The sequence below is a fragment of the Pseudoliparis swirei genome, chromosome 13 (assembly GCF_029220125.1).
Source record: "Pseudoliparis swirei isolate HS2019 ecotype Mariana Trench chromosome 13, NWPU_hadal_v1, whole genome shotgun sequence".
In the NCBI taxonomy this organism is placed as follows: domain Eukaryota; kingdom Metazoa; phylum Chordata; class Actinopteri; order Perciformes; family Liparidae; genus Pseudoliparis; species Pseudoliparis swirei.
In genome coordinates, this window is record NC_079400.1 from 4,366,699 (window position 1) to 4,427,646 (window position 60,948).

General features: G+C 40.3%; 3 protein-coding genes across 4 annotated transcripts; all 3 read right to left on the bottom strand.

The window, feature by feature from the left end:
• Nucleotides 1-1,310: 1,310 nt before the first annotated feature.
• LOC130203892 (ras-related protein Rab-5C-like) lies at nt 1,311-8,288 on the bottom strand. 2 transcript variants are annotated; one of them, XM_056430349.1, is made up of 6 exons: nt 8,168-8,288; nt 6,645-6,960; nt 5,148-5,299; nt 4,209-4,331; nt 3,611-3,704; nt 1,311-2,484 (listed from the first exon to the last, which is right to left on the bottom strand). In XM_056430349.1, exons 2-6 carry the CDS (start codon nt 6,811-6,813, stop codon nt 2,354-2,356), a joined length of 669 nt encoding a protein of 222 aa, XP_056286324.1. In that variant the 5' UTR covers nt 6,814-6,960; nt 8,168-8,288; the 3' UTR covers nt 1,311-2,353. The 2 variants fall into 2 exon arrangements, with proteins under 2 accessions (XP_056286324.1, XP_056286323.1); XM_056430348.1 differs by having other exon boundaries at nt 6,645-6,964.
• Nucleotides 8,289-13,204: 4,916 nt separating this feature from the next.
• Nucleotides 13,205-54,513, bottom strand: LOC130203474 (potassium voltage-gated channel subfamily H member 4-like). The gene is made up of 17 exons (XM_056429665.1): nt 54,427-54,513; nt 50,414-50,960; nt 41,821-42,054; nt 39,104-39,235; nt 37,778-37,911; nt 29,802-30,036; nt 29,329-29,486; nt 28,315-28,516; nt 26,143-26,337; nt 25,136-25,335; nt 24,619-24,868; nt 24,326-24,540; nt 19,949-19,987; nt 18,762-19,135; nt 17,075-17,166; nt 15,569-15,645; nt 13,205-14,877 (listed from the first exon to the last, which is right to left on the bottom strand). Exons 2-17 carry the CDS (start codon nt 50,487-50,489, stop codon nt 13,804-13,806), a joined length of 3,687 nt encoding a protein of 1,228 aa, XP_056285640.1. The 5' UTR covers nt 50,490-50,960; nt 54,427-54,513; the 3' UTR covers nt 13,205-13,803.
• A 372-nt stretch (nt 54,514-54,885) lies between these two features.
• ghdc (GH3 domain containing) lies at nt 54,886-60,543 on the bottom strand. The gene is made up of 11 exons (XM_056429654.1): nt 60,242-60,543; nt 59,421-59,723; nt 58,554-58,750; nt 58,266-58,460; nt 58,011-58,130; nt 57,574-57,871; nt 56,606-56,795; nt 56,176-56,247; nt 55,940-56,073; nt 55,727-55,815; nt 54,886-55,633 (listed from the first exon to the last, which is right to left on the bottom strand). Exons 1-11 carry the CDS (start codon nt 60,306-60,308, stop codon nt 55,412-55,414), a joined length of 1,887 nt encoding a protein of 628 aa, XP_056285629.1. The 5' UTR covers nt 60,309-60,543; the 3' UTR covers nt 54,886-55,411.
• Between the last annotated feature and the right edge of the window lie 405 nt (nt 60,544-60,948).

Sequence of the window (60,948 nt, forward strand, 5' to 3'; positions counted from 1 at the left end):
CCAATTGGATAACAAATTTATGGTAAAAAGAAGATGTTGACCTTTTCATGACTTTGACCTTTGACCCGATCAATCCCAAAATCTAATCAAATGGTCCCCGGATAATAACCAATCATCCCACCAAATTTCATGCGATTCGGTTTAATACTTTTTTACTGATGCGAATAACACTCATACAAATAAATAAATACACGGCGATCAAAACATTACCGTCCGCATTTTCAATGCGAAGGTAATAATAAAATGATAACCTTCATACAAGCAGGACTTATTGTATTTCTGCACCAGACTGCATTCATTTTAGCCAGCTTCACCTAATAAACTTACAGGAGCGAGTGTCTGTTGACACAAATGCTCAGACACCTGCAACAAATACTTTTCTAAAAACAATAACACTCTGAACACCTCGACTTAACAATCAGCTGAGCTCACCATGAGCACCACGAAAATCCTCTGCAAGACAGGCTCTATATTCTCACCTCAATGGTTGCTTGCATGGTCAAAACACACACACACATACACAGACACACACGTATGCAAACAACGAATGTGTGCTAAATTTCATTAAGCTAATAAATTGACCTTTGGCCTGAACATGACTTTATCCTTATATACAATTGCCAATTATTTAATACCAATTATCTTTTATTTTAATTAGGAAATACTGACGTACATTATTAGTCACACATGCATTGGAAAGGAGCCATTTGTGACAGTGAATCGAGATTAAAGTGTTCTGCAGCCATCTAGTGGTTGGAAATGTTTACTGATTATTATTTCAGGCATTTCAGTACATTTTATACTTCTAATAGTTTGCATTGTAGACCTGAAATAAACATCTGATGGTTACATTTATTAGAAACTAGATTATGGATCTAAAATGTAACAGTGTCATGAACAAACACAACATTTTAGTCCTGAATAAAACTGTTAACCTACTAAATGTATTTTGTTCTTAAAGTAGCTGAAGACTAGCCTCGAGAAGGTCGGGAGGGACATTTATAATTAATATAAAATATAATTAAAAATGTATTTAGCAAAACAATATATCCTAATAAATTAGCTTGTTATGCCTATATGAGCCAGACTCAGATTTAGTGACCCCCTTATTGCAACATCTGTTTAGAGAAATGTTTTCACTTTTCAATAAGGCATAATTTATCATAGCTGACATTTACATTGTGTGTTTGTTTTTTTAATGCAAGCAAGGTTAGAAAATCCATAAAGATATCTCTACAAAAATAATCGGCAGAAAAGAAACCAGGTGTGTCCGAGTCCAATTTAAAAACAAAACGAGAATGAGCATTAAGAAAGTTTTTACATTTAATTTCCAGGAAAAAAGAAACAAACAATGTCTTATATTTGGGCCGATGCCGTATCTTAAGAATTTAAAAACCCTATAGAGGAAGGCTTTACATTCAACCCACCTGCACTACCCAAACATGCATGCCAGTAATCATGCAACGCCATACCTCTGCAAAACAAGTCAAAACAAAATCATTCTTGCATGTTATTTATTCCTTTATTTTTATTTTTAAGATTTACAAGTGATTTTAACATTTCTTTTAAAAAAGGCAAACAACTCTCTGGTGTTACAGGTATCAATACACAATGACCGCAAACAACTTCATTGGTTGCGCAGTTCAGAAACACCTTCAGATGTGTAGCCTAGTAAATCACGACCTGCTTCAAGAAGCAAAATAGATCTTTCCTTATGACTGTGTCATGTCCAGGTCCCCAACAACAACAAAAAACAACAACAACCACCACCACCTCCACAAAATGCTGTTGTCTAAACTGCAATAGAACAATCTTTAAGAATAATTGCTCTGTCGTTTGCAGCTTCAGCATCAGTAGTTGGGTATTTGTATCTTCCATAATGATGATCAATGTAGAGGGAAATGACAAGAGTAGAAAAGTAAACTGCAAATATACAGTACATGTATATACTATAGTACACACATACATGGACACACACATACACACACTCAAACAAAAAGGGGAAATGGCAAAACAACCTCAGTATCACCCATCAAAAAAAATCATTGAAGACAGCATTCAATCAACTGAGACGGAGGCTGAAGATGGACAGGGAGGTAGATAGATAGATACACGGGGGAAAGACAGAGAAATAATGCAATCTTGGTAATTCCCTCTAGCTTATGATTCTTAAAAAAAAAAAAAAAAAGTTCCTTTAATCAAAGAGGATCCAGATAATCGCATCTGTAATCTCAGTTTAAGTGCAGGGGTGGCGAATGGCTCTGCCCTCTCCTGCCTCTCTGGGTTTTAGCTACGTGCCGTCCTGAGAACGATGTTCAGGGCTCGCTTTACTAAGTTCATTGTTTTGTACTTGCTAATTGCCGCCGCCGCCGCAGCACTGGCTGCTGCGGCTCGGAGGAGCCGTTTCTTGTAGATCCACTCCTGTCCGGGTCCGCCCGGCTTGTCCAGCTCCGCCCTGAGGATCGCTCTTCGGTAGCTTCTTTGCTGCAGCGACACGATGCCAGATGTTTGATTAGAGCAAGTTTAAAGCTTCAGAGTTGCAAACATATAAAAAGCAAAAGGTTACAATAATCTATTCACTGGAACTCGTCACTGTGTTAGCAGCGGGCTGGCGGCTCCGTTTACGATATTTAAGACTTAATTCATGCCCTCCCAAAAATGCTGTTTGTTCACCATGCTTAGCATTAAAATAAACTTTTAGCATCACACTTACAACCTCTGAAGTTATTTATATTTTCACGCATAATCTTTTCGGCACAAGCAGCTCTTTCAGATGTAATCTGAGTGAGCCGTATGAATGTTGTTTCTCTTCTTTCTGTGGACATCAGACAGCTTTTGACCTCTTAACCCTCCTGTTACCTTTCGGGTCAATTTGACCCCATTCAATGTTTAACCCTCCTCACCTTTATATTTACTGACATATTTTACCCGTGGGGTCAATTTGACCCCAGCAATTAAAACCTCCAGAAAATTATTAGAATTAATATTGTTTCCCAAGTTTAAGTGTGAGGTACTTTATGTTTGTTTGTTGACTACCTAAATAGCCCTTTAAATATATAAAAAAGTTGATATTTCTTATATCTTTGACACAGTGAAAAACAGCCTGGGGTCAAATTGACCCGAAAGAACACCGACATTAAACATTGAATGGGGTCAAATTGACCCTAAGGTAACAGGATGGTTAATGACGGTGTTCCTTGGGGTCAATTTGACCCGAGGCTGGTTTTCACTGTGTCAAACATATAAGAAATATCAACTTTTTTATATATTTAAAGGGCTATTTAGGTAGTCAACAAACAAACATAAAGTACCTCACACTTGGGAAACAATATTAATTCGAATAATTTTCTGGAGGTTTTAATTGCTGGGGTCAAATTGACCCTGAGGGTAAAATATGTTAGTAAATGTAAAGATAACAGGAGGGTTAAACAAAGTTGTTTTCCAGCATTGACGTCGCTTAAATGCGTTTAAATATTCATTTAAAATAATACTGTTGTTCATTTGTGAGCACAAGTCATTAGGTCGAGTGGTAAACTTAAGTCTTGCCTGATATTTCCATCTGTTGGAGCAGTTGAAAAGGGCATTTGACTCAGCAGCATGAAGCACTTACCGATAGCCATGAAGATCTCATTGACGTTCATCGCGGTCTTGGCTGATGTCTCCATGAACAGTAGACTGTTGTCATCGGCATACGTTTGTGCCTCCTGAGAACAACATTTAAATATTGAGGATAATATTAAATATTAACAGCACTGAAATGTCATATTATACAATTATACTAAATTATATATATCTTAAATAGGATAAGTGGTGTGAATATCTAAAATAATGTTGGTTAAAATCAGGGTTCTTACACATTTTGATCAATGGATTTCCATGACTTTTAACCAGATTTCCATGACCAAACTGAAATCTCGTTATAAACATGAACAATTTAGAAAATGTTGCGTATTGAGAGCGTACGCCGGCTTATATTTTGAGCGTCTTTCTTTAAAAAACATATTAATTATTTCAAACTCGGCGTAAATGAACATGTGATTATAACATATTTCCATGACTTTTCCAAAACTTTTATGATTTAAGTTTTTTCCATGACTTTTCCAGGCCTGGAAATGACCATTTTAAAATGCCGTGACTTTTCCAGGTTTTCCATGACCGTATGAACCCTGTAAAATGTTATACTGATGTATATTTTTGTATCTTCATACCTGGAGGTCTATAGCTCTCTTGTTTGCGATGTCTGCCTTGTTTCCAGCCAGAGCGATCACGATGTTGGGACTGGCTTGTCTTTGCAGCTCCTTCACCCAGTTCTTTGCCCGTGCAAAAGTATCCTAATGGAGCGGCAAACGTTACAAATATTGCTCTCACCCGGTGTAATCACATCACAACTACGTTTAACCTAGATGGGTCATAACAGTACACATCAAATCACCCACAAGTCTGAGCAACAATTGGAGAGTGTCTTGTATATTGCTATATACACCTCTTTAAGATATTCGAACATTTACAAATTTACCTCGGATTATCAACACAGTTTTGCTTAAAACTTTGTTTTTCCACTGTCACTTTTCAAAGCAATAGAGTCAACAAAGACATTATACACCAAATAATGCAGGATAAACATAATAAATCAAGGCAATATCAAAGCTATAACCCAGGGGTCGGGAACCTATGGCTCGCGAGCCATATATGGTTCTTCCGGTGACGGCATATGGCTCCCAGACAATTTTGAGTTAAAAAAACAAAAAAACTCCGCCCGCCCCCCTGTAATTTTCTCGATCGCGCCAGATTACAGCAGAAGTCATTTAAAGTCCTTTTCTTAAAGATGTCTTTGTTCTTTTATTAAACTAAACGTCTGCTATTGATCGTCTCTACAGCAGCATGTCACTCTGTCTCTACGTGTGGCGTTAACACTTCTCGGCTGCATCACGCAGCACCAGAAGTCGCATTAAAAGCAAGACATATTTAATTTATTATACGTTAAAAATACTATATGGCTCTCAATGAAATATATTTAGAAATATTTGGCTTTTATGGCTCTCCCAGTCAAAAAGGTTCCCGACCCCTGCTATAACCCATTAGAGTTCATCATGTTGCTCCCGACTGATAATACTGTCCCCCGTTGTTTCCCTGCAGGTGAAACCTACCGTGTTGGTGATGTCATAGACCACGATGGCCGCCTGAGCGCCTCTGTAGTACATTGGAGCCAGGCTGTGGTAGCGCTCTTGACCCGCCGTGTCCCAGATCTCAAACTTCACAGTGGTGTCGTCCAGACAGACGGTCTGAGTGAGGAAGGCAGCTGAGGAAAGCAAGTTATACACATCAGTGGAATTATAGTGTTTTAGGAGCATGTATGTTTCACGTATGCAGCGAGTAAAGGCTCTCACGCACTCGCAACCCAAAACAATTAGTAATTTGACTCATCAAATGAAACACTCCACTTCTTCTGACCATTCAAATTCCTTCTTGACCGTGGAGACAGAACATGTGACGACATAATCCCAACTCAGTCTTCAAAAAAGGGCCAAAGAGGGTCTTTAAATTGAGGTCGATTTTTTTCACACGACACACTCAAACTATTTGATGCAAAAGTAATTTATCAAGAATACAATTGGAGATCAAAAATAATTCTATATTTAAATGTATTTTAAATATTTAGAGTTTGTAGACACTAAAAAAGGAGTAGTGAACTACACCTACACTGAGGCTGGGTATTGGACCTTCATTTTTGTGTGTGTAGCACCAAGTATCAAAAACAGTCATCAGCTGTTCAATCAAATCTGTGATCTCCTTTAATCACTTTGTTCGATTAGTTCCTTGAACAGCTGCCGATGTTAATATTTGATAACTTTAGCTTACATCAGAAAACTAAAATGTCTTTATATTAGGTTTACATTTCTATGGCATTGTACTGGCACGAATATTGATATATTTGATATATTGTACTGGCACGAGCACTGACATCAGGAAGTCTCTACAGCTTCCGCCAGAAACTAAAAACACATCTTTTCCGACTATATCTGGATTAACCCTCCTGTTACCTTTCGGGTCAATTTGACCACATTCAATGTTTAATGTCGGTGTTCTTTCGGGTCAATTTGACCCGAGGCTGTTTTTCACTGTGTCAAACATATAAGAAATATCAACTTTTTTATATATTTAAAGGGCTATTTAGGTAGTCAACAAACAAACATAAAGTACCTCACACTTAAACTTGGAAAACAATATTAATTCTAATAATTTTCTGGAGGTTTTAATTGCTGGGGTCGAATTGACCCTGAGGGTAAAATATGTCAGTAAATATAAAGGTAACAGGAGGGTTAAACATTCAATGGGGTCGAATTGACCCGAAGGTAACAGGAGGGTTAAAACACAGATTAGCACTTCAGTGGCACTTAAATAGCTCTTATTATGGTACTTTTGTCGTTCGACTATGTTGAGGAAATGTTACTTTCTGTATTCTTGTTGTTCTTAGTTTGTACTCTAGGTTGAATGCACTTATTGTAAGTCGCTTTGGATAAAAGCGTCTGCTAAATGACATGTAATGTAATTTTAAAGAATACTAATCGTCATTGGATCACATGCAACAACCCAATCTACCTACTGAGACACACACCGTGAAGAGAAGTGTTCTCGTCTCTCACCTCCAATGGTACTCTCCTGGTATTCATGAAACTGGCCTTTGACAAAGCGCAGCACTAAGCTGGACTTGCCCACGGCCGACTCCCCCAGCAGCACCAGTTTGAACTGGCAGATTTTGTTTGCCACCGTGGCTCCATTCGGCCTGGTTGATCCTCCACCGCGCCCAGCCATTGACAGAGACGGAGGTCGTTACGGACGAGACGGGCTGAAGCTATCGGCCGACGTGGGTAGAGACGGGTCAGGAGACGCGGTGGCGAGCGAGGACGGAAGCCAAACCCACAGCAGGAAGAACCGAATCAGATGGGAAGCAGTGGGAAGCTACCTTGAAAATAAAAAGTGTGGATGTAGTTATGAGAACCAAAAAGATAAATACAAAACATACATAACAGAATTATGGAGTGGTAGTTTTTCAGGGCAGCAAGTTACACTACCGTTCAAAAGTTTGGGGTCACTTAGAAATGTCTTTATTTTTAAAAGAAAAGCACTGTTTTTTCAATAAAGATAACATTAATCAAAAATACCCTCTATACATTGTTAATGTGGTAAATGACTATTCTAGGTGGAAACGTCTGGTTTCTAATGAAATATCTCCAGAGGTGTATAGAGGCCCATTTCCATCAACTATCACTCCAGTGTTCTGATGGTACATTGTGTTTGCTAATCGCCTTAGAAGACTAATGTCTGATTAGAAAACCCTTGTGCAATTATGTTAGCACAGCTGAAAACAGTTATGCTGGTGACATAAGCTATACAACTGGCCTTCCTTTGAGCTTGAAGTTTGAAGAACGAAATTAATACTTCAAATATTAATCATTATTTCTAACCTTGTCAATGTCTTGACTATATTTTATATTCATTTGATAAATAAAAGTGTGATTTTTCATGGAAGACACGAAATTGTCTGGGTGACCCCAAACTTTTGAACGGTAGTGTATGTTTATTTCCATTTGTTTACGACTTAGTTGGTGTTATTTTGAATGAACAGTTCATCATATATAAGGCGAGGAGAAGCTCATTTGTCGGTGGTCGCAGCCACATAGATTTTTATTTCATGACGAACTTGAATATATTACTTGTCAAGAGTGTCACCTGTCACCTCGACACCAACATAGCCCTCTTAGTAAAACACGTTTTAAAACGTTAGTTAGTTCATCAAGTCTCCAGACAACCTCGATTGTGCACAGAGTGAAAACGGGATAAACGGTTTCTGATAAACCAAACACTTCAAAGGGTTTAAAAGTTCATCTTTTAACTATAATCTGAGCTTTCACTATATTGCCTCGCCATATTTTTTTATTTGTATTCTTAAAAAGCACATTCTAGATAATATATATTTCATTTGATTGAAAACACGATAATAACAAACATCCAACAAACTGATTCACCTGCTGGTTTAAACTTTGACCGAATAAAAACAAAAACAACTGTAAGTTAGCTGCGAGGCTAACGCTAGCAGTGCTAACCTCGGCTAACAAGAATTATACTAAATACTAAAAGGAAACAATCAACACGGTGGCGTTCTTACCAACAACAAGAAACAATATCCACTTCTCCCTGTCGCTATTGAGTAATAATCGTGTTGATCCACGTTAACGACGTTTTCTTCTCAGGCTAAAACACTTTCAGGTTCAGTAAAATATACGCTTCCGCCTTGTGTCACCAAAATACTTCCTGGTTTCGTCCGTCATGTGATGCACCCTGACAGCCAATGAAATTGCCGGATAGTGGGCGTCAGAATTAGAGCCAGAAGAAGCCAACTCACTGCGAAAAGAAACCGTCAAACACTACGAGTATATACATTCAAGCGCTGTACTTTTTTGTTTTAGTATTTATTTGAATCCAGGAATATATACATGCACATTGTGTACTTTAAGTATACCTTGATTTAAAAAGAATATTTCATTAGTATTGTCACTATTATGTTAAATAACTTCTTCTACCACTGATTATATTTACGTATCATTTTGCCCACCATAAAATCTCCATTAGAAAATGTTTTTAAAAGGATAAAGTTTCAACTGAATTATCTTTTATTATGGCAATGCAAAATTGCACAATACATGAGAATACATCATTATTACTGGAAGATATGTTGCTTGATTCATTTTATTTATTGCATCTACATTCATCAGTTACAACGATCAGTGTTGCAGATGAAGCCAGTTCTTTCGATTTAAGCAGCATCGTGTAGTAAGATTTTGTCATGCAATTCCTGATATATAATACATCTGTGAAAACAGGAACAAAAAGAAAGGATGTATAATGAGACGACTACAGCAAGTATTAAACGAATGACTCTAAACTTATTTTAAATGATGGTCTGCAATCAAACCCCAAAAGATTGTACTAAAGCTTTCAAACCAGACATTATATTAATGTCCAATAATAATCAGCTGCAGATTATTGTGGCTGATTTTGAGGAGAATATCATTATTGTAGTGAAATGCATTGCAGGTTTGTTCCTCGTATGAATTTACCCTTTAGTACCCTGGCTCCCAACCACCAATACCAGAAGAGCAATAATCACAGTCTTCATGTTGTAACCTGTCTGTACAGTGTACAGGATCTCTGTAAGAATAAAACAAAATGGAAAAGTGTTCAATCAAATGATATATTTAGTTTGGAGTAAATGTCATTTGTATGAACTGAAACAGCTCATAGTTTGTGATGTTATTCTGAATTTGCAGGAGCTTGCAACACACCAGTATCTTCAATACTTCAGTTTTATATTAAAAACACCTTTCAATGGAATATCATGAATACATTGTCACTGCACGATGAAGTCAAATACACACTCTACCACATCTCGTCCACCAGAAGATGGTGCCATGGGAAAGAGAAAAGGTGCAAAAGAGCTAAGAGGAGTGTTAAGGAGACGTAAACCAATCTGATCTGAAAAAGGTCTCATCAGCCAAATGATAGTCACCTGGGTGATTACCAATGACGAGGTTACCGTGTATACTTGTTGTAATATATCATTTTTGTCTCAGAAAAATGTTATTGAAATAGAGAGATGAAATTATTCAAGGCAATTCAAGAGAATGCACAAATTACATACTTTTGCATAGAAATGGTGTACATTTAATTGGAGTTTGATAAATATTAGATCCCAGAAATTCAGATTTAGATCCAAGAAATTCAGAGGGGTGAAATACAGCACACATTGACATTCTCCAGCAGGGTCTCTCTAACACTAAGTAGTTGCATGTCTATACTTGGTGTTCCCAGTTGTAATGAAGTCGTTTTGAAATACCGTTTGAAGAAAAAAAAGTGAAAAAGGCCAAAGGTTTTAACTGACTGATTTTTATTTTAACAATGTGACATAACACATCCAAAGATAGAACATAATTATTAATATTAATGCGTGATTCATTTTCGCACATTTATCAGTTACACTGATTCCTTGTGCAGCAAAAGCCAAATGATACCTCTGAACTACTCATCTTACGGCAGTCCTCTGCCTTCATGCATCCCTTGATGAAGCTGACATCTGTGAAGACATGGAGAAAGACATGCATGCATTAGAAGGCAACTTGTACAAGTTTTCAGTTAAAGTAATAACTCTGAACTGATCCAGCTAATGTCATTTTTCCTTATTGTTTTTTAGCTGAACAGCACAGAGGGGGCAGACTGTACTTACGGGGTCCAGCCTGAAGGGTGATGCTGGCACAGACTTGACCTGATCCATAGCAGGTCTCCACAGGGGCTGCACATGGCTTCGATGTGCCTCCACAGTTACATATCAAGGCTTCGCCTGGAAAACGACAAAGAAAACCACATGCACCATGTCCAACCTTTGTTTTAAAACTAGTGCTGGACTTTTGCCACAAAGAATTGTCCTTCAGTTCTAAAAGTCAGCCCAAAACCCGACACCCTGGAAACATTGATTACAGGTATTAATCAGCTGCATCTGCTTGTGGCTATCATGCTATGTTGGTGAAATACACTGCAGGTGTGTTGTGTTTCTTGTACATTAACTCACCCTGGCTCACAACCACCAATACCAGAAGAGCAAGAATCACAGTCTTCATGTTTTCTTTCACGTGTCTGTAAAGTGTACACAGATCCCTGCATGAATAAAAAAAAGTGGGAAAGTTTTAGAAATCAAATGAAATATTATAATTATCATGCACATATAAACAACTTTAAAGATGTCCCACCTGTTAAATGGTCCTACTGGATGTGTGCTGCAAGGCTGCTGGCTTCCTTTTTATGAAGACATGCTTCCTTTTTATAAGGAATTGTTGCGCAATCAATGCAAATCATTAACTCTAAAATATCAAGACCAGATGTGAATGCTGCAAACCCCAGTATGACCTCACGACTAATGTGTTTTAAAATAAAAAGTCATATTAAAAAAAAGTCTTTCAGAGTCATTGCTACGGTAGGCTTAAAAAATATTGTGTGTTTGAATAGCAGCAAATCATCTTTGTTTAACATATTGTGACTTTTAGGAGCCCTGTTTATTATAGTTGCCCTCATTTTATTATAATATCAACAACACACAACACAAAAAGGAGAAACGATCGTCAAATATAAGAAAGGGTTAGCTTGGAGGATTATTATATACCATAGAATGTAGTTTGATAACATATGTTTAGCACAAAGTGTGAGACTTGTGGAGGAAAGCCCCAGAACATTTCCAGGAGGCAGACTTTGTGTGACTATTTTTTTAATTTTTCTTGTCAAAGTCCTGAATTGAAGACACATCAGCTGGTGTTGGCCATTTGAAAAATCTGAGGAAATATAACTTGTGTAAACTGGTTTGGCAACATGATGATGAAACCCAGAAGAAGAAAAAAAAGTAGTGTTGCCCGTTCTTAGACTACTCCATTGTCATTGGGAGATAACACCATGTCATGTATAACAATTAGTCAAATTGTGAATATGTATTTTGATCACTTTTGTGTTGGATTTAGTCATTTTGAGTTTTGCATTGCCATTTTAACCATTTATAAAGACCATATCACTGCATATATACGAGAAAATGAGAGGGAAATCGTGCTATTCTGCATTATTTTTATTTGGTGAAATAGACCGCAGATGTGCCAGTTAACTCACTCAGGCTGACAACCAACAATACTGAAGAGCAAGAATCACAGTATTCACATTTTCCCAATGTCACGTCTCTGCAGCACCCAAGTGTCTGTATAAAAAGAGGTGGAAAAGTGTGAGAGGATCATGTGGTTGTAATTGAAAATAAGAGGACCTTTATAATCCAAATATTTAAAAACATGAAGTTATCTCAGATGTTGACTTGTACCCTGGCTTCCTATTTATCCTCTTTTGTATTAATTGTTGCATTACTTTGGACTATAGATAGATAGATAGATATATACTTTATTAATCCCCAAGGGGAAATTTGTCGTTACAGTGTATTATTGCCTCTGAAACTGTCATCTGGGTTTTTCCCACAGTGACTTATCAAATCCGGGAATGCGGGGAAAAAACTATTACACCATCGACTTTCAGGAAACGCACTGTTTGGTAGAGTATATCATTAAACCAATAGATAGTAACAAGAACAAGATATAACTGAATGCGTCTGTTTCCGAATTGGTCGCTGTGTTGTTGACATAACCTGTTGAAATTGAGCCAGCCGACATAAAACAAAATCAAGAGTGTATCTGTGTACTGAAAACCTTGGATGAAAAATATTTATAACTGCTGAAAATATAGAATTATAGCGTTAACATTCCTAAATATAGCTTTAATTAAAACTTTTTTTTTATAGATATGATCAGAAATGCTGATGATGCTGATGTTGCAGCTCCATCTCAGCAAGCATGAACAATAGTGGACTTTAAATCAGATGGAGGCAAGACAGATCAGACAAAAAAGTGTTTACAAAAGACTCCCTGGATTCACAGCCACTAACGAGAAAAACAGCAGCAGCAAATACTTGTTCTCCTCTTTTAAAGCCGACTGGTGACTTTCTATTTTTCTCTGTTTTTACCAGATTTTCTTTCTACTTTTTGACAATTTCGTCCGTCGTAACTGGGTGTCTGTACATCCTAGTGGGAGTTAATTAATTAAATTAAAATAATTCACTAATTTTATATTTGGCAGCAACTCAAAATATAAATATTTCCTTAAATACCTTCAAGGTTCTGTGACACATAAAGGCTCCTGTAGTTCTCAAACTACATCTTTGTTTATTGAATTTAGGTTTGATTGCACTAACTATCAATTAATTAGGGTTCCTCCTGGTTCTGTAGCTCTTTCATTCACACATATATATATTTATATATATACACATATATATATATATATATACACTTCCTTCAGCTACAGATATTAACACTCAACTATACATGATTGCATTTATAAACTACAACTAGTCTGCCTTCCTTGGTGAGGATGACTGAATAACTCACCACATGAAATGTCATAACCAATATAGTACATGTATGTAACAGTACTTTGGGTTTTGAGAATCATGGACAACAATAACCTATCAAACACAAATTAAAGCATAACAAGTCAGTGTTTCCCATCATCTCCCTGTAACAGTAACGTGCAATAACTCACAAATGATACGTTAAGAAAGCATAAAACATGGAACTATTCAATGGAATTTTATTGAAATCATAAATGATGTACAGTGTACTGCTTTGAAGTGATTGGATATTAGATATTCATAGTCCAAAAACGTGAGAAAAACATTCCATTTAAAACAATAAACAATCTATTTCAATAATGCACAAACACTAGTCCCTATATGCAAGGTGAATCATGTATTTTTGTGTTCCTTTACATATTAAAACATAAACACTCTGAGCTGTCAGCTTTACAAATACAGTATCTGTGTATCACAATCAACAGGTTGTCATGTAGAATGCTTACACATTATTTTGGAAACCTTTTCCTTAGGAAAAAGAATAAACAACTTTCCCATGCAAGGAGGTAACAGGTATAATCAACTGTTTTATTGAAAGACACACTTCAGTAAATCCAAGATAATGCACAAATTACATGCTTTTGCATAGAAATTGTGTAAATTTGATTGGAGTTCGATAAATATGAGATCCCAGAAATGAAAAGGGGGAAATTCCGCACACATTGATATTCTCCAGCAGGGTCTCTTTAACACTGTAAGTCGTTGCATGTCTATACTTGGTGTTCCCATAAGGAAGTCAGTGAGTCTACTCTTAAAACAGTTCAATCTGTGAGGTCCAGACACCACGACTGCTCTGTGCTCTGAGTCTGAACACCAATGCTGGACCTTCGCGATGATACACTTTCACTGTCCCTGCTCTCCATAGAGCTCCCATTGCCCAGTAGACACTCCAGACTGGTGTGTTCTTCGGCAGACGGGTCACCCAGTGGAAGATCAGGCTCGAGAGCGTCTGATTGCGGTGAGGCCGAATCCAGGGAGGATCCATGAGGGTGGCCTGGCAATATTGGTGGAGATGCAGAAACAGGGTGGACCGAGGGGCGCGGGTCCTCGATTTGGAAGAGGGAGATGTCCTTGATCAGATTATGGGATGTTGTCGCGGATACCAGAACACAAATGTCCTCGTGCGAGGCTTGTGATGAGTTGAGATGCGACTCAGAGGGCAGGGAGAGCTGGGGGTGTGAATTGGGTGACGAGTCCAGCAGGCTGTGTGTGGACGTACCAGTGGGCGCACCGGACGAAAGGCAAGAATGTTCATCGCCATCACTGGAAGGCTGCAGGCACAAAGTCGGCTGGGATTGGCTGATGGTGGTCGGGCTCGCACTGAGATGCCTGCTGTCAGAGTCTCCATACCCAGCATGAGGTGCGAGGCCTGGACTTCCACCCTGGAAGCCCGTGCTGGCGCTCAGAGGAGACGGTCTTGTCCACAGACGTGTCGTCATACTCTCAGAGCTGTGACACAGGCCTGACCTGGATGCAGAGTTTACAGAGAGGGGCAGACCGGAGACGACAGGCGGACTCGAGGATCGAGGCCAGCGCCGCCTCTCTGTTTGGGTTTCAGTGGCTCCGCTGTAGTTCCAATGGCCACCAGGCGCAACACTTCGTTGGCTGTGGCCTTCCTGAATCCCGGGATCGTTATTGGGGGGGAAGGTTGGATCTAAATTGAAGGGCATGCCAGTGTTGAGGACTGTAGAAGGGCTGGACCCCGTTTGGATGCCATACGGGTATGAAGGGAGGGAGGCTTTGTAGTGTTGCACAGATACGTGCGCCTGAAGGAGGTGCATCATGTGGTGCAGGTCCTTGGTGAGGTTAGATACTTCCTGGTTTAATGTGCCCATCTGCGTAGACAGTGCACAGTTTAGTACAAAGCACAGTACAGCTTCAAAGTACACAAAAAACAACAACAACACAGTTCTGCCCAATTAAGTCTTCAGCACAATGTGACAACTATCAGTTTCTCTCTCTGAGGTTCAAAATTGGATTCCTGTCCAGGAACTATTTGAATCCCCTCTTTTATTAAAGGAAGGATTTCTTACACAGCAGTGAAATCCAAAGCGACTCAAACTTTCAAAAAGGGAAGAAAGTAGACAGAAAACTGGGGGAAAAGTAGCAAAACAAGATGGAAAGGGGTTCAGAGAAGTAGATTGAGGTCAATATCCAACAGTTTTTTGTTCAGTCAGCACGCATTGCAGAAGCACCCTGCTGATTAATTAATATTAACTTCAGAAAGCACCTACATCGGCCATCTGTATCCTCCCGCTGCACCTTTAATATTTACATAAAAATTAAAGTGCAGGAGCAGACTGAGATGCAAGGCAAAGTCTATTACTGTTATAGGTCTGCACTGAAGAGGTCAGCACATTCATTTCTAAACAATCTTCAACAGGTTGTATTTTCTAATGAAGAATTAATGAATGCTTCCTCTATTTCATATTCAGTGTCTCCAAAATACTTGACAGACAGATGAGCGATGTGATGATGAGAAGGATACGTTGTTTTTGGTCAATGTCAATTGAGGTTATAACTTACCTTTTGGTTGAGTTGACTGATGCTCTCTTTGACCTCCTCTGTCTCAAGCAGCAGGGTAGCATACTCCTGTGTGGAGTCTAGAGATATCAGGACAAAGAAAATCAATAAATAGTTGATGCAGTAGCACACAACCCGCCCACACACACACACAGAGGGTTTATCGTTATGAAAATGAAAAACTTTCTCCAGAGGATGACACAATCCAGATACAGCATGTCTACATATTGCATGTATACAGACATGAATGCAGTTGAATATGATGCAACTTGCTAAAACATGATGTTGTAGATCTGTCTAGGATGTTATCTCTGCTCTTCTGTCTGTTATTTAAAGGGCCCCCAAACTGATAGAGAGATGGAGCAGGGACTCATTATATATAACATTGTGTTTTATATTAAACTGGGCCTAGTACAATTAACACACCGTGTTATTATGCATTTAATACAACGCTATTCAAATAATACAACGGTTAATATATTAATTATTAATTATATATGAGTTTTTATTTTAAATATGTGCAAAGTACAGTGAGGGTGGCTGATGGCGTGCCACTGTCATTTCTAAACATTACTTGTCAACTGATACCAACATCAACATTGTCTGTATTACATTCATCAGTATTATAATCATGCATACAAGTTATTCAAAATGACGTTTTTTGTTTTTATTTGTATATATTTGTATTTATGAAAGATAACATATTCGCTATAATATGTCGGATTCATGTTAATGTGTATTTGAAGACATTTCAATTCGTGGGGAAAAAATGGTGGCGTAAAAAAATATATAAAAGAATATGAAAAACTGTCTCATTGAACTAAAAATGTCACGACACCCCTGCAGTGTCACCACGGACCCCCTCGGGGTCGCCGACCCCCTGTTGAAGACCACCGATCTAAAGATTTGTAGAAAGTGTGTCGACTTCCTGGTGTTGCTGCAGTATGTTAGGATCTAAAAGAGGCTTGTGAAGACTTAACAGATAAGCAGTATGACAGGAGACAGACCACAGAAGCAATTACGTGGAATCAATGAGGCAAAAACTAGAAAAAAGCTCAACAGGATCCAGGACAATCCTCTGGGAGGCGCTGTGTGACAGAACGTCTCGAACCAGGAGGTCCACCTACACCTCAGCTTTTAAAAACACTTCCAGATGATTAGTGAGCTGTACTCTGCATTGATTGCTACTGTGTTGCCAAAGCACTCGTTAAACTAAAGTAAATTAGTTGGACTTTAAATGAACTGAATTTGATATTCATCCAAGACTGATGGCGATCATCATTAGAAAGCTCAGGTTAGATGATCTGAACCCTGCTCTGACCTCTGTTGTCCTTTAACATGTTCTCTGACTCTCTGGACTCCCGGCTGTCATTTCATTCCTCTGTGCTCTCATATTTCCCCCAGAAGGAGTCAAGGCAACATTGCTGCATCCACCGTTTGAACTCTTGGGTTTACCTCCAGCCATCTGGCACCCGGGTGACCCTCGCAGCTGGAGGTGGTTTGACTTACCTTGGGTGCTGCCTCCTGTGCTGGCTTTGGGCCTGCTGTGCTCCACGTTGAAGTGGAACGCACGTCCATTGTCTTCGATGCCGTCTACAACCCTGGCAGGGAGGGGCGGAGAGAAGGGAAGCCGGAGTTAATGTAACAGTAGAGCTTTTTCAATTATCATTGGAGCCAGCAGAGGACCAAGGAATGTGGCATGGGAGCTGCTGCTGGCAGAGGACCGTGTGGGTTTGAACATGAGGAGAAGAGCCCAGTCTGAAGGGGTGGACACCTGAGCTCTCTGAACCAGCACTTACCCATATCTAGGACTTAATGGATGACTTAGGGATACATTATGAATTCAGATGATCGGGGCAGGAGGATAAGGTGCTCTGGTAATGGGATGCAGTGACATCTGTTGAAATGTGGAATGCAAATACAGCCATTTACATAAAGTGGAAAATGCCGGTTCCTCTGACGTGACTTTAAGTGTCTGTTACCATGAACACTTTACTTTGATCATATCAGATGATCCAAGTCGAGCATATCTAGGGTGAATATGTATAACGTGGTCTACAAAATGAGATGTCTATGACACAGGCAGGTTAGACCATAACAAACACACATAAAAAAGAGGCATCAAGGCCCATGCTAGGGTGGCGCTGTTAATGAGGCAAACCACTGTGAAATAGTTTTTAAGGGGATGCACATTTTGGATTCTTGAAAATGAATTAATTTCAGCCTCTGGAGGGAAAGCTCAGTGTTTAAGAAGGAATGACTTTAGCGTGTTGGCACTCATGTGACAATAACAGATTATATGATGATAACCAATCACACATTAACTTATTTCAAGAAATGAGATTCAAAGAGGAAACCATATAATATCCCTGTCCCACTTTAATGTAATCGAATACAACTGTTTAAGATACATTCTGCCTTTGTGAATCTTATAATTAGTTGATGACACTGTGCCGTGTGTTAAATCTACTGTACGATAATTGTGCATTCAAAAAGTATATCATATACTCCACAGTGTGTTATTGAAGGAGGTAATTATTAGAAATATGAATACATTCAATTTAATGAAATGCAATCCAACACAGACTCAAACTGTTTGATCAAACTGAATCAAAACACAAACAGTGTGGAGTCAAAATAAACAAGACATCTTAGTTAATTGAAATCTAGCACTTCTTTTATCATTCTATTCTGTTCTATTGCTTTACATTAGAATATAATTATATTTCTATTTTTTTCTATTTCGGTCAACCAGCAACCAATATTTAAAAAAGGATTTTCATTTAGACTTTGATAAGTTGTTGTTGGTTACCTTCGCATTGAAAATGCGGAAGGTAATGTTTTGATCGCCGTGTATTTGTATGAGTGCGTGCGTGCGTGCGTGTTATTCGCATAAGTCAAAAAGTATTAAACAGAATCGCATGAAATTTGGTGGGATGATTGGTTATTATCCGGCGACCATTTGATCAGATTTTGGGATCGATCGGGTCAAAGATCAAGGTCATGAAAAGGTCAAACTCTTCTTTTTACCATAGCACAGTCAATTTATATCCAATTGGCATGCAACTAATGCCAACATGTTCATAATTCAATGCCCAATATTGTGATATGCGAAGGTATGCGCTCTACCGAGTGACCGTTCTAGTTTTCTTGTGTTTTGAAAACTGAAAACCATAAAGTAGCTTTCAGGCTATACCTGGGACTGAGATCTGGGGGTCCGGAGCAGGTGAGCGTTGGGATGAGCAGCTTCGAAGGCTTTTTCTCGACCCGCGGCTCCCCCTGGGCCGAAGTCGAGGTGGCTTTAGGGAAGCCGTGCTCTCTTTTCGACAGCGGCTGAGGGGACACGCTCTGCCCGTGGAGGCCACGGCTGAGGTTTGGTGAACGGCAGCGGCGCAGGGCGTTGAATTGCCGCAACTCGTCCCCCAGGAGGTTTCCCAGAGAGGTGCGGCGCACGGGGCTGCTGAAGTTGGGAAGCAGGAGGTTGTGACGGGAGCGGGTAGCCGGAGAGAGGTGGAAGCAGTCGTCAAGGTCATCCCCCTTAGTTTCCACAATAGAGGGGAGCCTGGCTTCCTGCAAAACAGCGAACACAACAAGCATCATGAATTAGTGTACACTTGCGATGCACCGACCCTAAAACTGCATGGTTTCTTATCACGTTTGAGGATATGAAAACAAATTCGGAAATATTGTGGTAATAAACCCATGAATACTGAATTATAATTCAGTAAAGATCTTGGAATCATGTTAGGAAACTTGACCAATTGAAAAATGCCACTCACAATACACGAGTCATTCCATGAGTAATCCGGCACATAATAAGCCTTTTAATTATGAAAGCAGCAGATAAAGGGCCATTATTGCATTATTTAGATTTTAATGAGATACAGCTGTTGATACAGGTCTATTATGCTCCAGTCATGGCTAACTGTGCACTTCACAGTGAAAACATTTAGTGTGACATTAAGTGGACCTTTTAATGTTTAAGTGAGCACTGTAAACAGTATTTTAATATTCAGGAAAATAAGGCGGGGCGATAAGCATAATGAGAAAAGTAGCTCATAATGTTTGCCATTAGGAGAGCTGTTAGGACCCAGTTAGCGATCTGACTCCAGGGACTCAACCGCTACTCTCTGTTCCCAATTGAGTCTCAACCTGTAGGGAAGTCCTTGACAACCCCCCCCACTAGCAATACAGTCTTGTGTGTCCCAGAACAACATGGGATTTTACCTTGAAAAACCAAACACGCAGTTAAACCTGACACAAATGGACCTTTGACTATTCAAAAACAGGCTTTTCTGGATGTATTATTACTCAAACGTTTAGGCAACTGTCTGGCATAAAAAGGAATATTAACCCCCGGAAGAAGATTTCGTTTGAACTCACGTGGGGAATCCTGGGTGACCTTGAAAACCTGCTCAGGCCCTGCAGCAACAAAAAGAAAAGCAACAGAGATGACAAACAACACAGCCCCAAGCAAAACATATACACATATTAATCTTTACATCCTCTTGATCCAACTTGCAAACATTTAACTGAACCTTTGTAATGACACATTAAGAATTGAAAGTTGCCCCGTGCAGTTTTCTTATCAGCAAAAAAAAAAGAAATATGTTTAAATTCCATGTCACAATGCATTCTGTGTATCCTTGACCTCTAACAAAAGTGAATTCACTTCCTCAAAATATTTGCAAAGCTGATTTTGAAGTTCTTAAAATCTATCACTGCAGCAAATCTCCCCGTGTTCCCACCACCTGTTGATCAGTGGACTAAAGCGTGACATCATTGGCAGCTTCTGTAGCGCAAGTAGAGGTCATCATTTCCTCAGGGAATATTTAATTCATGTTGCTGATGTCTTTGCATTTACCGTGTACCATTTACATGTGTTATCGACTGTTTAATCCACTGGCACCCTTTTGGAGCTATCTAAATGCCCAATGGTCAGTGATGAAGCCTTTGCTGCACAAGCATAATAATAAATAAAAAACATCCTTTCTCTACACTCGATTGCGGGAAGGGATTCCGGTGAAATATTGTCTTGCACCGTTGCGAGCAATTTAGCATCATCACCAGCTGGATACAAATGAAGCTGTGGTAGTGTGAAGTCTTCCCTCATGTGTGCAAAGTGTGCGTCTGACAACACGGCGTAATGTGACAACACGGGCCACAGTCTATCGCGCTACCCGCGTATAGTGCGCGTAATGCTCTCTGATGCACGAAGGCAATCCACAGAGGAAACACACGACACGGAATCCTTCATTGAATTACAATCCTGAGTTTTAAAATAATATGCACTAAAAGGCGGGTAAAGAAGAAATACAACTCTAGTTGTGAGACTTTGCATCTCTTTTTGATATGTGAAAGGCCGAGGGGGGAAATCTGCGAATCTATTCAAGGCAGGTAGAAACCTCTTCATGACGAAGACTAAACCCTGGGGCAATACGGAGTGACTAATTAGCCAGCTAGGATTATTGGTGCCAAATGACATTAATTGAACATACTGATGCCACAAGTGTCCCACATATGAAAATTGGTTTGTGGGGGATTCATTTAGGGACTTCTTCCCGCCACTCACAAGAGTGCTTGTGTCAGCTCACGCAAAGAACAGACCTACTTAAATTCATCCTGATGCATCTCAGAGTGAGAGGGGGCGCTGGATACGCTTTATATTGTACTGAAGGGATGCACTTGAAATGACACCTGGCACAAGGGTTGAGACATTTGTTTTTGTCATGAACTCCTTCAGCCCACCCATCCAACATGGAGAACACATGCTTCTAGCTTTTCAAACTCCTTTCACTTCCACGACTGGTTATCAGTGGCCGCCTTGATCATCTTTGTCCAACTGTTGTTGTCACATGAGGCTTCATCATAACTCCTGACCGGCCACCTTGTTCTTCACAGCCCATGACTACTGCCTTAACTCCCCCTGTGGCGACACGGTCATTAAAGTGGGACTCAGTGCTGGTTCCCCGTTGGTGTAATGACCTTCCCACTCTTCTGAGGACAGCAGTTATCCCATATCTCTCTAAATCCACCTCCCTTAAGACATAAGCCGTGCCCCTCCATCTTCAATCATTCCATACCAAATCATTCAACCTGACCTTCAAACTTTTTTTTGCCTGCTTGGGCAAAACAACACTATTGAGTTATTATTACCTCTGTCAGCTGCTGAGCCGCTAGAGCAGGTGCTAACAGCTGCTGCACAACACCGTGAGAGTCATGAGAGTCGCCGAATAAATTTAATTCCTGTACAACTAAACTGAATTCTCACTTCAGCTTCAGAGGAAAGTTATTTTCTCCCGGATTACGCTCACAGTTTTAAACATGTGATTGACATTGTAAAATGTTCATGAAGTCATCACGGGTTGAAATAAATATACTCGGCATGCTAGTTAAGTTATGGATGTATGATAAGAAACATATTTGTGATAGGTCATAAACAAATGTAATTTGGGAGAATAATTTTTTTTGTAGAAGACCAGTAAACAAAACTTTGAGCTGAAACTCACAATAAAGCCAACAAGGGGAGATGAAGATCAAGGTGATAATTGCTTTTTCACTATGAGCGACACTTTTCATATTGTCATCAGAATATATAAATTATAGCATTGCACACTTTTTGTCTGCATCACTTTCATACTCTAAAAAAAAATATTGAAAATTATTTAATTGAGGAATTGTTTTGCCAACTCTATAATTGAATAGCTTGTCCAAGCTATTCAATTATAGAGTTGATGCAATTTAGTTTGAGGATATCCTCAAACTGAATAATTTTCCATCCGGTAGTCTTTTTTGACAAGATAAAGTAGTCCCTTTTGGATACCTTTTATTGTAATAGGCATTCCTACAATCTGTTCATCTGGCAATATTTCACGATGACTGTTGCTGAACAGTCACAATACAATTCTCAAGCATCTCTCTCTCGGGTGTAATGTGGACTCGCATCATACAACAATTCCACCTCAAACCACCCACCGAGAGGATGTGGATGAGACCATCCTACTGTGTGTGTGTGTGTGTGTGTGGGTGTGTGAGTATGTGTGTGTATCCTGGCAGCTCGAGCAGTTAGCTGATCACTTCTTCGTCATGGGGGGCGACGGAGCCCCGGCTTTGTGCTTGAGCAGATGGCCTGAGACAGAGTGAGAGAGCTAGTGCTTGTGATCAGCCATGCCACAGAAAAGGCTGCTTGAATCATAATTAAAGACTGTAAGAACTCAAAAAATGTACATATGCTCATGGCCGCTCTACACACAACATACATTCTTTGTCTTGCGGTAACTTTTCTCCAATAATAAGTTTTTCTGTAGTCCATACGCGGATTCTGTAAGGCACCAAATGGTATCAGTGATGTATCTTTATGGGATGAAACCCCTCAAAATGAATAATTATCTTTTTGAAACCCTCATCAATGGAGTTTCACTCCTAAAAAAGGAACAAAATGATGTCCATTAATTAACTTGGCCTGTGCAGATTTCCTGTTCTTCATATTCCAAACTGAATGACTTTAAAAAAAATGAAATTAATGGACTAATGAGCAAGAAAACCCTTCACACAATGGGAGAAGTCTGAGGGAGCCAAAAAGGAATGAAACAAGTACAAAATGCTTGAGATTGACAATATGGATGTCACTGGAAAACAACTGTGTCTGTTGTATCAGTCACACATCGAAGACATCTTGGCATGAACTTGCTTTGCTTGTCCAGTTAAACAAAATGCAGTGAGAAACAGCCGTTAAACGTTGTCAGACTGTTTCTGTAGTTAATGAAACTATTCAATTACTGTGTTACAAGATGCATCTTTACGCAGATTAAATAACAATGCCTGAAAGCATGTGCTACATGTGTAGTCACATCAACAGGTGTATTTTCTCCATGGATGGAGGACGGTCTTAAATAACTGTTAGGGGGTAACAGGCAGCACTGAGAGGAGGTCAGTGTCTGGCTGTAATGTCATCCGGCTTTGCTTTGGGGTGGCAACAGGGAAGCGATACGGCCGCCTGACAGTGGCACCCACACATTGTCATTGGTGTGACAATCAAGCCACCAACAGCCCTTTAGTCGTTGTGGTAGACCAAGTGTCACGGAAAGTGACAAAGGCACCGTGGGGGAGGGGGGGGGGGGACGACAAATGTGTTGTCTGGTACGTTGTTGCTTTATTCTATCAGATCAACGTATTTATATGGAATATGTATGTGGAAGTATGTCTGTATGTATGTGTGTGTGTATGTGTGTATGCATATGTATGTGTATGTATATGTATATATGTATGTGTGTGTGTGTGTGTGTGTATGTATGTATGTATGTATATGTGTGTGTATGTGTATGTATATGTATATATGTATATATATGTATATATATATATTGTTTTTTATTTACTTTTTTATTTTCTTTGTTGTTTTTTTTCTTTATTTTATATTCATTTTCTGATTTATCTGATTTTAATTTAGGATAGGAATTTATAAGCATTTTTGCTTCTACCTATACCTTTTCAGTCTTTCTCTTTTGTATATTATATTGAATAATATTGTCTTATATTTGATTTGATTGACTGAAAAAAATACACAAACAAACAAACAAACAATGTGTATTTGTGTGTGTGCGTGGGTGAAAGGATGCCATAACTAGATGTGGAATTTCTGAATTTTCAAGGCTTAAAAAAACCTGTTGAGAGTTATAAATTAGGGATTGAATTTTTAAAAAAGCCAAAGAAAAAAGAGAACCCGAATGAAGAATGTCAGTTTGGGAGTGAATTATTTCCTACCTCGTCCTGGCTGCCCTCACGCAGGTTGTAGGTGAGGTTGTTGTGGATGTCAGAGGTGAACACACTGGAGTACTCAGGATAGAGTTGGAGCACCTCTCTCAGACCGCGCACATTGATATACTGGAGGTCACAGTAGGTCAGCGCCTTCACGTCGGCGTTGGATTTGATCACCTGGTCGGTTCCAGGCAGATCAGACCCAATCAGGTCTCCTTTTCCTGAAATCAAATAAATATTCACTGTCTTGCTCCGCTACATAATCACCTGAAACCACCAGTCCACGCCACAATGCAAACCTAATATTGCCAGCACCATGCTGTCTTTCAGCACCTCCAGGGACCCGGAGCAGACAAAGTAGTTGGCGTGCAGCGCGTCACCCTGACGGATGAGGTACTCCCCAGGGACACAGAAGGAGGTTTTTATATGGAGAGACAGCGAGCGCAGGCAGCCACGACTCGCCCCCTTAAAAACCGGCAGCTGGAGGATGTCCTTATTCAGATGCATGGCGATGTCGGCCCGCAGCTCATCAGGGAAGTCGTGGAGGAGCTGAGGATGTGTGACAGATGTAATAAGGTGCGACACTCGACGGTATTTAGGGAATAGACTGTTGCCACCAGTTACCCTCTTTTGAATTTCAATAGGCTGTGAATTGTCGGTGTACAAGAAGCCGTGAAAGCTCGGGAACAATTACAGCTGCAAAGGGGTGTGAATGGATTGTAGATGCGGAAAACACATCTAAAAATGACCCAGACATTTCTTGAGGGCAGACAGCAAGCAGCTAGTACTGGAGTGTGACACGACGGCGACTCCTACCTCGTTGGCGTCGATACCGTTGTTGACGGACCATGTTGTTTGGAAGTACTCCAGCATGCGCTGCTTGATCTGCTGGGGCAGACGGTGGACGCGGATGAAGTCCTTCAGGTCCGTCATGCGTGTGTGATAGAGAGAGCGCCGCGAGTACATCCGCTGAATGATGGCCGTCACGTTACCGAAGACCAGGGCGTGCATCAGCGCTGTGCGGGCGCCGGAAACAAATAGCACGAAAAAACATACATTTCAATATGAAGGGTGAATACTTACAATCTGACATTGTACTCTGAAGGCGGTTTCTTTTGGCCTATTACAATTATAATGGGTTGAATTCACTTTTTAAATTGACTTTTACTGTTCTCTCTTTTCAAATACTTTTCCTGCTTTAACCCTCCTGTTACCTTTAGGGTCAATTTGACCCCATTCAATGTTTAATGTCGGTGTTCTTTGGGGTCAATTTGACCCCAGGCTGTTTTTCACTGTGTCAAACCTATAAGAAATATTAACTTTTTTATATATTTAAAGGGCTATTTAGGTAGTCAACAAACAAACATAAAGTACCTCACACTTAAACTTGGGAAACAATATTAATTCTAATAATTTTCTAGAGGTTTTAATTGCTGCGGTCAAATTGACCCCGAGGGTAAAATATGTTAGTAAATGTGAAGGTAACAGGAGGGTTAAATAATAAAATATATATTTTTATATTGATCACTACCTAATCATCTACCCTCTTTACTTGATATTTGCTCAACACACAAGAAACAGAGTAATTTACAGCTTTGTGTTTATCACTTGTTCTAAAAGAATTAAATGCCACACAATAATTTGTTTCTAGATTGTTGAAGCAATAACTTCCCCGTCAGCTAAAATAATCAGTTTATTGGGATACAGACGACAATACGCTGTGTTTAAAGACAAGCCAAACCATTGAACCCACTTCCTGCTGAATCTCTAGCACTGGCGTGCCAAGACGCCAGAGGGAGAATGTACCCCGGTGTCAGACATACCGCCGATGAGCATGGTGCAGATGGAGAATATCTTCTCAGCGTCGGTGTTGGCGCAGACGTTGCCGAAGCCCACACTGGTCAGGCTGCTGAGGGTAAAGTAAAGGGCAGCGATGTAGGAGCTCCGCACCGTCGGGCCGCCCACCGTGCTGTTGACGTAGGGTGTCTCCAGACGTTTGCCCAGCTCGTGAAGCCACCCTTGAATGAGTAGGTAGAGCATGACCAAGCAATGTTTTATGGTTTATGTTATTGTGTCTGAGCTTCGTCTGTCCGCTCTGAGACAGGCGGAGGTGGCAGTGTGGTAATGCCTGGTCTTGTAAGCACAGTGTACACTACCGTTCAAAAGTTTGGGGTCATCCAGACAATTTTGTGTCTTCCATGAAAACTCACTTTTATTTATCAAATGAATTGAAAATTGAATAGAAAATATAGTCGAGACATTGACAAGGTTCGAAATAATGATTAATATTTGAAGTATTAATTTTCTTCTTCAAACTTCAAGCTCAAAGGAAGGCCAGTTGTATAGCTTATATCACCAGCATAACTGTTTTCAGCTGTGCTAACATAATTGCACAAGGGTTTTCTAATCAGATATTAGTCTTCTAAGGCGATTAGCAAACACAATGTACCATTAGAACACTGGAGTGATAGTTGATGGAAATGGGCCTCTATACACCTCTGGAGATATTTCATTAGAAACCAGACGTTTCCACCTAGAATAGTAATTTACCACATTAACAATGTATAGTGTGTATTTTTGATTAATGTTATCTTTATTGAAAAAACAGTGCTTTTCTTTGAAAAATAAAGACATTTCTAAGTGACCCCAAACTTTTGAACGGTAGTGTATGTGTGGGTCTGTGTGTGTCAGGAGGCTGACACGTGTGCTGCTGTTCATGGTTGACCAGTGCTGTGCATGGTTGACCAGTGTGCTGCACTTTGCCATTGTCTGCTGGGGGAGCAGCATCGGAGCCGGTGACACCACCCGCCCAAACAACAAACTGGTTAGGAAGGCTGGCATCATCTGCTGCTGCCTGCACCTGGAGGTGGTGGTGGTGGGAGGGAACTGAAAAAAGAATTGGACATTGGACACCCCGACCCCCCTCCTCCCCACCTCCTCCAGGGGACAGAGAGGAGTCTCTCTCTTCTCGCCTCTCCTGACACAGCACAGGGGGACACATCAGGCGGCAGATTCCTGAGGCTGGCTATCAGTTTCTCTCTTAGTTCACCCCTGCCACCAGATCACTACCTTCTTATATTTGTGTTTTTATTTTTATTCTTGTGTGTTGCTGCTACTGGCTCAAAAAATTTTCCCCTTATATTAATAAAGTATATATCTATCTATCTATCTATCTATCTATCTATCAAGAAATGACATATTGTCTTGTTTTGTTTTCTCCTTGTTTTTTATCTTATGATGTTAAAAAAAAACATCATCCTTTGTGTGGTGTTATTATAAGGTTATACATTTGTGAATTTTCTTTTTGTAAAATACGATTTTCAGTATCACAAACTGTAAATGCTTGCTATTTCACCATAAATATCCTGTAAAATGTTTTTGTTAATAAAAATAAATCTTTAAAAAAAACGAAATTGCATATTGCTGTTAAACTGTAGGATTAAACTCGACTGTAGTCATTTTGGAGGTAAGAAAAAACCTAAACGTGGTTATGCTCTTTGATCTTACGCAGGCAATTGTGTAAAAAGAATAAGACAGGCGCTTATATAGTCCTCAGCTAATTCATAGACTAGAGAAGTCTGTCGGTTTGTGATTATGGCTTTTCTTTGGTCTCTATGTTGAAGCATTTACAAACAGTGACAAAAACGACATATCACTGTGCTGGTTCCTACCAGTCGTGTTTTTTTATCTGTTTTCAGACGGTCCTCATTAGAGCCCCAGAGTTTGGTGTTTGCCATCATTTCACCACTGAGCAGAGCCAGACACCCCAAGAGGTAAACAACGACTATGTATTGCTAAAGGAGAGACAGCATTGCCTGTCGAAGGCCCAGTGGGGACGATGCATGGTCAAATTAATTATTACTTCTATTGCTTAACTATTACTTAATTTATCCGTCACAGAAAAAGGATGTCTAATGCCCTCACGCTTGTTGGATGGACCACCAAATCTGACCTTCATCAACAGGTTTCTCTCAGCGAGGCCTCATCAGACTCACCGATGTCCCAGGTCTCGTTGGTCTCTATCTCTTTACGTCCAATCATGTACCAGATGCAGGCCATCCAGTGTGCCAGCAGGGCAAACACGGACATAAGCAAGGTCAGCACCATGGCGCTGTACTGCGAATAGCGATCCAGCTTCTGAAGCAGACGAAGGAGGCGCAGCAGGCGGACCGTTTTCAGCAGGTGGACGAGGGAGGTCTGCAGAGGAGAAGCAAGTATGTGGGCATGGTGACGGAGAAATGGAGAGAGGAAGTGAATTCCTTGGTTTTGTGTTCTGGAAACGCATTGTGAATGTACACTACCGTTCAAAAGTTTGGGGTCGCTTAGAAATGTCTTTATTTTTCAAAGAAAAGCACTGTTTTTTCAATAAAGATAACATTAATCAAAAATACACACTATACATTGTTAATGTGGTAAATGACTATTCTAGGTGGAAACGTCTGGTTTCTAATGAAATATCTCCAGAGGTGTATAGAGGCCCATTTCCATCAACTATCACTCCAGTGTTCTAATGGTACATTGTGTTTGCTAATCGCCTTAGAAGACTAATATCTGATTAGAAAACCCTTGTGCAATTATGTTAGCACAGCTGAAAACAGTTATGCTGGTGATATAAACTATACAACTGGCCTTCCTTTGAGCTTGAAGTTTGAAGAACAAAATTAATACTTCAAATATTAATCATTATTTCTAACCTTGTCAATGTCTTGACTATATTTTCTATTAAATTTTCAATTCATTTGATAAATAAAAGTGAGTTTTCATGGAAGACACGGAATTGTCTGGATGACCCCAAACTTTTGAACGGTAGTGTACATATATAGCATTTACACAGCTGAATGTCACAGCTTATTTTTTTTAACTTGTGTTAAATTCACTATTCGTAGACCAGTCACACAGGCAGGCAAACGGCAACAATAGCAGTCTTGTGAAATGCATGTCAGTGCGTTTCAGAAACTAAACATTTTAGGGATTAAAACATTATCGGTTATGTATTTATATGCACTCACCACTGTGATGTTGAAGGCATACAGCAGGTCAAAGGGCAGGGCAGCCACCAGGTCCACAAAGAACCAGGTGGTGGCATAATGAATGCAAATGGAGCGCGCCTCGTACACCACCTGCCCTGACTGGCTCACATAGGTGGTGCGGAAGTTCAAAATAATATCTGCAAATACAAAGTTTGAAGGTAATATTTCAACCCCCCCAGGGATGTATTGTCATATTCATATTCAATCAAGTGGAAGAGGTCATACATTTGGTAAATATTTTATATACAGTGAGAAAAGATGAAAAAATGAAAGATCACAAGCTCAGTTTGTGTACAAATTCAAGTCGTTGTTATTATGCATCAATATGATTCAAGTTTGCAAGACAGATCATCTTCATCTTCATCTTGGTGTCAGAATGTGCCAAGCACACTGTGGCAGAGTGGGTGGATCGGGGCAGAACCACGGCGCCACGTCTTCTGTTTAACACTCACCGATAATAAAGAGCATTTCCACCACGATGTCGCTGACAATGGTGGAGCGTGCAGCTGTGACGGTGTCATCGTACGGCGTGAAGCTGACGTTGTAGGGCACCGTGACGGCCACGTAGAAGGTGGCCAGCAGAATGAGCCAGTCCCACAGGGCTTTAGAGACGCTGTAGTGGAGCAGAATGAAGCGAGACTTCTGCACTGCTGCCACCTTGTACTCCGGTATTGACGGCTTCATGCCCTGTAAGAGAAGTGTAGAACTTCAAACGCATCTTGGTAAGAATACACAGACTGTCATATACATACATGTGGATACAGTAGACACACAGATAGCCTCTTGATTTCCAAGCTGACATTGTTAAATATACAAAACAGCCAAGCCCATCAGAGAAACTGCATAATTGAATAACTTGATAACCAGATGGTCATGAGGTGGAGTGCTGTGAAAATAAATGGTAATCAGATAGACATTGCTGTGCCAAGATTTTGCAGAAACAGACAATATAAATGTCAACACCCTCTCTTGTGATCTGACATCGATGATTCAGTACGGTATGCAGTTCAAGTGAAACAGATATGGTAATGCTGCTGCTTATCTCTTCATGACAGCTGAATATAGACAGTGATAAAACCTTCAAATGGTCATGCAGTAATAACACAAACTTGACATATATCGGACCGTGGTCAACGAAGGGGAAACTTATGACCACCAATGACGCTTGATAATCTCATACATGGCTTCGCCTCGGCTTGACTTCATCCCTCCAAATGCCATAAATGCTTTAAGCATAAGGTGGTACGGTACAATGGCCAAATCTGCATTTATTTTTGAAAGTCTTGTCATTCCACTCATTACATTTTTTATTGAGAATATTTAATTGCAGAAAGCATGAATTGTTATTGCTGATGAGGTGGGGGAATCCATTCGGCACCTAATGAGAGTGCATTTCACAAATGGGGCCGTGCACTTGGCACTTAGCCGTAAGCATTTAGGAGACAGGAGGAGAAGCTGTTACCAATGACACTGGTGAGAGGCATCCAGAAAGATACACCAGAAGTATTTAGATCGATAGATACTTCATTCATTATGGTTTGTAGCAGCAGCGAGCAAAATTACAGAGTAAACGTAAAGGTATTAAGTATGAAAACATGCTCATTATATACAATATAATAAAATAGCAGAGTAGAACATATTACATTAAAAAAATTAAATAAAGAAGAGGCAAAGAAATGCTAAGTATATACAGTGTATAGTATATCAAATATATATAGTGAAAAATAAGTATATACCTGTATATCGAAATAAAATAGGTGTTAAATTAGCTAACTACACCACAAAAGCGGTGCTAGGGTTATGGAAATTGATTTAACAGAAGGAAGATCTGGTCAGAGGTGATTTATTACGCAGTCTGGTTGCAGATACTGGAAGGTTCTCCTGTTTCTGTCCTTGTGACAGCGGATCTGAATCAGTCTTAGAGAAAGTGCTCCGCTGCCCCTGCAGTCGGTGGTGGAGAGGGTGATCCGGGTTAGCCAAGAACAATGCAGCCACTTCACAAACAGGTGTGGTTGAGCAAAAGACGGAGGTTTGAAAGGGCTCTGAAGCTGACTTTGGGGGAATAGACTGACCACTTGAAAGTAATTGGGTGACAATGGACAGCCTTATTAAAATATAAGAAATACTAAAGAACAATGACACACTCTCTGTATGAAGAAAGGAAGGGAACGATCATCAAACTGTTCCTCGTGAAATATGTCATTATATTGTAATGCAAAAATGTCCAAATTGTTACTATAATTGTTAATGATGACTGTTTGACACTGGATCATTTATGGTCAAAACATACGTTATTCATCATAATATCCCAACGTTAATTGTAAACCCAGTGCACAATCTAGAAAGGCCATGCTGACTGACTGTCATCAACAGCTGTGGCCACTTTAATGACAGTTAAAGCAATGTCAGCAAAAGCTGGACTTTTTTATTTACTTTCCTTACAGTGCGCCACCTGACCTTTGGCACTCGGACGAGCACATCCCAATGATTAGAAAAGAAAAGCCCAGCACTTCGAGGACACATGCGACTGCATGCTTCACAGCTACAGCTTTGAATTTCATTAACTCAGCTTACTGTTCCAACTACATCTCCCAGCATGCTTTGGGCTTCAGCACTGATAAAAGCCCGTCCTTGATGGGGAAAAGGATACACACATGGCTTATCATGTGATTCAAGAACTTCCTCAAACACATAATCTAGAGTAGACTATTGCAGAGGATCCCCAGCCTTCAATGTATACCCCAAAATAGATAGATAGATAAATACTTTATTAATCCCCAAGGGGAAATTTGTCGTAGCAGTAACAGCACCAATAAACTAAACACACAAGAATAAAAAATAAAATATAAAATATAAAAAACAGGGATGAAAGATATAGATGTATACAAGAAGTATACAAAGTAAAATATAAAATAAAATATATATGTATATATACAACATATATGCAGACACAATACAATACTAATGACTAAAATTAAATTAAATATAAAAATATTAAATATAGACAGTGTGCAAAATGCAAAGTATGTGTATGTGTGTAGTGTAAATGAAAATGAAATGTGTGTGTATGTGTGTAGTGTAAATAAATGAAATGTGTGAAGTGCAGATCAACATAGTAGATAGTAAATACTACTTAGACTTTGTTGTTACAATGCAACGGGAGGACAACACAATACAAAACTGTAAAAATAGCACACGCTTGTAAGTCAGGAAATACTAGTCAACAATTGACTCTGCTTTGATACTTATTTAATAATTGTATGTTCACAACACATACTATACTTTGCAGTATACGATCTTCAGTTTCAACAATCCAGTTTTCCCCTTCAATAAATTGTGTTACAGCCAAAAAAGGTAAAGACAAAGATTTGCTGAGGGTGAGGGAACAGGCCATGGACCCAAACTATAAGCTGGGTATTTTACAGTCAGCCAAAGAAGTATTTGAATCACAACTTCAAAATGCCTCCAGATTCAAAGCTTTTTTGACAAGTGTATTCAAGTGAAAGAGGCAATCGTGGTTCTCCCCTGGGAAGTGCTTAAAATCAAGTCTGAACTAGGAGTCAGTGTGCCTGGCCCCAGTGAGTGATACACTCATGGGCTGACGGCATCAGAACCGGCAGAACAGACAAAACAACATCTCAGTGTTCGTGTTTTGGTAAAAGACCTCCAGGCAAAGAAACACTGAAGCTGAACATGTTCCTGGAGAGGCGGTGTAGTGTGTGGTAGACCGATTAAAAAGTATGCAACCTCTGCAGTGGGAAAATAAGGTGCACAGAGTGCAGTGGAAATGTGAAATGATTGGAATCAGTAAACAGATTTCTATTCTGAATTATTTACACTCAGCCACCTCTGGCTCTCTTTATGTGTGTTATGGTTGCGCCTTGATCTAAAGATCTGTGCATGTGTGTCTGTGTCTTTTCCAGCCAAAGGATAGCTTCCCCTTTTTCCTGCTTGCCTCGCAGGCTACATGGAGATCTCGTCAGAGGAGCTGGCTGTGGTGTGGAGGCAGAGGAAGACGTGATCAGCTAACTGCCAGAGAGACAGACAGACAGAAACCGACAGAGGGACAAAGCCAGAGAAAGATGGATGGGGAGACAGAGGGAGAAGAATGAAAACATAATGGGAGAAATGTAGTTAGAGTCAGTGGGAGAGTGGTAGCGGTGGAAGAAGTAGTTTGACCCATTGCTTGACTTAAAGTAGCATTTAAGCATCTTTGGGTACTCAGAAAAGCGCTATAGAAATCTGAATTATTATTATTATTATTATTATTATTATAACCACAATGTACAAATACTTTGTTACAAGTTAAAGGCCTAAATTTAACATCTCAGTTGTATAATCAGTAAAAAAAAAAATTTAAAGGTATCAAAGATATTAATTATGCAGAAATATGGCCCTTCTCAGGTTATGTTGAGTAGCTAATATGAGCTTCTTTACATGTTGTCGGGTCATTTAATCTTTTTATTTTATTAACTCATAATGGATTATAAAAATACAATTAGGGACAGCATCTCCCTCTGGGTTGTAAGCTATTAACTTCCAGACACTATAAGTCCCAGAGTTAACTACAAGAAGGCTACTTTAATATTGGACTAATATGAAAGATGAAGTATTGGCGGTCCAGGTCGGAGGGTCACACCGTGTGTGCAGCAGGGAAGAAAGAGGAAGCGTGACGGATCATTCAAACGCAGAAGAAAATTGGCCGCCACAAAGTAACAGATACACGGGGAACAACTGCAGGATACAGAGGGATGAAGCCGACAGGAGAGGAGGGCCGTGACGGATGGAGAGAGAGAGAGGAACCGTAACACAGAGATGGAGATGGAGCAGGTCTAACGCATCGGACAGGGGGACTGAGGGCACTGGAAAGGACACAGAAACAGACTTAACGTTCACGCGCTCCATCGCCAACGACTTTATGAACACGAAATGAACGCGACTGTCGGAATCACAAATAAATCCCCCGCGCCGGGTCCCTGGTGGACGAGTCCGGTTCGTCAGCTCCGAGTCGATCATTATAATCATTATAATCTCAATCCCCAGATCCATTTTTGTTTCCATTTTATTTTTTCTTTTGTAGTGAATTTAATGTAGCATTGTTGTTAAGTTAGGCTATTCTATTTTTTTTTAATGACAACTGAGAGTTAACTAAACTCGATAGTCACTATGGTTACTGCATGTGACGTCCGCGATGATCTCGATTCGAGACGTACTCAAACAGTTAAAATGTAAACTACGTTTTCTGGTATGCTCCTTTTTTTTATTTGTCTTTCCAGATTTGCTTGATCATCTCCGTTGTTTAACACGGCTGTGATGATGATTTAAGCAATTTTTTCTTTATTACTATTTTACCTCTGAGCAGTAATTTCACTCAGAATTGATATCGTCAATGTAAATTTATAAAAAGGAAATGTACCTTCTGTAAATTGGCTATTTTTGGATAGTTGACTGTATAACCATATCATGAAACAACAATATTAGTTCCTCATAAATACTCATTGATATGTATGATGCAACATGAATTGCAACGATCATGCACACAAGCAAGCAAACACGAACATGCTTCATCTCAGTCTCATGCCATCGGTTTAATCCCGGTGGCAGGTCTGCAAGACAAGGTCAACGATTTTTGTCTGCATCCAAAAACACTGCTTTCATGTGTGATATGAACATCATCTCAGGCTTGTTTTATTGATATCATCATTCCCTTTAAGGTTAAAGGCGTCAACAGTGCCATCTGTTTCATCTGCATGGAACTCACTGAATGAGACGCACTCAGAAGTTGAAAAAGGTTGTTAAAACTAAAATGCAGAATCTTGATAATACTGTGCTACTTGGTATTTTTTTCATATCTACTATGTTTTTTATGTCAAATTGTGAATTATAGGTTGTTCTTCCGCTTGTTTTGTCTTCCCTTGTGAGAATACATAACAACTCAGTGGGAATTAATAAACTCTTTAAGATGGCAATTTGCCCAGGGGTAGCATGGGGCGGGTGTGTGCATGTGTGAAAAGAGGAGGGAATGAGAGCCCAGAGAGCAGGCTGTGAACACAACAAACACATCATGTGTATATCTCGGCGTGTGAGACAGAAAGAGAGACTGTGTTGGCGTGATAACACAGTCTCGTATCTGACTGATACATACTGTGCGTGTGATTGGGAATGTTGTGTTGTTTTACCATATGTTTGTTTCAAGTCGTCATGTACTGTCTGTTGCAAAAGTGTGAATGCATTTCTGGAAGTGCATGGTGTGAGTACTATTAGATAAAAGTGTAAAGTGTTAGCAGGATGTTGGTAAAGTTCATTTTTCCCAGAGCTCAAGGTGATCTTTTTACCATCATTTAAAACCCCACGTTCTCCATGTTACAATGGTACACATCATTCAATCCTCGCAGTTAGTATAAGATACGATCGATTCGTCGACTAACCAATTTATAGGCTGCCAATTTAAATATCTACAGTATAAAGTAAATGGCATGTCCTCTGCACCCCTTATTACAGTTAAATATGGTGTATTTACTCATTTAAATGGACTTAAATTAGGAACAAAAAGGCCTTTTTTATCTTTATTCAGACATCCTCCACATATTTTCTTGTTCTCTCTTTTTAGGAGATGTGTAACAAAATGATAAGATCCAAAAGCCATATTTCATGTTCGATTCATATACCGTGTTTGCAGGTTTTAGTAATAAGTGAACCAGAGAAGGGAAACTCAAAATGTGGCATCAAGTAAGGTGCATGCCATTACCATGACTATTAAAAGTTAGAGTGCTTTCGTATTGAGGCACCTAAAAGGGTGAATGAATGTCTTTAAATATACACAACAGCCTGTTTTTCATTTTCAAGTGTGAATAATAGCCACTTGAGTCGCATTCAACTTTTTTAATTTACCCCTGAAACGTTCTGAATTGCTTTTAGCCCCCCGGGATGAGACGCCACACTGTGAAGGACAGCTTTGAGTACAGACCCAGTTGGTCACTGAGCCTCTGCAGGGAGGAGGCGGGATTATCTTAAAATGGTGCTTAAAAACTGCTCGTGTTTGCAATCTGAGAGCAAAACAGGAGTTTGTTCTCACGAATAACATTTGCCTGGAGTGAAGAGTGACTTCATTCTTCAAAGTCTAAGAAGGGCCTTTTGTTCTGGAGAATGCATTAAGACAAGCGGCGGTGAAACTGACCGTACTTAAGGTTTAATTCACCACAACAACGTAGCTCTTAACGTACTTGAAACACACACACACACACTTGAAATGCCAATAGCACTGGCAAAATGACACACTTATCTGAAATGGGTTGAGATCTACAGTATATGAGCCTACAAGTTGTGTGTGTGTGTATATATATATATATATATATATATATATACACTACCGTTCAAAAGTTTGGGATCACTTAGAAATGACTTTATTTTTCAAAGAAAAGCACTTTTTTTCAATAAAGATAACATTAAATTAATCAGAAATACACTCTATACATTGTTAATGTGGTAAATGACTATTCTAGGTGGAAACGTCTGGTTTCTAATGAAATATCTCCATAGGTGTCTAGAGGCCCATTTCCATCAACTATCACTCCAGTGTTCTGATGGTACATTGTGTTTGCTAATCGCCTTAGAAGACTAATGTCTGATAAGAAAACCCTTGTGCAATTATGTTAGCACAGCTGAAAACAGTTATGCTGGTGATATAAGCTATACAACTGGCCTTCCTTTGAGCTTGAAGTTTGTAGAACAAAATTAGTACTTCAAATATTAATCATTATTTCTAACCTTGTCAATGTCTTGACTATATTTTATATTCATTTGATAAATAAAAGTGTGATTTTTCATGGAAGACACGAAATTGTCTGGGTGATCCCAAACTTTTGAACGGTAGTGTATATATATTTGATAATGTATAGAAGCTATGGACACAGCAGTCTAACCTGAACCCACTAAACAAGATTAAAAGGGAACATGTTGGTGACATAATAACAATACAGGCATGTCCAGATAGTCCTAAAAAAAAGTGCTGATGACGCATCGAGCTTCGCCGATGACCAGCAACCCCTCAGCGTCAGTGACAACCGTGTGCGGCTCCCAGCGGCGCAGTGACCTTGCTATTTGTTCATTTAAAGCCACCAAACAACAGCTTCCATGCAAATAAAGGCAACAGAAGCAAGAATAACATTGACTCAATATAGACTTAAAGTAGCGTACCCGTTTGATTAATTTTCCGGAAATAAACCACTCTGGGAATCTGCGTCAAGACTTCCCTTAAAGTGTCTTTCTAAAAACTCTTTCAGATATTAACATTAATAATTAAAGTTCCAGATTGAAGGTGCTGCATCTGAATAACTCCTGTTTAGTTCCGTCGAGGGTTTGTCAGGGCCCGCGTATAAATACCACCATAGACAATCAGGAAGTGTGTGAGAGTGGTAAAAGTACTCACGCCACCCAGGTTGACTTCTCTTTTGCCTCCCCGTGAGAACTGGCTGGTCAGCTGGTACAACATGGTGCGTCCACGCTTCCTGGCCTGGACGAAGTGGGAGCTGCTCTTCCGCCTGTGCCTCTTGTCCTCTGAACCTGTCGCACACCGGCACGGTTCAATTAGATCACAAGGAAGACAAAGAACACCTGAGAGGAATAATGTGTCATTTCATGAATATACTATTATATTCTTTAACCCTCCTATTACCTTTGGGGTCAATTTGACCCTATTCAATATTTAACGTCTCTAAAAAAATGATTGACATCATTTTTTTGAATTCATATTTCATGACCTTTCATAATGTATTGGGGACAACTGGGAAAACATAAGATTCACATGATGATATGTTTTCAATGTCCTGTACAATTTGACCCCAGGCTGTTTTTCACTGTGTAAAACATATAAGAACTAGAACGGGCACTCGGTAGAGCGCATACCTTCGCCGCAGCCACTTCTTTGGTACTTGGCATGAGAGTGTGGGGAGCTTGATGTCATGTGAACATTTTGGCATTAGTTGCATGCCAATTGGATAAAAATTGACCGCGCTATGGTAAAAAGAAGAGTTTGACCTTTTCATGACCTTGACCTTGACCTTTGACCCGATCGATCCCAAAATCTAATCAAATGGTCCGCGGATAATAAGCAATCATCCCACCAAATTTCATGCGATTCGGTATAATACTTTTTGAGTTATGCGAATAACACACACACATACAAATAAATAAATAAATACACAGCGATCAAAACATAACCTTCCGCGGAATGCGAAGGTAGATATCAACTTTTTTATTTATTAAAAGGGCTATTTAGGTAGTCAACAAACAAACATAAAGTACCTGACACTTAAACCTGGGAAACAATATTAATTCTAATAATTTTCTCTAGGTTTTAATTGCTAGGGTCAAATTGACCCCAGGGGTAAAAGATGTCAGTCAATTTGAAGGTAACAGGAGGGTTAAGTAAGACACACAAATACAACCACTGATATGTATTTGACTTTTATTGGATTGCATTACAACAAAAATGATTTCCCCTGGCATACTGCTCGATATTAACAGACTGTGTCCAGGTTCCACTTGAGGTCGCACCACTGCTCACATCCAACTCCCCCTTTGAAAAAACAAACGTCTGAACAAATGCCGGCCTCAACAGGGCGGCCCGCGACAGTGATGAACACGAGCGTGCGGAGAAAATGAAAGCTGGAGGCTGCAGGATGACCTGCTCGTAAATCATGCTCAAAGTAACCAAATAAAGGCAGTATTTGTGTAAGCGTGGCTTCTAACATACCCTCCTTCTTGCTGTTCTGGTGGCCCCTTCCATAGGTGTCGGTGATGTCCTTGAACGAGAAGAGGAAGAGAACCATTTCGCCCTTCTCGTTCTTTATCGGCACGATGTCTAGAAAACACCAGAAGGCCACACCTGGAACAAGAAACAGAAATCCTAATTTGGTGAACGGAGGAATATTCTCAACAGACACATCCAGTGTCATGTGATGCATCTCCTTAATGACCTCAGGTCTTGCCGGCCAAGGCCTGTGATTCCCCGTGTCAAGTCAGCTCTCGCCATGTCGGAGCCGTTGATACTTGTCAAGTGCGGCATAGCCTTTCTAAAAATATACCTCCAATTAGATATGGACCAGGTTCGGGAGGACTGGGTTGGTCAGAGGGTTGGTTCTAACAAGTCGGCAGGAAAGGAGCATCATAGATCTCTACGACCTGTATGCTCATTAGCAACTCTGCAGAAACTGTGCACTGCCAAACAGATGTTTCACATCTATCATAGTGTCCCTAGTGTGTGTGTCTGTGTGCGTGTGTGTGTGTGGGTGGGTGGGTGTCTTGTAGACAAGGATAGAGGAAGAAAACAGTGTAGATGCTGGTGTTTTAGCACAAATCTGTGGGTGTGTATACACAACACAAGAAGCTATTTATAGATGTTGTGCTTGCAAGCAGCAGGCAGCAGTGGTGAAATGTAACTAAGTACGTTTACTTTATTTGAGGTGCTATTTCTTTACTCAAGTTTTTTCTTTTCATGGCACTTCCCTTCACTCTATTTCTACTCCACGACATTTCATTGAGAATACATATAATTTCACAGTTTTTGTTACTCCTTAATTAACAAAGTACGATTGTATGCATTCAAAACTTATGAAGGGCTTATAAAATATGACATTTTTTAATGAATTAAACCACACAAGAGTTTGTACAAATGAAGCTAATTATCAATTAGTTGATGGACAGAAAATCAAAAGGAGCTGTGTGTAGGATTCAGTGGCCTCTAGTGGTGAGGTTGCAGATTGCATCAACATGTATGGCAATAAATTCCCCTAAATCCTACACACTTTTCCTTTAATTTGAACTATTTTGATAATCTTTTCAGTCAATTCATGGTTCCATTGAAAAAAATGTGAGGATTTACTGCTTTGTGTTTTCAATTATTTCAATAATTAAAATAGTTTTCATTCATTTTTGGAATTTGATCGATTGGTTGGACAAAACAAGCATTGTGAACATGTCAGTGTGGACTCTGGGTGATTGTGGCGGGCATTTATTTCTGATTATACTCACATGCCTACAATTCAATGCAGTATGTAAACTTGGAACAGAGTATTTTGACAGTGTGTATGTGCGTGTGTGTGTGAATGTGTGTGTGTGTCATGAAACTCCTGCTAATACTGTACATGTAATCAATATCTGCCATAAAGACTGTTTGTAATTGCTTCTCTTTAACTTTCACTGTCCTTGTTGTCTTTTCTTTTCTCTCGTAGTTGTGTCTGAAACTGCATTCTTAAAATATGTTTGGGGCATATCACAAATGATCGTGTCCTTCCCCTCATTTGTTTCCCTGGCACTGCCACTTACTGTCCTCTAAAAAAAAATAGAAGACGACAAGAAAAAGGATTTCTCAACAGAGCAGATGTGATAATCCGTCAGCTTAATTAGAGTTCACACACTTTGAGGCGGCAGGTTTGGGAACATAATCCTGTGTGCCGACCAGAGAGGCTCAAACGGTGTTGTGTGTTCTCCTTCATGCTCGACATCGTAGTTACACTTCGTCTGAAAGATTGGCTTGAAGTCAGAAGGCATGGAATGAAACTAATAAACACACACACACTCGCACACACACACATAGACAGTATGTACAGTACGTTGTCCCTCTTTTTCCACATTTAATAATGATTGGCTTTGGAAATATGTATTCAAGACTATTTTTAAGTTAGTTATTCCGTCACATACGGTCACTCCAAGCAGCTTTTTCACTCACATAGACTCTATGTAAGACAAACTGACTGCAAATTAGTACTCGATTTGATGGTTTCCTATGAATAAAACTCGCTCGCTCTCCGCAAAGAGAATGTTTTACACTGCTGACCCTTTGTAATAAATTTAAAAAACACGGTTCTTCCAATTTGAGATCACTTTGGAGATTCATAATACAACTAAAATGTTCAGCTCACATCTAAAAATGAAAGTGCTCTTCATGATGCTGAGAACAAAAGAGCCTGCTCAAACCAGAACGGGATTCAGGAACAAGACTTGTTATTTCCCCACTTAACCCTCCTGTTACCTTAGGGTCAATTTGACCCCATTCAATGTTTAACCCTCCTGTTACCTTCACATTTCCTAACATATTTTACCCTCGGGGTCAATTTGACCCCAGCAATTAAAACCTCCAGAAAATTATTGTAATATTGTTTTCCAAGTTTAAGTGTGAGGTACTTTATGTTTGTTTGTTGACTACCTAAATAGCCCTTTAAATAAATAAAAAAGTTGATATTTCTTATATGTTTGACACAGTGAAAAACAGCCTGGGGTCAAATTGACCCCAAAGAACACCGACATTAAACATTGAATGGGGTCAAATTGACCCTAAAGGTAACAGGAGGGTTAATAGAAAGGTTTGACCAACTGAACACAAGATGACAGGAATGTTAATTGCCAGATAACCTTTCTACGTTTGAATGACAGCTATGTAGACACGTCTGATCATCTTCGCCGTGCACCCACCGTTCTTCTTGTAGAAGTGGACCTCGGCCTGGTACTCCTCTCGGCCCTCCAGAGCCTTCTCCATCTGATGGGCCGCCTGCTCGCTGGTGTCGGCCCCGTACAGGAAGCGGCAGCTGCAGTTCTTCTGCATCACCTCGGTCCTCGTGAAGCCCGTCAGTTCGCAGAAGCCGTCCGAGCAGTAGACGATCGGGTAGCCGCGGTGGCCCTGGGCGTTACCCAACAGGAAATTACTGTCTGTGAGGGGGACATGGAACGGTGTCAGAAGGAATGGAGGATCACGGAGGCAGAGAAAAAAGCCGGAAGAGATGAAGTTCAAGGCCAACGGGAGACGTCTTTCTCTTCATTTCTTCTTCAAATGAGTTAGCGTCACGTTTCAGTCTGAAAAATGTGTTCATTGCATGAGAATCAAAGTCCGTTTAGCTCTTGAACTTATTTAAAAGTTGTGTAGATTAACTTCAACACTAGTTGACAAGTTCAAAGTCAACATGAGTCAGACTTCGGTGTTGGCTCAATTAATTTCCCTGAGCAGTCGTCATGCGGACGGTTGAAGAAAATGGCTCCTGTGCTGCAAGACATAAAAACAGCCGGCTGGAGTTTAAAGAGAGCACAAAGGTCAGCGATGTGGAGATTTAAATCCAAAGGACCCAGAGGGTCAAATGAGAAGACTGATTTCATAACAGACGAGAGAAGCACACGTTGGTAAATAAGTGACTTCTGCAGAGAAATGCATTCTTTAATTCATCGTGTATTTGGATGTTGATATTGCAGAAGAGATCGTCAGACACAGAAAACAATCCATGCTTCATCACTTTCATGGAAGAACAGTTCAATCCTTTGTAGATCTTAGTCTGGTCAAAAGGGTGTATGTTGTATTTTATTATTTATTAATACATCTAAAATTAACATGTGTTGTACCAGACCCCCTTTCCTCTCCATCCAACTGTTATGACGTGATTATGAGTGTAGTTATATTGATTTTCTGTGATTTAAAAATGTTAAGTAAATTGCATGAATTAATTTTGGATGCATGAGAAAAACTATGAAATCGGCATATTCCAAGCTAAAATACATTATACAGTTTATAAAAATAGCTTTATATTAAATCTTTATTCGGGCCCTGGGATGGATTGAACCTAATTTAAAAATCCAATATAACATTGGAGTATTGTCGTTGTCCCCTGCTCCGACATGTCGGCCGCCTCAGCTACCGGTTACACTCGTTCATCTCTCGTAACTGATATCAAATGTAAAAATGCAATATGCCGCCATTGCCTGACAAACATCCACCAGATCCAACCATCTAAATGTCTCATTAAATGTATGAAATATTAAGTCTGGTGGGCAGGCTTTTACCTCACGTGGATCATATGATATGGATATCGCACTCCACTTGAGCCGTTTATTCAGCACCAAAGCATAATAGCTTTGCCTCGTTATTGTTTCTTGTCTTGCTTTCAGCACCATGGACAGTTCTCCAGCAGCAACAGGCGTAAGCCCCTTCCTTCCTCCATGCTGGCTTCTCATTCCAGTAACTTCAGACTGAAGCACATTTGTTCCTATATACATACATATATATATATATATATATATATATATATGTATATATACATATATGTGTATATATATACATATATGTATAAATATATATTTATGTATGGGTGCATTTATATATATATATATTTATGTATAGATGCATTTATATATATATATAGATGTGTATATATATATATTTATGTATAGATGCATTTATATATATATATATTTATATATAGATACATATTTATTTATATATTTAATTATTTATATATATTTATATATTTATGTATAGATGCATATATATATATACATATATATGTATAGATGTATTTATATTTTTTAATAACTGAAAATTAAATATTAATCCTGGTAATAGGTATAGTTTAATATTACTCTTTCCCTGTGACGCATGTGACCTTAATAATCTCGCTGCAGAGGAGCTTCTTTGTTAGACTTCATGCTGAAGCTACCAGCGGAAGGAGCTTTGAAATAGATAACATACATTTTTACAACAGAATCCACAGCAGTATATACTCTGTGGTACGAAAAACATCAAAATACGTTTGGGGGTTCCATTAAATCATTGTTTTTCTTCTGCATTTGAATGGGAAAAGATACACTGCCTAACATCAGCTAATTACCAGGCGGCAGCATGTTATTTTTATTTTTGAATAGTGAGTTTGGTCAAGTTCGCATTCACATTATTACTTGTAGCAACAGTTTGTATCACTTTATTTAACGATTACAACATTTCTTCTCAGAAAACGTGTGAAGTTTTATCATCGCTGATTTGTATCACTACTTATATGTGAATGCAATATCCGATTTAATAATTTTTTTCAAATTCTTCGTCAAAGCAGAAGTAGCTCATGCAGTAACTGCATACATGAGGATATTTGTTTGCTGGTTATTCTCAGAGATCAGCACTGAGGCATCAAACTTTGCTTCACTGACTTATTTCTGCTGCTTAATTGAAAACACAAGACTCCAGTGCACATACAATGCGAATTCTCCGGATTCCACAGAAGACGCCTAAAGAAAGAGGATTATTAAGCAGCTGCTAGAGCGCTTTCCACAATCTCACACTTTAATTGGCCAGACTGAGCAGAAAGCGGTCCATAGGGGATGTTTTTTCTGAGCGGTGACAACCTTTCTTGGGTGTGCAATGAGCAGCAGCTAAACTGTCACTGTGGATCTATAGAAAGAGGCAGGCATTAGTCATTAGTCGGATCCATCAACAGACACAGGAGGGTTTATGCCAATGCTAGGCCTTGCTACATTTGCAGTTCCCCAGACTTTAAAATGGAGAAACTGAAATATTTCTGCTCCACACATCGACTGTTCTCATATAGAAATATTACAAACTATTTTGTATAATCATATACCAGATTTTGTTGCATTTCAACTGCTCTGGTATACTCTCTCTGCCTATAAAAAAACCATGAAAGGAAAACATGCCCTCTTTTTTATGTTTTATACATTTCTAACACCCCAACTCAGTGCGCCAGGAAGAGTCGGAGAGGAACCGCATTCATCTCTGGTTTATGTAATGTTTACCTAAGAATAGATACATCTGTACTCAGCATCCCTAAAGAGGTCCTTCAAGTAGGTTAAGTGCAGGTGTAGTCGTAAATCACTTTGTAAGAGTGTATTAAAACCAACTTTTACGCTGCGTTTGATGGAATACAAACTGCTGCGCCACAACGTGGATTAGATCAGCCATTGAAGTTATATTCATGAATCAGAGTCAGTTTGTTCAAGTTGGGAAACTCAAGGTTTTCTTCAAATGATAAAAATCAGGTGTGGAACATTTTTAATTTGGGTGAATCGCATTTAAAGCAATAGTTTAACATTTATCGACTGACAAAAACTAGACGAGAACATCTGTGCTACTGTCGTGTTTGCGTGTTACAAAGAAAGATACAACCAGATGATACTTTATGTCTTGTTTAATCATCTGTACAAAACGCTTATCCTGTTTAAAAAAGTAGAACTATTCCTTTGAGATATTGCCAATTGTGCAGTTTCTGAATTAAATATTATATATCCTGAAAGGTTTGGGGTCACTGAGAAATGTCTTTATTTTTCAAAGAAAAGCACTGTTTTTTCAATAAAGATAACATTAATCAAAAATACACACTATACATTGTTAATGTGGTAAATTAATATTCAAGGTGGAAACGTCTGGTTTCTAATGAAATATCTCCAGGTGTATAGAGGCCCATTTCCATCAACTATCACTCCAGTGTTCTAATGGTACATTGTGTTTGATCATCGCCTTAGAAGACTAATGTCTGATTAGAAAACCCTTGTGCAATTATGTTAGCACAGCTGAAAACAGTTATGCTGGTGATATAAGCTATACAACTGGCCTTCCTTTGAGCTTGAAGTTTGAAGAACAAAATTAATACTTCAAATATTAATCATTATTTCTAACCTTGTCAATGTCTTGACTATATTTTCTATTCAATTTTCAATTCATTTGATAAATAAAAGTGAGTTTTCATGGAAGACGCGAAATTGTTTGGATGACCCCAAACTTTTGAACGGTAGTGTATATCTCTGATGTGATCTTATAAAAACATTTTTAAACTCAATGCTTTTACTTTAGCTTCAACAAGCGCATACTTATTTCTTCTCCGTGTAACTTTGCAAGCGAGCATTCCAGTGCCCACATGGACCCCACTTAATAAACCAATTCTGTGAGTGTGTGTGAGAGATTGTGACATAGCCTCAATTCTTAGGCCATAATCCTCTCAGGGATATTGCTTTGAGTGGCTGCTCCGCTATGCCAGTTTCCTTAATTACACATGTGCTGACTTGCTACAACTGTAATCTGACATGATGCTACATGCTACTACTGACAGCAAGCAGCCTGCATGGTCCCCATGTGGCACAAGTTCCTCTGTGAGACAGATGAAGGCCATGAGGCTTGGCCACTGACTCACCAGCTAATTACCACCCAGCAGTATGCAATTACTTATTGGGGTAGATGGGTGAGAGTGCAAGGAGAGGTCGCCTTGCGGGAGAAATGGTTACTGGAATGAGGCGATCATCAATCAATTTAAATATATTTTCAACAACATCATTGTAAAATAATGTATATTTGACCAAAGGATCTGTGCTATTGTGGGAATCATGAAAAAAGCAAAAATGGCCGCATTTATGTCGCAAAATGGTGCAAAAGTGCTCTACAAGTCCTCACACCCACTCACACCTACACACACACCGATGGAGATGTCAGTGTCTTACTCAAAAACATATATTCAGGAGGATCCAGGTACTCCAACTGTCAAGTCAAACGTGTTTATATTTGCTATCCGAAATATATAAATAGAAAGTAAAACATGTAAATAGGAATATAGATAATTGGGATGTAAACAAAGCACGTAGGAATGATTTTCTGTTTTCTCTGTAAAGGTTTTTCACCTCTTTCGTTGCCATATGGAGCGAACGGAAATGACTGCAATGGCTTAACTCCAAAATAAAAGGAGAAAGAAAAAAGGAAAAGTTGTTGTCATTCTGAGTGAAACCCAGTTTAAATCCGGGTAGATGAACCAATCCCTATCAAGTGGGGAAGTGCGCTAGGTTGGCGCCGTAACTTGACACCAACTGTGCTTTTACTGACTGATCTCTATTGTGTCAATTAAATACTTTTCACAATATCAAATCAATACCTGAATTAAACTTAGTACATGTAAAGCTAAATGCAAAGAAGCAGCAAAGGAAGAAGCCACAACATGTATTATATCCACTCGCTTCTGTCGGCCACGTTCTGGTCTTTCTGCCGACGGAGACCCGTTCATCAGTTGGCTAACAATGAGCTCCGTAAGGTTCAATCTGACAGGCCTCCCCGTTTCCTCTTTGGTTCCTCGGTCGCCTTTTAAACAGAAAAGTGTTTCGAGGGAGAATAAACCCCGTTCTTATCTCTGCCTGCAGCCGCCCTGTGGTTACGCTGCCCCGCAGGGCGAGCGCCGCTGTCAATGTGAAAACGCCTCCGGGGAGGTCGTGTAACGGAGCTGGGGGAGATGTGGATGGGTGTAAAGGACAGGTGTGTATGCCATAACACTCAAACAACACAACACAGCACGGCGCATAGAAAATGCCCAAAGGTCAAGGGTGTTGCCAGTTAGACAACAAACATCCGCCCGGCTGAAATCAGAAGTGCTGCTCTGTAACGTGACACTCACCTCAGACATCAGAGAATTCCCCTGCAGGGATCAATATTTAATCACAAACATACGGACACATCATATAGAGTCAGCGCATAGTTCACAAATTAAACCCTGAGCCCCTCGAACGCGCATGCACACACATCCTCGGGGAACAGGAACACTGACAGCGAGCCAAGTACTGTGTTGATTTAACCTGACCTGACCTTTAGCTTAAAGTGAGAGGGACTTTATATGGTGAACATTGTCTTAGTCCAGGATCTGTTCAATTAAAATATAGTCAGAATGGCTTTCAGTTCTGTAAAGGTCATTTCTAAGGTCGAGCACAGTCCAATCAACATGAGGATGAACACTTTTCACTCAAGAGCCAAACACTGAAGACATTACAGTGAAACCCTGTGATGCCATGACGATGTGGAATATAAGATGGACAATAGAGAATAGCTGGGAGGAGGTTTAAAGCCAAAATGCTGGATTATTTTCCCCAGTGAGTAGTTATGTTTTGCAAAAAGGCCGAGGGCGGTGTTGTTTTGTATAGGGGAAACAATTATTATATTATGTAAAATAGATAAATGCAACAGGATAATGATGTTGACATGAATCATATTCTGATATAAATTGGACTTCTTGTAAATAGCCGACCAGACAAGGGAAATGTTGGAGTGACCAATTATATAAACCGAGTGTCTGCTCAGTCAGCAGTGCTGCTTTCTTTTGTTTGGCTGATCTAATATTATTTTTAAGCAATGTGAAATAGTGAGATAGTGTTTAATATATTTTAAGGATGCATAAGGCTTGGTTTGTATTGTCTGTAGTTCGGAATTATCTGTACATTTTGTTTTAGTGTGTTAGGAAACCACACAACAACTACAAGTATTCTGGATGGGGATTGGCTTCCAGGTTAGTTATGATGTCACAAATCCCGATCGTATACACCTGAACCTCACGGAGAAACCTCCCCCCACCTTCACCAGAACGGTCTTTGAGTGTCAAATCCATCTTTCGCTGAGGGTCAGGACATCCACGCGAAGTAACAAGAAGCAAAGCACACTCTTTTGAGTGAAGGGGACTTCAACAACCAGTGTGTCTTATAAAAGAGGAAATACAGCCAAGTTGTTTTCAAGCGAAAGTGGAAAACCACCTTCAGCTACAGCAGGTTGAGGGCACTGACGCTGAAACCAGCCCCGCAGCTGCACGACCCACAATGCCACTTGTTTGACGACGCGCCTTTCCGAAACAAGAGACCAGCTGGATTCTAAAAGTCCTTGATTGGAAAAGCAAGTTCAAGTGTTTTCTCTTTAGCGGACCATCTTTTTTCTCAAAGACCCAAGTGTTCAAGCATCATCAATGTCAAGTGGCGGCACCCTGTCGCCCCGGCAACAGGAAGGAAGCTATTCTGGGCCGTGGGCGCTCTGCCGCTCTTCTGGGAGCCAAGAGATTGGCTTCGAAGTGGCAAAAGCTGGCACGTAGCCGCAAGGAGGTGAGTCCTGCTGCTGCCGGCCGGTTGTCATCTCCACCATTGTTTGGTTGTTTATCAACAGGAGGAAGAATAAAGACTTTGCTGCACTGAAGTAAAGTGGGTAAACGGTCATGAAGCAGTGGATGTGGGGCTCAGCTGTCCAGAGCCACCGTAGTGCCGCTGATGTTGAGGGCTGAATTACCACAACATGTGAGAGAGAACGGGTTTCTAGACATTGCTATCAATAAGGAATAAAGATAACAAGAAGAGGAGAAAATGGCATATCAGGAATGCTTTTCACTGATGAATAGTTTCTGTTGTTTGTTGAGAAAAGACATTGAGCCTGAAAGGGAAGTGTTTTCTTCCCCGTACACTGGTTCAACCAGAGAGCCGCCCTGTGCAGTCGGGGAGTCCATGTTTAGCTCACGGACCCTTCAGCAGGTTAGGTACAACACGGGGGGCCGGATCACTGATCCTGCAGCTGCGCTACACCACGTCACTCCTGGATTCACAAACCTCTTTGTTTTGTATTTTAAACTAGAGCCAGTTTTCCTGATTGGCAACATGGTTTAAAGCTCTTGAGAGATCATTTAACACCTCATTAGAATGCCTCACGCACAAGTCAAAGCTTTAATTGCATACCCTACACATCAATTACCCTGTAACGTCTCACATTTCACTGTATTTACTTCCCCAAGCCGAGTTGAGAACCAGCTGCGAGCCCGCAGTTCGTTCAGGCAGCTATGACTAGCAGAGTGTGTCGGCTGAATCGACAAGCGAACACAACACAGACGTCCCCGTGGTATTTGTTTACAACAAGCCACAACCTCCCCTGAGGCGGGACTCGAGGGAGAAAAAAAACAAGAGACACGCGTGTGCAGAAGTCAAGTCAAGCAGAAACGCCGCTGCCGCCTCATGGCTGCAGCGACTGATTTGAAGCTTACTGCGGGAAACTAATGTAAAGGGACGACAAGATTTTTTTTAACGTCAATTTCTCTGCTTGCGTCTTACTGTAAAAGTGAAAACAAACTTTTCTCTGCGCCAGTGGCAGTGTTTGGTGTTCAGTCATGCAGAGCACCACGGACTGACCTGAGAACAAGTGGACATCTCGTGGATGTTGAAGTTCAAGCTGAAAAACCCGACGCAAGCTGCAACCAGCAGGCCTTATCTCCTGTGATGACAGCCATGCTGCATAAAGACCTCGAATGATTTCATTTTTACTTATTATATTTGTTTGCTCTCATGAAATATGATACAGTTTAGGGATGAGAGGAAATAGGGAGGAACAAACTCTGAAACTAGGCCATGCAGTTACACTGACAGCAATTAAACCACAAAGCCACCTGGATGCCCAAACATGTCCTCAATTTGAAAGGACAGTTGAGTACCAAAACAACTCAGCCTCAGATGGCTCCATTGTACTTACGAGTGCCATCGAAACGCGTAGCGATGGTGTCCAGAAAGGTGTTCTGTGGGGCCAGGAGGCCCTTCATCACTGGCATCTTGACCCAGATGTGGGACGGCCAACAGCTGGCTGGAGGTCACACCATCCCAGAGGCACACCAGGTGGCTTCCAGGGGCTCTCAGCTGGCGCAGGAGACTTTGGGGGTGGCGCAGTCCAGTGCCGGCAGGGACACACATTTACAGTCACAGCTGCCACCCTTCTCCGAGCGATGCCTCTCTCCAAGACAATAGTGCAGTCGGGGAAGACTAAATTAGCTCACTCCAACAACGCAGAGGTTCAGGATTTGGGTTGCCTAGATAAGTACACATGACAAAAAAAAGTCACAATGACCAGCAGCTGCTCAGTCAACAAGGAGAGATCAAGTCCAGGTGACGCTGAGATCCAAAGAGCTTCTTCAGATCAGTCAACCCAGCTGTTGCCCGTCTGCACCGTTCAGCCGGAGGGCTCATTACAGCAGCAACGTGGAGCAAGTCCACTGCTTCTTCCATCTGGAGGAGGACCCGGGAATCTGAAAGACAAAAGAATGTACAGTGCATGTGTCTACACCTTGCTTCCTTCAGCTCAGAGCTCTGGCAAGATGCTGGGCCAGAGTTGCTTCTTCTTGAGCTTTCTATCCCTCTCTCTCTCTTTCTGTCTCGCTGCTGCTCCCATCTACTCCTGTGATGCCCCAGCCAATGAGATACTGGCATCCTCTGTGGGGACCAGTTTTCATCAGAGGTGGGGGTATAGAGAGAGAGAGAGAGAGAGGTGGGGAATGGCTGGAGGGAGGGAGAGAGGATGCTTTTGGTGTAGCTGACAGCACCATTACACCCCATAGTGCTACTATTTGCACATGGCTTTTGTGTGCATGTCTGCAAATAAAGGAAAGGATGGATGACCTGTTTGTCGGTCCATGCAGGCTATTGTGTTCAGTTGGACTGTGTGCCATTGTGCGGTTCTGTTGTGTCCGACTCTCGAGACATTGTGAAAGTGTGTGTGTGTGTGTGTGGAGGGGAAAGAAATATTCAGACTTCTTTTTTTCCTCTTACGTATTTACTTTGCTATGCGAAGGCATGAGAACTACAGTCCTAAAAATACCATTCCTAGAGTATTGTTGTTTTAAAGTCGACTCCGCTGCATGGTGATGGATACTGTTGCCCTCCCCGCCCCGACGGTATCCTCACGAGAGAATTAAGGCTCTGGCATGAAAGCCGCTAAGAGCGGATTAAAAGGATAAGCGAGGAGATGTTTGTCGTGAGGACTTGGTGCTAAACACACCAAAGGAAAGTTGTGTCTTAACTCACTTTGACCCAACAAACTACTTCTATACTTCTATCGTGAAGAAACAGGAACACTTGTTTATCGTAAAGTGTTAATTGTCAACAGCAGATTTGACAGTAATCAGGGGAAAGATGATGCTAACATTTATTAAATTATTGTCATCAAATAATAAAGTAAGTTGAGAAACCTGATCATTCAGGGTTATTCTTTGAGGAGATAACATATCCTATTCTTTCCTATTTTTTCATGTGTCTATTTTAAAATGTGCACAAGCCATTTGCAGAAGGTTTTAGCAGATAAGCAGCAGAACGAGTTGATTCTGTTCATTTTAAAGTGGACAATAGGGCTTTTTCAGTCGGAGGAAGACTCCGAGTTTAACTGAATCATGAGGTGGAATTGTTTATTTTTTGTCACTGTGATTCATGTGGAGCTCGAGGACAGATACAACAACAGTGTTTAGGTTGTATAGTTTGTTCCAGGAGTTGAAGCCCTACCAAAGACAATATATAATTTTTAAGCTTTATTTAGACCTTTTAGCACCCTTAATTTAAAATGAACATGACAGTCAAGACTAATTGTTTTAGTGTTTTTAACCTTCCTGCCACAGCGGGGGTTTGAACCTGTTTAGTCCTTTAATAAATCTCCAAGACTTTGCATCAAGTGTGGCGCCATGCACATTGGGATTTGAGCACACAAAAATGGTTGAGAAAATAAAAATAAATATACAAGTTTCTTGTGGGGGCGATGGTAATTTGGGGAAACTTGAGCGGATTCAGCAGCTGTGTGGGCGTTCCTGGAGCCAGATATGAAGTTTGTAATCTTTAGGGGGGGGAAAAGTTTGGTTTTGGCAGTCCCGGCAGCAACTGAGATGAGAATAAACAGGTCAAGGAAGAGGTGAATGGGAACAGCTATTGTACTGTGTGCATGTAGCTATTTTTGTTTTGTTTTAAAGCAGTGAGAACAACATGAGCACATGTTGAGTCTGATCCCTTCTGTCTCTGAGTAACAGAGAAGAGCATTTTTTCTGAGCTCACCATTGATATGATGTCAGTCCAAAAAATGAAGAAGAGAAAAGATGATTAAAAGCAAATTAAAAAAACACAATTAACTAATCCAGCTGGCAGCACAGGTAAGCTGCATTTAGAGTAAAGAGGGGGAAAACCCAACCAGTGAAAGTAACAGACTGGCTCTCAGACTGTAAAGAGTACTGTTTCCCCTCTCGGATCCTATTCAAGGGCTGGCAGCTCCTCGCTGCCATTTATTTTTAATGGCTTCTCTTTTTGTAGTTCATCCATCTCTGCATGTCGCTAATAAAGAGGCTATCTATTAAACATGCTCACCATCTAGTCTAATATGACAGAGTGACGCACAGATGGCCAGGTGAAATATGATCCTAACTACATTTCCCACAGTTCTTAGCTCTGCTCGTATATTCTGATTTTATTTTGGGAGGTGCTTCAAAAAGTGATGAAATCAAACTTGGATCAGTCGTTTGTGATATTTACAAAATGACTCACCACTTTAAACTTCTATGAAAATCCGCAGCTATAATCCTGATTTGAACTGTAAGGTGATTCTGTCTGCAGTCGGCATCGTTCGCTCAACAGGCAACATCAATCAAAGGCATCCTCCATCCCTCAGCAAACCCGTTGAGAAAACCGGCCTGTCATTCTTAAATCTCGGCTGTTTACATTGAATTTAGTTGCGACTCAGCAGATGTGCTCAGAAGCTGCGTGTGCGTAAATCCTCGAGGCATGTGAGGATGACAGACACACACCATTCCGCTAAACACCGATCACAGAAAGCCGACAATCTGTCACAAATAAACAAACACATGGTCAGCATGGATGAGAAAGTATTTAGGAAATTGGAAATATTTACCATGCTGTCATTATATATTATACCCTCAAACTCATTAGTCAGGCACAATAAAAAATATTTCAAAAATGTCAAAAGATTTTCAAAAATGCTGAAATGGGACATTACTCAAAATATTAGCCCATTTTCTTGCGAAAGGAGACCTGCAGCAGTGCCATGAAACAACAAAAACAACAACAACAACAACAAGAGTTAAGAGGGTCATCTCTGATGGGGGCTCATCATTTTCATAAAATTTAAGAATGATGCCGGAGACAATATCATAAGTCTCTACTCTCTCTGATCTGCCAGTAAAATAAAAACATATTTTTAAACTCTGAAAACCTCTTATACAAGTTGTATAGCCTGTGGTTTTATGTATTCTGACTTACAATGAGAACAGTAATTGAGATAAAGCCACTAAAAGTCGGAGTTCTGACCATGAATCCACTATTTAAATTAAGACAATAAGGCCTGTTTAGGAGACAGCAGGAGGAACAGCTACTGTAGAAGTCCTACATGTATCACTGTCGCCCCCTAGCGGTGACAATAAAGTCCTGACACTGTGTGTAATGTGTGCACTGGGACAAAGTCGGACTAAATAGAGTAAATTCTGGCAGAAACGAGCAAACTAATCCCATTTTTTGCATGCTGGCATGGGAATCATTAGGAGCAATCTACACTGTATTTTAGTAACGTCTTAATAAACTTGAATTAGTAAAACAAATGAAAGGAAGACAAGGAGCTCAGTGTCTGTCTCTAGAAATCTAAAAAGGATTCGTTCTGCTGACCGTCATGCATCCGGTGAGATTGACCAGGACCAGCAGTGTGGTCACGTCTACGTCACAGGACTGTACCTGTTAGAGCCACACGGTGGAGACAGACAACAGACGGGATGACGTGTAGGACGACAAACTGTCTGCGACGCTGCTGCAGATGAGGACACATCTGGAGCTGCTCGTCCTCACTGGAAACAGAGTGAACATATGTCATATATATATGTACATATATATATCTATATACATATATAGATATATGTACATACATATATGTATATACTGTATATGTAGATATATATATATACATATATATCTTTTGACAGATCATATATATATATATGTGTATATATATGTATGTACATATATACACATATATGTATATACTGTATATGTAGATATATACATATATATCTACATATATGTATATACATACATATATATCTTTTGACAGATCATATATATATATTTATGTGTATATATATATATTACTGAAGCCAGACAAGTTCCTCATCAATATTTCACAAACCAAAACTACAGTAACATTTAAATAAAACACTTTAATGAATATATATACATAGATATGTGTGTGTGTGTGTGTATATATATACACATACATACATATATATATATATCTTTTGACAGATCATATATATATATATTACTGAAGCCAGACAAGGTCCTCATCAATATTTCATAAACCAAAACTACAGTAACATTTAAATAAAACACTTTAATGAATATATATATAGATATGTGTGTGTATATATATATATATATACACACACATCTACATACATTATTGAAGCCAGACAAGGTCCTCATCAACATTTCACAAACCAAAACTACAGTAACATTTTAATAAAACACTTCAATGAAGAAAATAAATCCATCAAATGAGAATTTCTCAAACATGAAACTATGTTGTGTTTCCGTGTTTCAGATTTCCAAAAGGCTCAATAAATCAACTCATGAGCAGTAGATTGATGAACTGGAGACATTTAATGCAGTCAGCGTTCACCAGAGAGTCCACAAGCTCAGTCTTTCTCCACAACAACGGGAGGTGTTAGGAAACGGTTTTCCCCAAAAGGAAGTCGCCGTATTCCTTCCTGCGCAGCACTCGGTGCATTTTGAAGGTGTTGGACGAGGTGTTCGAGATGGCCATCATGCGTTGACGAAGTTCACGGAAAGCACCCTCCGCCACCAGCTGCACCCTCATTGGTCCGATGCTGCCTTTGGCACGAAAGGACTTGTAGACAGCGGAGTCCCGCTGGAGGCAGTTGTCCAACTGGATGGAGAGAGAGAGGAGATGCCACTCGGAGGAAGATGGTGAAGAACAATTTCACAAAAACAAAAAAAAGGTATGCCAAGTTGGTTTTACCTTGTATCGTTGTTCCTCTGTGAGGTTTCTCACACCTTTCAGCTCTATAAAGACCTGGTAATGAGGATCTGAGCCGCCGATTGAATCTCCTACAACACCACCGGAAGGTACTATTAATTTGAGTGCAAACTGAACCTGACTAACCACTTAGAAGACTTTACACAGATGTCATATCCCCGTACTGTCTTCTGGTGTTAAAGCGAGACGTCTTACCCATGATGCCACTCTCAGCGCAGCAGTAGTCAATGAGCCGAGCTCCCGGCCACTGAGCAACCGCTTTCTTCAGAGCATTAAGGAACAACGCCTCGGACACTTTCTCCCCTCGAACGCTCAACATCTGACCCCGTCTGGCGAAAGAACATATGATGCTGTGATGTACGCTCCTAAAATCCACATGGGCGGACATGCAGCAGCACATATGAACAAATGTGCACGGGGACAAAATGTACCTGTACTGAAACTCAACAATGGGACACTGGTTGTGGAATCCAACTACTTTCACGATGTCTCCGATGCGATATCTGGAACACAGCGAACAGGGGGAATTTTTTTCAATTTCCCAATACAACTGAAGTTAGTTAAATATCTAGGATTAAATCTTAGATTGTACTTCTGAGCATCTTTCAATTTTAATGACATGTCTAATTGTCTAACGGAGTGTGAGAGCAAATTTAGGTATTTCACAGCATTATTAGACTTGGGATGTTGCTCAGTCAAATGAAACCACATCACAACAATGACGCAAAGCAACTACTGAATATAATCTCTCACTTTTTGTATCTTAGTCTTTGATAAATGCACAGTTAATAAAAAGACTATGTTTTAATTGATTTACTACATTCATAATTAGATAATGTTTGGTTGTAAATCAAATCAGACCTGAAGAGTCCTGAAGCGTTTGTGATAACGAGCTCATAGTTTTCTCCCTCCTTCACCTCCTCCATCAGCAGCGTGTGAGGCGTCTCCTCCTCCAGGCTGTTCTCCGGCAGGAACTCGCAGAACATTGAGCGAGGACACAGCACGTAGCGTCTGGTTGGCTCCCGAGGCCACAGGTTCACCCCTATCAGACCTGCAGGGGCCCACACACAATGAGAGCTTAGGCTATGAACCGTAGACCCAGGGGTGTCTGGTGGGGCACGACTACAGCGAGGGGAGTTCTTTCCCAGAAAAATAATTGTTCTGCTTCTCACAATGAGGGTGCTTTTCTGGTAGATAGGATCACCAGATGTAAAGAAAACAGAAAGCAGAAGAAAAACAATCACCAGCAGGGACAATGAGGAAAGTCCAAAGCATCCCGAATCACTCCAGCTGGTCATTCAGAAGGGCACTGATAATATGTATAGATGTGAGAAGCACACTTTCAGCTTAACATCTTGAGGAAAATAGCAGAGAAGCACATTTTCATGCAATGAAACCATATCGTCCTTGTTTTTCTCCTGATTTCTCTCCATCCTTCTTGTTATTATTCCTCTCTTTGTATCTTTTTGGACCTTTCTCCTTCTGGGAGAGTCCTAGGTAGGCCTACTATGACTATATTTCTCAAGGACAATTAAGTGTGTACGCTACAACTAACTGCCTTTCATTTTCACATGAATAAAAAAGTGATCGATGCTAACCACTTCAGCAACACACCATGAACACACCCTATATTTCCTCCAGCTTTGATCCTTAATAGAGCGCTGTGTGCCTGCATACCTGAAGTCACATCGATTTCAACCTGCAACTTTTGGAAGAGACCGACAACATAGGGAAAAGCGGTGTGGGACGTTTTGAGGTATGATGATGCATTGTGCGTTTGGCCACCAGCACATTTAAGAGCACAGCGGTTTCCGGACGCAGACTCCTACCTTCGGTAGCAGCGTAGAAAGGTGAATAGAAAGACACCCCCCGGCAGTAGTTCTCTCTCAACATTTCCCCGTAGATCTGATTGGAGCCTGAGTCTACTGCCAGCACCAGGTGGAGATGAGGCCACAGCCGCTTGGCGATCCCACGGAAACCATCCTGGAAGTGGGCCCGGAGCTGAGCGGCCCTCTCTGGGTCCGGCTTCATCAGAGCCTCGAGTCTGGATCTTACTTTGCTCTCCAGAGCCAGGGAGCTGCTCACCTTCCCAAGGTCAATGTCGTCAACAAGCTCCTGCCAGCGATCCTGCAGGACGGAGAGGAGATGGGATGGAAATTACTTTTTCAATCCTTTCTCCATCAAACATATGAGTTAAGCTTTTCTTTCGAACAGTAGGAGACTATCAAAAGGAATATATGAATATATATATAGAGCTATTCTGTACCTGTAAAGTACTGAGAGCATAGAAGACTGTGGAAGCAAAGTTGGACTCCAGTGTTCCCACACTGGGATCTTTGAGAGCAAACAGCAGATGCAAGTAGAGGGTGTCATGCTCACTGGGAACCTGAAAGGAAGGGAAATACGATCCCTTAAAAACGGTTGAAAATGGAAAAAAATGAACTGATTTCGTACAAAAATAGAAAAACAACAAAAATCATACATAGCAAGATAATTAGGGCCAACTCCTGTTGATCATCACCTCAAAGGCGGCCGCTGGGGTGGTGTAAAGGTTAAGCGTGTGGCGAGAGGAGGCTGGTGTGGAGGAGTTCGGTCCGATGGGAATACCGGCCTCAGACTGACGAAAAGTCGGCGAGTAGAAGAACTTGGTGGTGCGCTGAAGGCTGTCCGTCGCAGGAAATGCTCTTCTCATGGCATCCAAAGCCACAGTCACGCCCTGGTGGAGTAACAAATAAATATAGTTTAATTTGCCAGCATGCTACAGCTCGGCCAATACATCATCATCATCATCATCATCATCAGGCTTCACCTGCAGGAAGAACTCAGCGTTGGTGTCCTTGGTGCCGAGCAGCATGGCGCTGGCTCCCGACGTCCCAGATGTCATGGCCAGGATCAGCGGCTTCTCTGCAATGATCACCTTCTCCTCTCCTGCCGCGATGCGTCCGATGAGCTCGCGGTAGTGCTCGTATGTGGTGATGGGGTGACGCGCCCGGAAGCCAACACTGTCTGGAAAATCAAAGGCAGTTTCAAGGTTTCTGCTATATAACGGTCTTTATCAACACGTTTACAACACAGTTTTTAATGTTAACATTTACAGTTGCAGCTGACATATCTCACATGAAGTTGGGCAATTATTTTATTTAAATAGACTTTTTTTACCTTCTTTAAATGTGGCTTATATTACTACTCCTTTATAGTGAGAGCTGGCAAATAGGATAACCTGCTTTTCATGTTTAAGTAGTTTGGAGAAGTTTGAGGTCCCCAAATAATGTGTTTTATTTCACACAAAAACAAAGCATCATGCTTCTTTATACAAATTCCATAGATTTCTTTTTTAATAGATATTTCCCACAAGTATTTTAAATTCCCTAGTTTGCAATTGTGATGATGTGCTTACAATCGATTATATATGTTTGGAATTTGGTCAAATTAAATAAGTTTCAGGATTTTTTCTCACTCCGATTCATAAGAAAATAAATGGTAAATTAATAGACTTAGATCAGTGCATGGTATAACACAAATATACATATATACACACACACCACACAAAACATAACGTTACGTCATAGGACAACTGGGTGTCAGAGGAGACAGGCTGTTACTTTACAACACGTGCAGTTAGTTTTTATTAAAAACACCACGTCAAATCTGTTGATTGACACTTTCTCATTCATACCTTTAATTGAGTTGAAGTCGTACTGTTTTCCATAACACGTGTTTGCATGTTTGCGCAGGCGCATCAGCAGCGTCTGCTCCTGGACTCGTTTCACGTCGAGAGTATCGGCTTCGAGCTTCTTCCTCTGCCGCCCGCCCAGCCAGCCCACTCTCTTCCCCGCCACGTACTGGCTCAGCACGCCGCTCCACGTCCGGCTCTCGCTCTTCATCCTGGAGCTCACGTCCCTCCAGGTGAGCGCCATCGCGGCCAGCGAGCACGCGCCGACCACGCCGCCGAGGACGGAGGGCAGTGAAGGCGGCCTCACTGCGGCCGCGAGCCCGGTGTGACACAAGAAACACGAGAAGCAGATGAGCCGGGTGGGGGTGCTGTGAGACAACTTTACACCGAGTCACGTTTTAACGAGTATTTAAACACGTTTATCCGTAACTTTAAGCTTTTAATTGTAACTCTCCAGATGGTGCGTTCAGGGAACTATTTACAGTTTATTTCAATACATACCAACTATTTTAACCGTGTATTTTTTACTGCTCATTTGAACTGTTTACTTTTAGCTATGTAATTATAACGTAATATGCATTATCTAGCTTCTTGTATCTGTGCTTAAACTTCTGGATAAGTTTGCTCGGCTAGTTTTCACTCTTGCATAACTGCAACCTGTAACGTTCGTTTGCGGCTGTTACATCTGATTTATCTTGATTGTTTTATATCTATTACACACTTTCTTCTTTCCACCAGGTTAGAGATCACTGATCTAGCTCCAGCTAAAGACAGTTAGAGAACCGTCTCATCGTTTCACAGCTTCATGAAGAAGCCATACTCACCCAGGATGTACCCAATCGTGGCGAGAACAAGCGATACAACCGCAACGATAACCCAGGAGAAAGCCATCCTCAGCAAACAATGTGACCTAATGTTTCTGTATTTTTAACTGTACACGTGAATAATAATGTGTATGTCGCATTTTTTGTTCTGACGACAGAAGAGTCTGAACTTTTGCTTGTGTCGCCGTTTGTGACACTTCCGTGTTTGGGTCGCCGTCTGTGCCGCTGATTGGCTGAGTACACGGTGACGTACGTCCCGACCCGCCCCCTTATTTTTATGGAGGAAAACATGAACGGTGGCTCTAATTTAGCTGTGGATACTTTTTGTAATTCCAAAATATACAAATTAAATAAAAAAATCTAGAATACACAGTCACTCACTTCCTCAGTGATGTTCAGCTCAATTTTTATTATTTCAAGGAGCAAGTATCACATTTGTTTTCTTCTTTTGATTATAGGTAGCATGTATATACTGTATTGTGACAAAACAGAACTAGTCCCACGATAGTTTCATTTATTATACACTTTTAATACATTATTTGGGAAACGTCATCTATAAAAGTTACATTTTGTAATAAGAATCCCATATTTTGAATTAGGTTTAAGTCAACCCATGAACCCAATCCAAACATCAAGGATACACAAGTATTAACCTTAAAAAACCTACATTGTTTAAAAAGTCTTTATTAAAATGTTATTCATTACAT

What these genes read in the sequence shown, in the direction of transcription:
- LOC130203474 (XM_056429665.1), bottom strand. Translation starts at nt 50,489, where the DNA reads ATGCCAGTGATGAAGGGCCTCCTGGCCCCACAGAACACCTTTCTGGAC. An exon ending in CAACGAGACCTGGGACATCG is followed by an intron (nt 26,338 to 28,314) that starts GTGAGTCTGATG and finishes TACTCATTCAAG; the next exon opens with GGTGGCTTCACGAGCTGGGC. An exon ending in CTGCACCATGCTCATCGGCG is followed by an intron (nt 25,336 to 26,142) that starts GTATGTCTGACA and finishes GCGCCCGCACAG; the next exon opens with CGCTGATGCACGCCCTGGTC.
- LOC130203892 (XM_056430349.1), bottom strand. Translation starts at nt 6,813, where the DNA reads ATGGCTGGGCGCGGTGGAGGATCAACCAGGCCGAATGGAGCCACGGTG. An exon ending in TCTATGACATCACCAACACG is followed by an intron (nt 4,332 to 5,147) that starts GTAGGTTTCACC and finishes CCGCTCCATTAG; the next exon opens with GATACTTTTGCACGGGCAAA. An exon ending in TGAGATCTTCATGGCTATCG is followed by an intron (nt 2,485 to 3,610) that starts GTAAGTGCTTCA and finishes GTGTCGCTGCAG; the next exon opens with CAAAGAAGCTACCGAAGAGC.
- ghdc (XM_056429654.1), bottom strand. Translation starts at nt 60,308, where the DNA reads ATGGCTTTCTCCTGGGTTATCGTTGCGGTTGTATCGCTTGTTCTCGCC. An exon ending in ATGCTCTCAGTACTTTACAG is followed by an intron (nt 57,872 to 58,010) that starts GTACAGAATAGC and finishes TCCGTCCTGCAG; the next exon opens with GATCGCTGGCAGGAGCTTGT. An exon ending in ATTGTTGAGTTTCAGTACAG is followed by an intron (nt 56,074 to 56,175) that starts GTACATTTTGTC and finishes TTCTTTCGCCAG; the next exon opens with ACGGGGTCAGATGTTGAGCG.